This window comes from Pan troglodytes, chromosome 11, assembly GCF_028858775.2.
Source record: "Pan troglodytes isolate AG18354 chromosome 11, NHGRI_mPanTro3-v2.0_pri, whole genome shotgun sequence".
Taxonomy (NCBI): Eukaryota; Metazoa; Chordata; class Mammalia; order Primates; family Hominidae; genus Pan; species Pan troglodytes.
The window spans coordinates 96,799,789-96,867,322 of record NC_072409.2 but is presented as its reverse complement, the minus strand read 5'-3'; the positions used below and the strand labels follow the sequence as shown (position 1 = coordinate 96,867,322).

Genomic DNA, 67,534 nt, shown 5'->3' with positions numbered 1-67,534 from the left:
AAGTTTGGGAATCTCCGCCTAGATTTCAGAGGATATATGGAAATGCCTGGATGTCCAAGCAGAAGTTTGCTGCAGGGGTGGGACTCTCGTGGAGAACCTCTGCTAGGGCAATGTGGAAGGGAAATGTCCCTACTGGGGCACCACCTAGTGGAGCTGTGAGAAGAGGGCCAGCATCCTCCAGACCCCAAAATGGGAGATCCACCGACAAATTGCACTGTGTGCCTGGTAAAGCCACAGACACTCATTGCCAGCCCATGAAAACATCCAGAAGGGAGGCTGTACCCTGGAAAGCCACAGGGGAGGAGCTGTCCAAGACCATGGGAATTCACCTCTTGCTTCAGCGTGACCTGGATGTGAGACATGGAGTCAAAGGAGATCATTTTGGAGCTTTAAGATTTGACTACCCTGCTGGATTTCAGACTTGCATGGGGACTGTAACCCCTTTGTTTTGCCCAATTTCTCCCATTTGGAATGGCTGTATTTACCTAGTACCTATATCCGCATTTTATCTAGGAAGTAACTAGCTTGCTTTTGATTTTACAGGTTCATAGGTGGAAGGGACTTGCCTTGTCTCAGATGAAATTTTGGACTGTGGACTTTCGGGTTAATGCCGAAATGACTTAAGACTTTGGAGGGACTGTTGGGAAGGCATGTTTTTTGTGAAATGTGAGGACATGAGATTTGGAGGGACCAGGGGTGAAACTATATGGTTTGGCTCTGTGTCCCCACCCATATCTCATCTTGAATTGTACTCCCATAATTCCCACATGTTGTGGGAGGGACCCGGTGGGAGATAATTTGAATCATGACAGCAGATTACCCCATACTGTTCTCATGGTAGTGAGTAAGTCTCACAAGTTCTGATGGATTTATCAGGGGTTTCCGCTTTTGCATCCTCCTCATTTTTTTCTCTTGCTGCTGCCATGTAAGAAGTGCCTTTCACCTCCCGCCATGATTCTGAGGCCTCCCCAGCCATGTGGAACTGTAAGTCCAATTAAACCTCTTTTCCTTCCAAGTCTCAGGTATGCCTTTATCAGCAGTATGAAAATTGACTAATACACCATCTAAACCTCCCTAACCCTGGTATCAAAATTTCCTCCCCTAGGAACTGTTTACTGTAACTTGCTATCAAGTTACATCAAACCTTTCTGGGTACTTTTCTATAAGCTCTCTCATCTGTCTCTTACAACTGACATAAATCTATCATGCCCATATTACAAATCAGAACACTGAAGCCAGGAGGTAAACTCATTCAATGAGTACTAGATCTGGGATTCAGATTCAGATGGTCTCAAGCTTTTCCACCCAATGAAAGGACAAAGAATAAGAATAAATGGCTGTGTATCATGAAAAAATGCTCATCATCACTGGTCATCAGAGAAATGCAAATCAAAACCACAATGAGATATCATCTCACACCAGTTAGAATGGCAATCATTAAAAAGTCAGGAAACAACAGGTGCCGGAGAGGATGTGGAGAAATAGGAACACTTTTACACTGTTGGTGGGACTGTAAACTAGTTCAACCATTGTGGAAGGCAGTGTGGCGATTCCTCAGGGATCTAGAACTAGAAATACCATTTGACCCAGCCGTCCCATTACTGGGTATATACCCAAAGGACTATAAATCATGCTGCTATAAAGACACATGCACATGTATGTTTATTGCAGCACTATTCACAATACCAAAGACTTGGAACCAACCCAAATGTCCAACAATGATAGACTGGATTAAGAAAATGTGGCACATAGACACCATGGAATACTATGCAGCCATAAAAAATGATGAGCTCATGTCCTTTGTAGGGACATGGATGAAATTGGAAATCATCATTCTCAGTAAACTATTGCAAGGACAAAAAACCAAACACCGCATGTTCTCACTCATAGATGGGAAGTGAACAATGAGAACACATGGACACAGGAAGGGGAACATCACACTCTGGGGACTGTTGTGGGGTGGGGGGAGGGGAGAGGGATAGCATTAGGAGATATACCTAATGCTAAATGACGAGTTAATGGGTGCAGCACACCAGCATGGCACATGTATACATATGTAACTAACCTGCACATTGTGCACATGTACCCTAAAACTTAAAGTATAATAATAAAAAAAAAGAATAAATGGCTGTGTATGTGCAGCCAGCCCTTGTGAGGGAGCAGGGTGAGGCAAAGCCTTTAAAAAAATTAAAAAAAAATGGTAACTTGAATATCTTTGAGACCACTATAAACAGTATTTTATCTTAAAATTTTCATTTACTTCTTAATATGGACATCTTTGTTTAATATTTTCCCTAAAATTTTTTGTGAAATTAATACTCAGTGGTGCTGCACAATTTTTATTCTGTGGCCTTATAACTCACCCAACCCCAAACTTATTGCTGTATACCATCTGAAAAGCAACTCTTTACAGAACATTGTTTAAAGTGGTGAGATCACACCACTGCACTCCAGCCTGGGCAACAGAGCAAGACCCTGCCTCAAAAGAAAAAAAAAAAGCAAATATTAGCAAACTGAAACCAGCAACATATAAAAAGGATTAAACACCATGACCAAGAGGGGTTTATCCCAAGAATACAAGGTGGTTTTAATATTGAAAAACCAACTGTGGTTAAACGTTATCGCTGTTGCGCTGCTTTATTTAATGTGCTGTGGAACAAAATAACGGTATTGTTGGGATGTGATTATAACTCTAGGCTTTTAGCTCTCAAAGTTTGAGGTTAAAAAAATGGTAAAAGATGGGAGTTAAAGTTTATGTGTATGATGTGATTTAGCTATGCAGAAAATATTTAAGTTGGATATACCTGTTTTATGTACATCTACTGTACTTCGTCCCTCAAAGTTTAGTCCTTAATAGTTTCTCAGTGTTCAGGTTACCTTGAGAAAGGCCATGCTTAGAGAACTGATTTCTCATTTGAGAAATTTTAGTATGGTTTGAAGAAATCAAGTGATAAAGGAGTATGCTGAATATGCAATAATTTACTTCTACCAAGTGCTGCATTTTAAGAACCTAGATGAAACAAGTAGTCGGTTGGCTTCATTATGTTTTATGTCTTTGAAAGAGATGCAGGTCTTGGAATTTGCTTTTTTTTGAGATGAAGTCTCGTTCTTGTCCCCCAGGCTGGAGTGTGATGGGGCCATCTCAGCTCACTGCAACCTCTGCCTCCCAGGTTCAAGCGATTCTCCTGCCTCAGCCTCCCCAGTAGCTGGGATTACAGGCGCCTGCCACCACACCCAGCTAATTTTTGTATTTTTAGTAGAGACAGGGTTTCACCATGTTGGCCAGGCTGGTTCTGAACTCCTCACCTCAGGTGATCTGCCCGCCTCGGCCTCTCAAAGTGCTGGGATTACAGGTGTGAGCCACTGCACATGGCCTGGAATTCACTTTTTAAATGTTATGTTCCAACCTTATATGTTCCAAGGCGCGGTGCACTGTGAATCTTTTATTTAAAAAAAAAAACTGTAGGTGCTTTTATTTATAATTTGAATGATTTATAAGATGCTAAATGAATTGCTTTTGTACTTAACCATTGTAATTCAAAGGATAAGGGTAGAGTTTACATGCTTTTCAAAAATTTTTGTTAAGAAATAGCAAATGAATGGTTTAGGATTTCAAATACTGATACCCTCCTGACACATGAGCATTTGGGGAAGTCAAGCACCTAACACGACTCATTTAGCATGGGTGAAATTTGATTAAAGATGTTAGAAAATGTTTTTAAAAACAAAAAGGGCTGAGCACAGTGTCTCTGGGAGGCTGAGGCACATGGATCACTTGAGGCCAGGAGTTCGAGACCAGCCCGGCTGACATTACAAAACCCCGCCTCTACTAAAAATACAAAAAATTAGCCAAGCATAGTGGCACGCACCTGTAATCCTAGCTACTTGGGAGGCTGAGGCATGAGAATCACTTGAACCCAGGAAGCAGAGGTTGCAGTGAGCCAAGATGGCGCCACTGCATTCCAGCCTGGGCAACAGAGTGAGATTCTTTCTCCAAAAAAAGAAGAAAAAAAAAGAGAGAGAGAGAAAGAAAGAGGACATAAAACTATATATTATACAATTCCACTTATATGAAGTTTCTCAAGAAGGTAAACCTATACAGACAGAAAGCAGACCAGCAGTTGCCTGGGTCTCAGGGTAGAAGCAGAGATCAAATACAAACAGGGACAAGGGAACTTTTGGGGATGGTGGAAATACTCTAAAATTGAGTGGTGGTAACAGAACTATATACTTACGTACAATAAATGAATTTTATAGAATTAAAATTATACCTCAATAAAGCATTAAAAAAATCTTGCAAAAATTCCCTTTCAGAATAAAGGGCATCCAAATTGGAAAAAAAAAAAGCCAAATTATCGTTGTTTGCAGATGATATGTTCTTATATTTGGAAAAACCTAAAGGCTCCACCAAAAAACTATTAGAATTGATCAACAAATTCAGTAACATTGCAGGATACAAAACCCACATACGAAAATCAGGAGCACTTCTACCTGCCAACAGTGAACAATCTGAAAAAAAAAAAAAAGTAATCCCATTTACAATAGACACAAATAAAATTAAATACCTAAGAATTTAGTTAACCATGGAAGTGAAAGAGCTCTACAATGAAAACTATAAAACACTGATGAAAGAAACTGAAGAGGACACAAAAAAGTGGAAAAATATTCCATGTACATGGATTGGAAAAATCAATTTTGTTAAAATGTCCACGCTACCCAAAGCAATCTACAGATTTAATGAAATCCTTATGAAAGTACCAATAACATTCTGCACAGAAATAGAAAAAACAATCCTAAAATGTATATGGAACCACAAAAGATTGAGAATAGCCAAAGCTATCCTGAGCAAAAAGAACAAAATTGGAGGAATCACATTACCTGACCTCCAGTTATACTACAGAGTTATGGTAACCAAAACAGCATGGTACTAGCATAAAAACAGACACATAGACCAATAGAACAGAAAAGAAAAAGCAGAAACAAATCTATACATCTACAGTTAACTCATTTCAACACAGGTGCCAAGAACATGCATGGGGTAAAAACAGTCTCTTCAATAAATAGTGCTGGAAAAACTGAATATCCACATGCAGAAGAAGGAAACTAGACCCCTATCTCTTGCCATATACAAAAATAAAGTCAAAATGGATTGAAGACTTAAATCTAAGACCTCAAACCATGAAACTATTACAAGAAAACATTGGAAAACTCTCCAGAACATTGGTCTGGACAAAAACTTCTTGAGTTATACCCCACAAGCACAGGCAACCAAAGTAAAAATGGACACATGGGATCATATCAAGTTAAAAAGCTTCTACACAGCAATAGAAACAATCAACAAATCAAAGAGACAACCCACCGAATGGGAGATAATATTTGCAAACTACCCATCTGATAAAAAATTAATCAGAATATATAAGGAGCTCAAACAACTCTATGGGAAAAAAATCTAATAATCTAAATTTTTTAATGGGCAAAGATCTGAATAGACATTTCTCAAAAGACGACATACAAATGGCAAACAGGCATATAAAAAAGTGCTCAAAATCATGGATCATCAGAGAAATGCAAATCAAAATGACAATGAGATATCATGTCACCCCAGTTAAAATGGCTTTTATCCAAATGATGGGCAATAACAAATGCTGGCAAGGATGTGGGGAAAAGGGAACCGCTGTACACTGTTGGTGGAAATGTAAATTATTACAACCACTATGGGGAACAGTTTAGAAGTTCCTTAAAAAGCTAAAAATGGTACTATCATACGATTCAGCAATCCCACTGCTGGGTATATACCCAAAAGAAAGGGAATCAGTATATCAAAGAGATAGCTGCACTCCTATGTTTGTTGCAGCACTGTTCACAATAGCCAAGATTTGGAAGCAATCTAAGTGTCTATTAACAGATAAATAGATATAGAAAATGTGGGCCAGGTGCAGTGGCTCACACCTGTAATCCCAGCACTTTGGGAGGCCAAGGCAGGCGGATCACCAGAGGTTGGGAATTCAAAACCAGCCTGACCAACATGGAGAAACCCCGTCCCTACTAAGAATGCAAAATTAGCCAGGCATGGTGGTGCATGCCTGTAATCCCGGCTACTCGGGAGGCTGAGGCAGGAGAATCGCTTGAACCGGGGAGGCAGAGGTTGTGTTGAGCTGAGATTACGCCACTGTACTCCAGACTGGGCAACAAGAGCAAAACTCTGCCTCATAAAGAGAAAGAAAGAAAGAAAATGTGGCCAGGTGCAGTGGTTGATGCCTATAATACCCGCACTTTGTGAGGCCAAGGCGGGAGGATCACTTGAGCCCGGGAGTTTGAGACCAGGCTGGGAAATATAGCAAAACCCTGTCTCTACAAAAAATACAAAAATTAGTCAGGCATGGTGGTACACACCTGTAGTCCCAGCTACTCAGGAGGCTGAGGTGGGAGGATCACTTGAGCCTGAGAGGCAGAGGTTGCAGTGAACCAAGACTGCACCACTACACTCCAGCCTGAGCAACAGAGCAAAACCCTGTCCCCCCAAAAAAGAAAATGTGGTATATATACACTATTTAGCCACAAAAAAAAAGAATGAGATCCTGTCATTTGCAACAACATGGATGGAACTGGAGGTCATTATGTTAAGTGAAATAAGCCAGGCACAGAAAGACAAACTCTGCATGTTCTCACTTATTTGTGGGAGCTGAAAATTAAAACAATTGAACTCACAGACACAGAGAGCAGAAAAATGGTTACCAGAGGCTGGGAAGGATAACAGGGGGGTTAAGGGGGAGGTGGAGATGGTTAATGGGTACAAAAAGTAGTTAGAAAGAATGAGTAAGACCTAGTAGGGGCCAGGCATGCTGGCTCACACCTGTAATTGGAGCACTTTGGGAGGCCAAGGCAGGCAGATCACTTGAGCCCGGGAATTCAAGAGCAATCTGGGCAACATAGTGGGATCCTGTCTCTACAAAAAATACAAAAATTAGCCAGGCATGGTAGTGCGTAACTGTAGTCCCAGCTACTCGGGGGCACTGATGTGGGAGGATTGCTTGAGCCCAGGAGGTGGAAGCTGCGGTGAGCAGTGATCACAACACTGCACTCCAGCCTGGGAGTGCAGCCTGGGAGACAGAGTAAGACCCTGTCTCGAAAAAAAAAAAGACCTAGTATTTGATAGCACAACAGGATAATTATAGTCAATAATTTCATTGTACATTCAAAAATAACTAAAAGAGTATAATTGAGCCTGGCACAGTGACTCACGCCTATAATCCCAGCATTTTGGGAGGCTGAGGCAGGCGGATCACCTGAGATCGGGAGTTCGAGACCAGCCTGGCCAACATGGTGAAACCCTGTCTCTACTAAAAATACAAAAATTAGCCAGGTTTTGTGGCGGGTGCCTGTAATACCAGCTACTTGGGAGGCTGAGGCAGGAGAATCACTTGAACCCGGGAGGTAGAGGCTGCAGTGTGTCACGCCACTGCACTCCAGCCTGGGCAATGGAGTGAGACTCTGTCTTAAAAAAAAAAAACAACTGGATTGTTTGCAACACAAACGATAAATGCTTGAGGGGATGCATACCCCATTTACCATGATGTGATTATTATGCCTTGCATGCCTGTATCAAAGTATCTCATGTACCTCATAAATATATACACCTACTATGTACCCACAAAAATTAAAAACAAAAAAAACTTTTCAATTCCCTTTCGGTATTACTTACTATAAAATTATCATTATTCCATTGGAGCATTTTAGATTAAGATCTCTCCTATTTCCAAGAAAGCTGGCAGATTGAACACACGCATTTATCTTTCTCCAGAATCCCACAAACATGAGACAAATAGGATGAGATGGCAAGAACAAAAAATGGGGTAAGAGATCATAAAATCAAAATTTTTGGAAGCAGGAATGCACAAGCAAGAATGGTAAGTGACTTAGCTGACTCAAGAAAGCTGAATCCGGCGGGCGCGGTAGCTCACGCCTGTAATCCCAGCACTTTGGGAGGCTGAGGCGGCAGATCACAAGGTCAGAAGATCGAGACCATCCTGGCTAACACGGTGAAACCCCGTCTCTACTAAAAATACAAAAAAATTAGCTGGGCGTGGTGGCAGGCGCCTGTAGTCCCAGCTACTTGGAAGGCTGAGGCAGGAGAATGGCGTGAACCCGGGAGGCGGAGCTTGCAGTGAGCCGAGATGGCGCCACTGCACTCCAGCCCGGGTGGGAGTGTGAGACTCCGTTTCAAAAAAAAACGAAAGCTGAATCCTTAGCCAGTAGTAGGGAAAGCCAAGGAGCAACATTTTTACCACAGAACCTCCAAATGGTTCAAGAATCGGTAGCATCAGTGAGAGCAGAGACTGCACTAAAAAGGAGGGATTGTTTGAAGAGCTCTTTAAGATGCAATTAGACTTACAGATCCCCTCACAATTTCACATAGCTGGGCAATTGTCCGTCTCTCATCTAAGACTAGCAGTTTTTATTCCCTGCAAAGAGTAAAACAGGGGGTCTCTGGACTAGGGAAACACCAGAGACACTGAGGACTGGAGTACCATATTGTAAACAGGATTAAGCTGGCCTATAAACTGAATATTAGCAACCTAGCTTTCTTCTCCCACTTAGTAACCAGAATGCTATTAATCAGGCTTATACACACCCCATCCCAGTAGAAGAATCCTGGGAGAATCTAACCAGCCAAAGAGCACAGATCTAAATGTGGCAGGCGGCAAGACTTTCTTCAAAGAAATGGCCCAGTCATTTTAATGAACCTGATAGTCTTCAATGCTACCCACGGGTTTTTAAATAACTTTAAATAGGAGCAGACAACCAATGATCACTGAACAAATAAGGAAAGTTTCTAACATGAATATGCTCTATGATTTCCATAAACTACAGCAAAGGCCATTTTTGAACTTCTTTTACTGCCGGGCGCGGTGGCTCACCAACATGGAGAAACCCCGTATCTACTAAAAATACAAAAACAGCCGGGCCTGGGGGCGCATGCCTGTAATCCCAGCTACTGGAGAAGGCTGAGGCAGGAGAATCACTTGAACCTGGGAGGCGGAGGTTGCGGTGAGCAGAGATTGCGCCGTTGCGCCTGGGCAACAAGAATGAAACTCCGTCTCAAAAAAATAAAAAAAAAAAAAAAGGAGAACATACAAACAAAAGAAACTTGGAAGAAACCAAGACTAAACGGGATAAAAACTTTTTCTTAATGTTACTATTATCCTCAGAGAGATAAAAGAAGATATTTAATCCAAGAAAATAATTTTATGTTTTTAAAAAGAACAATTAGAACAGCCTGTGGAAATTAAAAATATGATATTAAAATTTAAAACTCCAAAGAGTTGGAAAATTAGGATGAGAAAAATCTCCTGGAAAGTAGAACAAAAAGACAGAAATAGAAAATAAGAAAGGGTTACCAAAAAAATATTTAAAAATTAGGCAGGCCAGGTGCGGTGGCTCACGCGTGTAATCCCAGCACTTTGGGAGGCCGAGGCGGGCAGATCACCTGAGGTCGGCAGTTCGAGACCAGCCTGACCAACATGGAGAAAGGAGAAACCCCATCTCTACTAAAAATACAAAATTAGCCAGACAAGGTGGCACATGCCTGCAATCCCAGCTACTTGGGAGGCTGATGCAGAAGGATCGCTTGAACCCGGCAGGCGGAGGTTGTGGTGAGCTGAGATCATGCCATTGCACTCCAGCCTGGGCAACAAGAGCAAAACTTCGTCTCAGAAAAAAAAAAAAAAAAAAAATTAAGCATAGTGGCACACACCTATAATCCTAGCTACTTGGGAGGCTGGCATGTGAGGATCCCTTGAGCCGAGGAGGTGGTGGCTGCAATGAGCTATGATCTCACCACTGCACTCCAGCCTGGTTGACAGAGAAAGATCCTGTCTCTAAAAATAAATTTAAAAAAATTTTTTAAAAGAAAAGAAGGCCAGGCGCAGTGGCGCATGCCTGTAACCCCAGCACTTTGGGAAGCTGAGGCGGGCAGATCACTTAAGACCAGCAGTTTGAGACCAGCCTGGCCAACATGGTGAAACCCCCTCTCTACTAAAAATACAAAAATTAGCCAGGCATGGTGGCAGGCATCTGTAATACCAGCTACTCGGGAGGCTGAGCCAGGAGAATGGCTTGAATCTGGGAGGCGGAGGTTGCAGTAAGCCGAGATAGTGCCACTGCACTCCGGCCTAGGCTACTGAGCAAGACTCCATCTCAAAACAAAAACAAAAACAAAAATAAAACTTAGCCAGGCATGGTGGTGGAGGCCTGTAGTCTCAGCTACTTGGAAGGCTGAGGCAGGAGAATCTCTTGAACCCGGGAGGTGGAGGTTGCAGTGAGCCAAGATCGTGCAACTACACTCTAGCATGGGCAACAGAGTGAGACCCTGTTTCCAAAAAAAAAAGAAAAAAAATACATTAGAGGAGACTCCATAAAATGTGATATCCAGACCTTAGGAGTATTCACATGACAGAATAGAGGAAATACATCATCAAACAATTCAAGAACATTGTTTAGAATTCAAGGGCATGGTTTCCAAATTAAAAGACACATTGGAGAGTCCAGTACAATGCAAATTTGGGCTCAACAATGCCAATTATCATTAAGTTTCAGAACACTAGAATAAGAAAATTTCGAATATGTTTTTAGAGAGGAAAGAATAGATCAAAACCAAGAAGCAGGCATCAGACTACTGGCTGCTAAAAGACGATGGAGCAACAGAGCAATGCCTCCAAGACTCTGAGGAAAAATTGTGTCCAACCAATCAAGTGTGAGGGTAAAAACAAAGAAATTTTCAGACATCCAATGTCTTGAAATTTTTACTCTCCTCATACTTTTTATCTGGAAACTATTGGAACATGTGTTCCACCAAATGAGCCAAAAATGAGAAGATGTGAAATCAGGAAAAAGAATACCCAACTCGAAAGAACGGGGAAGGGAAACCCCAGAATGGTGGTGAAAGGCGATCAGATAAGAAGGCTCCAGAAGAGGTATCACCAAGGAGATGAAATTGAATACATTGAGAGGAGATTTTCCACATACTATATTGCATTACGGAATTTCACTCTATGATTTCCATAAACTACAGCAAAGGCCATTTTTGAACTTCTTTTACTGCACACGTTAACAGTAGGAATTAAAATATTTTTTGAATAAATGAAAGAATGGAATACCTGAATTTGTACAGTACACTATACACTTTGATAAGGGCTTTAGGCCAGGCACGGTGGCTCACGCCTATAATCCCATACTTTGGGAGGCCGAGGCAGGTGGCTGGCTTGAGGTCAGGAGTTCCAGACCAGCCTGGCCAACATAGTGAAACCCCGTCTCCACTAAAAATACGAAAATTAGCCGGGCGTGGTGGCAGGTGCCCACAATCCCAGCTATTTGGGGGGCTGAGGCAGGAGAATCGCTTGAACTCAGGAGGCGTAGGTTGCAGTGAGCTGAGATCGCGCCACTGCACTCCAGCCTGGGTAACAGAGTGAGACTCCGTCTCAAAAGAAAAAAAAAGGACTTTAAGGTAGATACAGAGGCTTCAGTATCCTGATGACTCTCATTCATTCTGTATGAACGATACTGGCGACACTGATTCACTCAACTACTTGAAGACCAAGAGCAGAATTATATTATGCTTTGAGAGGGGCACAGGGTAGCCTATTGTTAGGCAAATAGACCGCAGCAAGACTGTCTAAAACCAAATTCCATTTCATCATTTAGTATCTGTGTAACTTGGTCAAGTGACTTAACCTCTCTAACCTTTGATTCCCTAACTTGAAAATAGGGTTATTAATTCACAGGGTTACTGTGAGGATGGAACTAATGCATGGGATTCCACATTATCATTTCCTCGAGCTTTGGAATTCTAATTATAAATTCTAAAGTCTGAGATTACGGAAAAGCAGATGTGAGAAAGAAATTAAAAGCACCCACTGGAAGCCAGGATGTCTCCTAGGAGGGACTTGCTATTACCTAGCTGCGCAGCAACGGGCAATCGCTTGTCTACAAGTCTCACTTTCCGCGCCTGCACAGTCTCCATCTGCCCTGCCCTTGTACTCACTGGGCCGGGCAAGCTGGGGAGGCCTAAGCGGACTGGGAAGTTAGGCTTTCCCTCCACTTCACCAGTCGGCTGCCCCTGCGGAAACCGGCCCGACACACCTCGCTCCTAAAGCCAGTTGCGGTGGCGGTGGTGGTTGGGGCTTTTTTTGGCCACGAGAGGGCAGCATTTCCCCCGGCCAACCACACACGTACCCCTAGCAACCGCAAACCCAGCTGCAACAGAACAAAAGACCGAAGTCCTCGAGCTTCCCTTCCATCTTAGGGCTCACGCCGCCCCGGTTAGGTTTCATTAGAGCAGCGGCTTTTCAAGGCTCGTCGGGCACGGAGGGCGGAGCGAGGGAGCTCTCGCGAGATCGCCGCCGGAAGTGGGTGGTGGCGGGGACGCAGCGGCTCCCTCTCCGGAAAGCGAGCGTAACTCCCGAGCCGTTGCCACTGACAGCCGCGGGCGCTCCCATCTGAGTAAGAGCCAGCCCGTCCGCGGCCTCTCCAGCCCCGGGTTCGCGCTCTCGACTCTCCTGCCTGCCCAGCTGCGCGGCGGAGCGGAGCGAGGCGCGGCCTGCGAGTCCCCGGCAGCCCCCGACCCCTCCCTCGGCGCTGCGTGTAGGCCGCGCCCTCAGGCCCAGTCCGCGGTGCCCCGGCGGGTGATGCCAAATACAGCCATGAAGAAAAAGGTGCTGCTGATGGGGAAGAGCGGGTCGGGGAAGACCAGCATGAGGTCGATAATCTTCGCCAATTACATTGCTCGCGACACCCGGCGCCTGGGGGCCACCATTGACGTGGAGCACTCCCACGTCCGATTCCTAGGGAACCTGGTGCTGAACCTGTGGGACTGTGGCGGTCAGGACACCTTCATGGAAAATTACTTCACCAGCCAGCGAGACAATATCTTCCGTAACGTGGAAGTTTTGATTTACGTGTTTGACGTGGAGAGCCGCGAACTGGAAAAGGACATGCATTATTACCAGTCGTGTCTGGAGGCCATCCTCCAGAACTCTCCTGACGCCAAAATCTTCTGCCTGGTGCACAAAATGGATCTGGTTCAGGAGGATCAGCGTGACCTGATTTTTAAAGAGCGAGAGGAAGACCTGAGGCGTCTGTCTCGCCCGCTGGAGTGTGCTTGTTTTCGAACGTCCATCTGGGATGAGACGCTCTACAAAGCCTGGTCCAGCATCGTCTACCAGCTGATTCCCAACGTTCAGCAGCTGGAGATGAACCTCAGGAATTTTGCCCAAATCATTGAGGCCGATGAAGTTCTGCTGTTCGAAAGAGCTACATTCTTGGTTATTTCCCACTACCAGTGCAAAGAGCAGCGCGACGTCCACCGGTTTGAGAAGATCAGCAACATCATCAAACAGTTCAAGCTGAGCTGCAGTAAATTGGCCGCTTCCTTCCAGAGCATGGAAGTTAGGAATTCCAACTTCGCTGCTTTCATCGACATCTTCACCTCAAATACGTACGTGATGGTGGTCATGTCAGATCCGTCGATCCCTTCTGCGGCCACTCTGATCAACATTCGCAATGCCCGGAAACACTTTGAGAAGCTGGAGAGAGTGGATGGCCCCAAGCACAGTCTCCTTATGCGTTGAATATTGCCAAATGCTCTTTCGGAAAATGCTGAATTGCCTTTTTTGTTTGCATCCTTTATTTTTAATATTCATAATGTCGTGTGCTTAAAAGTGGGCTTTGAAGTGTGTGCTGCTTACTTCTTTCATCTTTCTCCCCGCTTCCCCAGTCTTTAAACATTGGACGCTATTTACTCAGCTACCCAGTAGAGCTTGAAGCTGGCCTTTCTGAGAAGTTGGTATGGTGTAACACTAAAGTAGGTGGTTCGTGTGTGTTCTCATTACCTGGTTATGATAGATATGCACATCAAAGCCTTTACCAGTATCTTCCTGTATTCCGTATCAGATTGCAAAGACGGAATGTTACTATTTTATCAGCAAGGTATTAAAATGCATTTATAAATTCTTCTTGGCTTCATTCATGAATAAACGTGTTAGCAATTTAAAACATGGCCTTATTTGAAATAACTTGAAAGTGCTTACTATGTAAATCTAAAAATTCTGACTGCCCACAAGTATTGCTTGACTGGCAAATTTGATTCTGTGAATTTAGCCCCCAGCACTTTAGTGACGTTTGGTAACAGCTGTAGAAGCGCTTATGCTATGGACTGAAGCTAGACCACCTGAGTTAGTATTCTGGTCCCTTCACTTACTAGCTCTGTGAACATGGGCAAATACTTAATTTCATTACACTTGTTTCCTCATTGGTAAAATGTGGGTCAGAATACTACTTTATAGCCAGGCGTGGTGGCTCACACCTGTAATTCCAGCACTTTGGAAGGCTGAAGTGGGAGGATCACCTGAGATCAGGAGTTCGAGACCAGCCTGGGCAATATAGAGACCCTCTCTCTACAAAAAAAAAATTTTTTTTCATTAGCTAGGCATAGTGGTGCGTGCCTACAGTCCTAGCTACTTGGGAGGCTGAGGAGAGAGGATTGCTTGAGTCCAGGAGGTAGAGGCTGCAGTGAGGCATAATTGTGTCACTGCCCTCCAGTTTGGGTGACAAAGCAAGACCCTATCTCAAAAACAACAATAAAAAACCACTTGATAGGATGTTTAAAAGGATTAAATTCAACATGGTAAGTATTTAGGAATGGTGCCTAGCGCATAGCATACTCTGTTAACTACCATTACTACCTACTGAGCCATTCTTCCCCAAATTACTGGATATGAAACCTATTTGAATATTTGATCCCTTACTAAATGTCAGGTGTTCTTAAGCACTTGTGCATTTATCTTACTGAATCCTCACAACCTATGTGGTAGGTTACTTTGATCGCTATTTTAGCAGATGAGCAAACTATGATCTTATTAAGGTCATACAGCTAAACCCAGGCAATCTGACTACTGACTCTCCTAATCATTACACCCCATTACTTCCATTGAAAAGTTAACCATAAGAGTCATAGCTTTTTATTTATTTTTGGTTTGTTTGTTTGAGACGGAGTCTGCTCTGTTGCCCAGGCTTGAGTGCAATTGCGCTATCTCACTGCAACCTCCGCCTCCCAGGTTCAAGCCATTCTCCTGCCTCAGCCTCCCAAGTAGCTGGGACTACAGGCATGTGCCACCACGCCCAGCTCATTTTTGGTATTTTTTAGTAGAGACGGGGTTTCACCACTTTGGCCAGGCTGGTCTGGAACTCCCGACCTCAAGTGATCCGCCCATCTCAGCCTCCCACAGTGCCGGATTACAGCCATAAGCCACTGCACCCGGCAATTTTTTTTGTTCTTATAACTTGCACAGATCAGCACTGATGGGTCCTAGCTTTTTAAATGTAGATTATTCCTTCATATAATTCCAAATTTACATAGTGGGTAAGCTGAAGCCCAGGAAGCTAAGTGACCTCCTTCAAGGAATAGGGTTTCACTCATTTTGGGCAAGATCACTTTCCCATTTGTATTTCTCTAGAAATTGGATAATACTGAAACAGATTCTTAGATCACCTACTTTTAAGGAAGGATTCTGAGGTTCCTAATTTGGATTGGCAATGTGGTGTAGTAAAATGGACAAACAGATCTAAAATGTCCCATTCCACTTCCAGCAATAGCTGCCTTAAGGATTGTTTGAAAAGAAATCTAAGTATTTTAGAGCAAAGAGACCTGTGATGAACTCTAAGCCTTTCATTTTACACCCGAGGTGCTATCTTTGTATGGACAGTAAACCTAAGTGATAGGGCTTTAGAATTTCTAAGGCTTTATAAAATTATTTAATGTTTATTAAACCCTTTCTAGCAGCAGATGTGGATGACGCTACTCATGAAGAGTAAGAAGCTATTCAGGTGTAATTTATAAAAATTACCTAATTAGGGCCATTGGCAATACATTAGTATAAAGACTCCAGATGTGAAAACTGACAGTATATATATAACCTTAAAAATTCATTTTAAAATACTATATACTGTAAATCTAGTAATTAAAATGGAAGTAACAAAATATGTTGACCTGAATCACTGAACCTCTCAAATTTGTTGATCAGGTTATTAATATAACTTTACATGTGATCATCTTATGATTTGCAGGGGCATAGTTCTTTTTGATATTACATAGGAAATTCCAGAGCCAGATAGTATAAAATATTTATTGAAAACAACAGTATTTAAAACATTTACAGAGAGTCCCATAGAGGATTCTCAAATATTTTAAACTTAGGATGCAGACTGCTATTCACAATGCATAAAGAAAAAGGTGATCTCTAGGGCAACTATGTATCTGCAACATAAAAGAAACATTTACTTCAATGCTTTTACATTGAGGAAAACATCATTAAACGTATTTTAATTTTAGTACTCTCACAGTAGGAAGATAATAGTCTGCTTTTACACAGGTCTCCAGAATTCCTGTTTTTCCTTTAGATAAATTTGACTTCATAGTCAAGAGTCTCATGGTAAAGAAAAGGTATCAAAATACTCGTATTTTTGTTTTCAGTTCAATTTCCCCCAAATGTTAACTTCAGCTATTCTTTATTCCACTTGATGACATTTTTCATGTTTAGCAACATTACATGGTTGTCCTCTTTAAACATTTAAAATAATTAGAACATTTTAGCATTATCTCAGGTTTCAAGCTGATGTATGTCAGTTTATATCCCTTTGTATCTTACAAATAGTGAGTAAAACAAAGTACATTCTATATGTCTGATATTAATGTAATAAGAAATACACTTAGAGTAATAAATTAGCCCTCTTTACCATTTATTCCATGATATAGGAGGCAAACAAAACAATTCCAAAACTTAAATATTGATAAAGATGACACATGGCCTTGGGGTATATGTATGTGTATGAATACATACTCCCAACACACATTTACATAGGTGTATATGTATTTATGCATGTAGGTGTATATTGCTATAACTAGAAAGACCACATGCAACCATAAAAAATATATAATAAAATCAATTCATGGGATATTAAATGAATAAAAAGATATACCATAGGAGATTTCAGAGAAGGAGCAGGCACATGGATATAAAAAGCGTGGATTAAGACTTCAAGACGGAAGTGAGATTTTTTTCTGAGGCTTAAAAGAGAGCTGTAATTGTGGTAAACTAGTAGAGGAAAGCAAGGTATTCCTGCTTCAGGAAAATTGTATATCAAGACCTCTAAAGACCCATGCTCACTGAAGCATTTCAGTAAAAAAATGGGAGATTACAGCGGAAGGGGGAGTAGAGGAAATCCGTTACAGGGGAACTTACATGCCTTTAAATTTGAACTCTATTTTAGAATTAACAATGAACAATCAATGGAATTTTAGGCAAGGAAGTGACCCAATCAAAACAGTTCCTTAAGATCAAAAGGTAACTATGTAGGAGATATTGGATAGGGAAAAGGCTGAAGGCAAAAAGCTGCAATCACATTGGTTTAGGAGAAGAAAGAGACAGATCTGAGATACTTTTTGTTTATGGTACTGGCATATGAAGAACAGGAAAGAATGCCAAAAACTTTCAGCCCATCACACGTATAACTCAACAATGTGATTTTTACAAATCCAAAATGTCTACAGACATTCTGCTCTTTTGATTCTCAGTAATTAAGGGTTTCTCAGACTTGGGTGGCCAACTTCAGCTTCCCTATCAGATAGTTACCAATCTCTACCCAAGTATATATGCAACAACGTACCTGCTTCTTAAAAGTACCACAGGGTTAAATGTGAATCTCTATTTCCTAGCAGCAGTTCTCAAACTCTTTCTCGAGCTTAAGAATTACCAAGGAAGCACATTTAAAATATAATTAAATGAAATAATACACATTAAGTGTCTAGCAGTGGCTTTGGCACTTCTGCAGATGCTGATAAGACAGCATCACATGCTAAGTTAAGATTTTCAGATACTGAGTTTTCTTAAAGCAGACTAAAGGTTTCCCCATAGACCTGCATAGTCCCTGATTTGTTTTATTAACTAATAAAAGAAAACAGCAACTTAGGAGAAGATTTTTTCTTTCTCCTTTTCCATTGCAAAGAAGAACATGTGCTTTCTTTTGTCTTTTCTCACAAAAAGATGGGTCTTCACACTGGGACAGGACAACCAACTTAGAGAAAGGCAGCCCAAGATAAATGAAAAGAAATAACTATTAAGCCATCTACTTCCATAAATTTCCCCTCCACCTTCTTTCCTTGCCAGTTTTTTGGGGGCTAGTGGACAAGATTTTGATGGTAGTGAGATGGGGTCTACAAAGGGTATTGTAGGTACTATCACCCTTCCATTGCCTGTTCCATTCCTCCTGGTTCACAGAGGGCAATAGTATGTGTTCACTTGGATGCTAGACACAAGTCTTTTTCCAGGCAGGGCACCTGAAGGAGTGAGGCAGGAGACTGCAAGTGTGACAAGTTATTTAACCCCAAGTTCAGTTTTCTCAAGTTACTGTGAGGCTATTCTGTAGGGACTGGGGGATTTTGATGGTTGTTCCTTGTTCCTTTCCCCCAACAGGGAGTACCTCACAAAAAAACCCAACAACAAAACAGACTAATGAAAATTTTAATTTATATTTTTGTTAAAATATAAAAGTAGCATTAAATTATCAAAGTCTAAATTAGACTAAATATAAATGTTATACAACCCACTGAATGGATTTATAGTTTGACAGTGTTCCTTGCAAGTGTCTACTCATCTTCCATCTTTTTCCTTTTTTTAAATCATTCTGCCCCAGTCTTCACTTAATCATCACATGCACTTTATTCCATCAAACATCACTTCTCAGGATCATTCTACTTGAAGAGTCATTAAGCCTGTTTAGAGCTTTTCCAGTCTTAAAATTTGTCATCTTGACTACACATCCCAAGGTACTACTTTTCTCACTTTTTCTGGTTAGCCAGAATGTTCCATTAAGAAACAATAAAAGTTGTATAGTTCTCTAAGATGAAAGATTAGTATATTCAATGGCTATTATATTAACCACTTAGTGAACATACAACAAAAACTATTTATCCTTATATTAATTGACTGAAGTTATAACATAAGAAATAAGTTACACTACTACTTTGTCATTCACTTAATGCTTACAAGATTACTCAAGAAATCAAAATGGCTTCCCATTGCTTGACGTTTGTTTTCCAAATACTTCACATTTCAATCTCATATACCTACAAAGAGAAAAAATCCAAACATACTTTCCTTACCTAAAAATATTAAAGAAGGCTAAAAGGCATTAGGAATTTTTTTAAACCTTGAAAAACAGTGTTACACTTCCAACATGTATTTAAGTTGTAATTCAGTTTCTATCCTGTGGCATAGCTTCAATTTAAGTGCATCATAGTTATATTAAATGGGTACGTCTTCATCTTGTCAAGTCAGACGGTGGTTCTTTTGCATCGAGGCTCTTATTCAAAATGTCTTCTGCAAATTGATTTAAAAAAAGTATAAGCAAACATTACAAAGAAAAATAAACAGAATAGATTCCAAGCAATAGCAAATTTTAGTCAATACAAAAAAGGTTCATAGCTTTGCAAATACTTGATTATGATAAAATTATTATTATTCTCAACAAAGTACCCTCTTTCTCCAGAGATCAATACATTCCTCCCAGAGTACTTTTTTTTTTTTCTTTTTTCTGCGACAGGGTCTTGCTCTGTCACCCAGGCTGGAGTGCAGTGGCACGATCGCAGCTCACTTCAGCCTCAAACTCCCAGGCCCAAGCAATCCTCCCACCTCAGCCTCCTGTGTACCTGGGATCACAGGCATGCGCCAACATGCCCAGCTAATTGTTTAATTTTTTGTAGAGACATAGTCTCCCTGTGTTGCTGAGGCTAGTCTCGAACTCCTGGGTTCAAGTGATCCTCCCATCTTGGACTCCCAAAGTGCTGGGATTGCAGGTGTGAGCCACTGTGCCCAGCCAAATACTTTTCAATATGGCAGTGTATAACTATTATAGGCAAATCAGAGTATGTAATGAATCTGTATCACCAGATCCTTATCTCTCTTAATGAGCTACAAGAGCAATTTTTTTAACCTTTTATGAGGAAAACATTCAAACATACAAAAGTGAAGAGAACTGTGATTAACTCAATATATCCATCACCTAGCTTCAATAATTATTAATACTAACTGTTATGAACTGAATACCCCCAAAAACATATGTTGAAGTTCTAACCCCAGTACCTCAGAATGTGACCTTATTTGGAAATATGGTCATTACAGATATAATTAGCTAAGTAAGATGAGGTCATATTGGAGTAGGGTGACCCATTAATTAGCTAATATGACTGTGTCCTTATAAGACAATACACACACAAGGGAAGAATACCATGTGACAATGGAGGCAAAGATTAGAATTACACTGCCACAAGCCAAGGAATGCCTGGTGCTACCAGAGGCTAGAAGAGGCAAAGAAGGATCCTCTTCTAGTGGCTTCAGAGGGAACATGGCCCTGTCAACACCTTGATTTTGGACATCTAGCCTCTAGAACTTACTGTCTCCAGAGACAATAAATTTCTGCTGTTCTAAGCCACCCACTTGATGGTGCTTTGTTATGGCAGCCCTAGGAAACTAATACACTGACCTGGCTTCTTTTATTTCTACACCCCACCCCCAGATATTACACCATTATAGTGATGATATTTAAAATTGGGTTTCTCAAGTGTTTAAAAACCACCTTCCACTGGGCAAGATTTTGATGACATTTACTTTTCAGTCATTTGTATTATAAAACCTGTAAGCTTCAGACTGGGGGGGCTTTTTTTTCCCACCCCTGTCTCAAATCAATTGTAACTATATATACATAAACAGAGATTCTGAAAGGACCTTTCCAGTGAGGGATCATTCCCCTCATCCTAAATGAAGGAAGAGGGAGCACATTAACAATAAAGGTCATGCAGCATTCTTTGTGTACTGGTTTTATCAAAAGTTGAGAGAAAACTTCAACAGGTGAATATGCATAGGTCTATTTAAACCTTACCCTTTAAATTAGGTAGTTCTCCAAGACTACATGCTACTGTGGTTCTCAATCTTTGTTCCACTGGAGAAAACTTAATTAGTGGTGAAAGAGACCGTTTTCTTTCACCGATGGACATGCGTAAAGATGGCTTTATATGCTCAGTATGCAAATCACGGGTGTCCAAAAAGTTAAGCGTATCATCTGTTTGTACATTTTGGGGAGTAGGGCTCAATTCTGGTTTGTGTCTTTCGGGTGTTTGGGAATTCGAGAGGTAAGATTCTTCCCTTTTCTTGGAAAGAGATTTCTTCAGAGCCTCGTATCTACTGCGAAGAGCCTGTAAATTAAAGTCTGATTCTGGAGTAGTCTGTCTCCCTCCCACAACATCTTCTAGAAGAGTGCCACCATGCATAGGACTATTTGGCTCCAGTTTAAAATTGGCCTCTGAACTACTGGAACTATTAAAACTTAGGTGACCAACTTCTTCCGGAAGAGTTTCGTGTAATATGCCAAAATCATTATCTTTAAAACTCTTAGAACTAATTCCACTTGATATCTGAAAAGAATTCCACAACATAGTTTTATTTGTGGAAGGTTTGTTACAAGAAACTTCTAAGTGGTCCAATATTTTCATAAACTCCTCTTCACTGCCACCCATCGCATCTATCCTATTGCCGACAGCAGGGGAGAATGTCTCCATTCGACTAGTTTCTGAAAGCTTGGTGAAGGCTAAACATTCCAAATCTTGCGTGCAAATTACTTTCTTATTTAAGAAATCTGACTGATTTTGTGTTGGTGGTTCATCTATGTGACTGGTGAGCACATGTTTCTGAGGCACACACTTGCAATCTGAAATAACTTTCTCTTCAGTCGAATGAGACTGGCCAAAATCTGATACAGTGGTTTCTAAGAGAAAATCAGCCATGCTAAATTCTCTTTGATTGTGCAACACAGGTAATGATTCTGGCAATACTTCTCTATGTTCAGCATCCATTTGAATTGGTTCTTTAGTTCTGTTTTCTTCCATTTCAATAGCTTTTCTCCATGAGCTCCTAATTTCAGTTACTAATTAAAGGGGAGAAAAACACAGTTTACTAACATTCCCAAACATAGAGCATGCAATGAATCATTTTATTTCTAACACTGAAGATAAAGCTCCTGACTCAGTACGTGTTCCATAAATGTACTGGTTGGATGATAAGCCTCCACAATATAATAAATCCCAACATCGAAGAACCCCATCTCCAACTGCTCGCACAAATAAACACATAAAAAGACAGCTGTTCCTGAAATATGCATCCAATTTTACACAGCACATATGAATTACATGTATTAAAAAGACCTTTTCTTGTCCATCTAAGCCACAGTTTGGCAAACATTTTCTATAAGGGCCAGATAGCAATATTTTAGGCTTTGCAGGCCATCCATTCTGTCAACTACTTAACTCTGCCATGATAGCATGAAAGTAGCCATAAACAATGTCAACAAATGAATATGCTTAAGTTCAATACAATTTTATATACAAAAACACACAAGGTGGGGCCAAATTTGGTTCATAGGCTATAGTTTGCTGAGCTAGGCTGTGGCTCAGTTCAAACTGAATTAAATCAGCAGCAAAACAGAAATTATTTAATTACTCAACCAAGATGATGTGCCTACCTAAGGACACCAATATCAGAACTTTGCCTACACAAACTACAGGTTATAGGAAAAAAGGTATTGGGCAGTTTGACTCATTTGGGAGGGGTAAAGACCTCCGCACACATGGTTTATGGCTGATGCTTCTGGTTGATGACTGGCAGAACATAGCCTATGTACTCTATAAATATGTAGATCACAGGTCAGACCAGGAGGCAAGAGATTTTTTTTTTTTTAATGCTCAAATAAGATCTTTCTAGATAAAAGCAAAGTATAACAACAAAGACAAAATTGTACATTATCAAAATTTTATATCTCTGTATATTGAGTACACTGAAGGCACAAAATACTGCTAAAAGACTGTTATGTGAGAATGCCCACACTTAGTACGTCGATTACAACAGCATAAATAAACAGCCTTTGGCAACTAAGCTAAAAAGATCTGTCAGGCCATGGTTCTAACAGTGGTTATGTCGATGAAAGAAAAAAGTAACAGAAAGCATTATTAACTTACTCAAGTTTTCTGGAGTACGGGGAATCTGATTCCTTGTTAAGAAGGGGTTAGAACCCAGAGAGTCAATTAGTTCCTCTAATTTTATTTCTTTTCCTTCAGAGAGCTGTGGTGAATCAGATAAAACTGCTCTGGCAACCTAAAACAGAAAAGAAAAAGTAAAGCAAAGATTACCAAGCCCATTGGTAGAATGCAACAAAACCCCTGATAAGGATAATAAGCACTTCACAGTCAGCAGCCCCTCCCATTGCAGACAACACAAAAATAAGCAACAAAGAAGTTCCCAAACAACTCTGTATAGACCATCCAGGTACAATCCTGTAAAGTGAAATGAAACACTAAAGTATTTCCTCATCTTAAATGGATAGCCCATTATAAAGGAGAGAATAGATAAGAATCTTTATGCTGGGAAGATTTAGAGGCAGTTCCGGTTGTGCAGTGACCTAAGCTGCTGTCTGCCACAACTGTGAGCTTGACAGCTCTGTATTCACTAAAATGACTAGTTTTAAAGGAAGCAGACTCTTCTCAATTATAATCAATTTGGACAGTGACATCTCTATTAAGAAACAGAATCATTCTGACAACATACCTCTTCACCAGAAACCTATTATCAGATCTTCATTACTGAAAAAAGCATACGTACATTCTAAAACTAAAAAAGTATCCAATATCAAAATAGTGCTATTAAATATCAATAAAACCGAAAAAGAAAAAACATGCAAATTAAAAACTCTGCCCCCAACATCACTAAAAAATAAACTTCTTGAAGCCATAATTAAATTGACCCAAGAGGCCGGGCATGGTGGCTCACGCCTGTAATCCCAGCACTTTGGGAGGCCGAGACGGGCGGATCACTTCAGGTCAGGAGTTCAAGACCAGCCTGACCAACAACATGGAGAAACCCCATCTCTACTAAAAATACAAAATTAGCTGGGCATGGTGGCGCATGCCTCTAATTCCAGCTACTCGGTAGGCTGCAGCAGGAGAATCGCTTGAACCCGGGAGGCGGAGGCTGCGGTGAGCCAAGATCGTGCCATTGCACCCCAGCCTGGGCAACAAGTGCAAAACTCCGTCTCAAAAAAATAACATAAATAAAATTTAAAAATACAAATAAAATTGGCCCATGGAAAAAAAGGGCTTCTCCCTCAAGAAAACAGAGTGCTTCTGGGAATTAAAACACTAAATATCCCCTATCATAAACACTCTAAAGAAAATTAATTTTACTTTCAGAGCTTCATGAAATTTTAAGACTTTCCTCTTCCATCTGATCCCATTGCTAATATAAATTCTTTTAATCAGAAAATGTGTTTTTCCTTTCAAAATTAGGAAAGTAAAAAATACTAACCATCTTTACTTTAGTGTAGAGTCAACGAAGAGAAACAATAGAACTTTAGAGATTTAAAAGTACTTAGGGACCATGAAACTAGACCTCATGTTACAAACAAGAAAAATAACTGACATCCAGTCAGGCATGGTGGCTCATGCCTGTAATCCCAGCACTTTGGGAGGCCAAAGCTAGAAGATCACTTCAGGCTACGGGTTCGAGACCAGCCTGGGCAAAAGAGTGAGTCCCCAACTCTACAAAAAATAAAAAACTTAGCCAGGCAAAGTGGTGCACGCCTATAGTCGTAGCTGTTTGGAAGGCTGAGGTGGAAGGATCCCTTGAGCTCAGAAGTTCGAAGTTACAGTGAGCTATAATTACACAACTGCACTCCAGCTTGGGTGACAGAACAAGACCCTGTCTTAAAAGAAAAAAGAAAAGTGTCTGACATCCAGTTCTCTTATTTGGACAATGCTCATTTAGTTTGATCAGGAATGCAATAAAGGAGGGAACTCTAATACCTGAATTAATATCTGCTAAACCAAATTTTTCTTTCAGTGTCTCAGGAATAAAAAGTAACACTGATTTTCTGGCTGCTTAACCAAATTCAAGCAATGCTAAAGCATGTTGTGGAAAACATGTATTAAAAATAACATTAGCAAATAACTTCAGAATTTAACTTGAGTGAAATGAGTTCTGTAATGCTGAGCAATGGTAGTATTGTGTGGTCACTTACCAGTGAAAAGCAGAATAGTGTTAAGGGAGGGGGCTGCTTAGGAAAATCAAGTTCATGAACAACAATGCATCTAATCACTTCTGAAATATTTTAGACAGCAAAAAGAACAAAACCTACGCTCAGTGATAGTGATATGATATTGCAGTGTGTTCTAATATTCAAAAAAAAGAGGAAACTCAGCTAAGCAACAAACAACACTGACAAAGTATTTTAATATAGTATAAACACTGGGTACATTTATCTAACCATGTAATGGTTAATCTCCAAAATTTCTCAAATGTATCATTTGTATACTTTCAGGTAATGTTTAAAGAATAGGAAGTGGGTTCTAAACCACAGATGTAATATTAGCTAAATAAGTTTATATTAAATCTATTCTCACTTTTGAGGAAGACCAATTTTGCTTTAACCATAATTTTTATTATCTGTAGCCTTCTTTATCCCATATTACTCGAGGTAATCAATAATTAACAGTATTTCGCTTAGGATCCCAACACCATTGAGAAAATATTTGTTTTTGATTTTGTTTTTTGAAACAGGGTCTCAGTCTGTCACTCAGGCTGGAGTGCAGTGATGCAAACACAGCTCACTGCAGCCTCAGTCTCCTGGGCTTTAAGTGATCCTCCACCTCAGCCTCACCAGTAAGTAGCTGGGACTTCAGAGACATGCCCCCATGCTCAACTGTTTTTTTAATTTTTTTGTAGAGATGGGTTTCGCCATGTTGCCCATGCCGGTCTCGAATTTCTGGGCTCAAGTGTTCCTCTTGCCGAAACCTCCCCAAGTGCTGGGATTACAGGCATGGGCCACTGTGCCCATCCAATAACTGATATTTAAGTATACTCATTACAGTCTTTTCTCACCTCTTCTACCAGATGATCTTGCTCTTTTTGAAATGGATCACTTTTTTTAGCTGGCAAAGACCTTCCAAATGCACTACTCTCTGTATTCTTTGCAACATCTGATAATGGAGAATCTTCCACTTCAAATTCTGGTATTTTCTTAGAAATTGCTTCGTTTTTTTCTTTGGGAGTTCCCATCTTTGTGTCCTGAAGAAGACAGATATGTAATGTTAAACCCTTAATAATCATGGCTGATCCTGAAGCTGTCTTCATTAGCAGTTCACTGGTTATCATGAACCTATAAAAGGTTGTTAATACTATTGTGAAATTGTATGTCACTGGCAGAATTAACTAATTCCAATATTCCCACTTAGCAATAAGGAATATATAAGTAGATATGGTACAAAATATACAAATAGTAGAAAATGTGAAATTAGAAATTAAATTTAACTGTGGTATCAACAAAAATAAATAATATTTTATAATTTAGTATGGTCCAGAATTAATTGAGACTTATTTTAAAATATACCTTTTCAAGTAGTGTAACACTGTTTCTATCTGATGATGAAACTGACTGCGACAAGAAAGAGGCAGGGCTAAAAGGAAAAAAGACAACAAATCCAAGTTATAAGGAGAAAAGAATTCCATTCCCTTTACGAGTCTATTCTAAAATCTGTCTGCCCCGTATCTGTCCGTTACGATTTCACTCAATTCGTCCCGGTCATCAAAAGGCAGTTTATTCTAGGGAGGCATGGTGACAAGTAGAGCAGTAATTCAGCCCAATTTGTGTATCAGCCTCCCAATTATGAAGACTTTACTTACCACATACTGAGTCAACAATATTTTGATTTGAAAGAGTTAAGTGACTTAATGAATACTCCACAACTTGAACACAGGTTAAAAACAGATTCAATTAACTAGAACTGCATTATTACAATGTCACAGGGTCCAAATCACAGTTTCTTTGTAGCAGATCCTTTATTTTATTTATTTATTTATTTATTTTTGAGACGGAGTTTCGCTCTTGTTGCCCAGGCTGGAGTGCAATGGCGCGATCTTGGCTCACCACGACCTCCGCCTCCCAGGTTCAAGCGATTCTCCTGCCTCAGCCTCCTGAGTAGCTGGAATTACAGGCATGCGCCACAACACCTGACTTTTTAGTAGAGATGGGCTTTCTCCATGTGAGTCAGGCTGGTCTCAAACTCCCGACCTCAGGTGATCCGCCCACCTTGGCCTCCCAAAATCCTAGGATTACAGGTGTGAGCCACCACACCTGGCCCAGCAGACTTATTTTTAAGATTCTCTTGATACTTCATATCCAAAATCAATTTCTCATATGCTAAATTTTACTCTATAGCAAACATGTTACAGTTTCACAGTAATGTCATAAGGTCAGAGTTTTAGTTTGCCACATTCTGTTGTATTTGTTAATCTTTTGTATTCCCTTGCCCTTTTGGATAAATATTAAAATTTATGCAGCTTTTCATGCTAATTATAAAATGTTATTAAATTCTAAAATCTTCAAAGAAATGGTAACTTTTTTACTTTGGTCTTAAAAACCTTTAAAAGTTAAAAGCCTAAAGCTTTTCTACTCTAGTTACTATAAGACAGGATTATCAAGACCACTTTCAACAGCATGCATGTTGGTACTTTCCTTTCTTCTTATAACTAGAAGTACAAAATTAATAGCACTGCAAATATTTTATATCATAGTAAATGTAATTTTCAAACTTTTTCAAATATGCACTCTTATAGTCTTTGCCTATGTTCCAAACATAATTCAAAATCACTGCAATCACTCAAGCTTCAACGTAGCATTGACAAAATATAATCCAGATATCAAAGGCAAAGGATTGATCATCTACTAGATTTTGAGGGAAACTTAACATTAAAATTATCAAAAAGCCCCCTGAAACAGAGCCAGCAATCTATGGACCAATGCCACTAAGGTGCCACCACCACAAGAAGGTAAGGACAAAGGCTATGTCTTTCCCTAAGGCTATTCCCAGAGGCTAACACAGTGGTTGGTAGTGCAATACATACATGTTAACTATTTGATGGATTGATGGAATCGATGAGTAAATGCCACTTGAGAATGGGGTTCTATAGGTGACAAGTGTTTCCATTTGAATGATTCTTGTGGAACCTTATAGCAGAGAACAATGGAAACATTCTGTACCCTCCCCTCTCTCATTTCTGAACTGGCAACATGCTATTAAACCTGCTAACATCATAATCTAAGACAAGTTTAAAGCAACCCTGGCTCAGTCTTTATACTTCGTCCATTTGCCATGCCAAGATTGAGGCCCATGAAATCCTAGCACTGTAACAAAACAGAAGAAAGGATGGTGATCCCCTTGTGGAAATTTATCCTAAGGGAAGAACAGAGAGAAAAAAGAGGAACACACTTTTTATAGTAGTAAAAAATAAAATTGAGAGAAAATTCAAGTCTAAAAATAAATGCAGTGTTACAAAGCTATTATCAATGAAAATTGGTTAATATGTTATTTAAACACACAGACAGCCAAAAAAAATCACAACCGTTTATACTATGTTAATGTTTTAAAATTTTGGGCTGGGCACGGTGGCTCACGCCTGTAATCCCACCACTTTGGGAGGCTGAGGCAAGCGGATCACCTGAGGTCAGGAGTTGAAGACCAGCCTCGCCAACATGGTGAAACCCCATATCTACTAAAAATACAAAAATTAGCCAGGTGTGGTCATGGGCGCCTGTAATCCCAGCTACTCGGCAGGCTGAAGCAAGAGAATCGCTTGAACCCAGGAGGCGGCAGTTGCAGTGAGCCGAGATCGTGCCATTGCACTCCAGCCTGGGCAACAGGAGCGAAACTCCGCCTCAAAAATAAATTAATGAATAAAATTTTGTACTTTAGAATTCTGCATTTTAAAATTTGTATTTAGATTGTATCCATCCTTTGATCACAGCCAAAAATTTTTTTTTTTTTTTTTTTTGAGACAGACTCTCACTCTGTTGCCCACACTGGAGTGCAGTGGCGGGATCCTGGCTCACTGCAACCTCCGCCTCCTGGGTTCAAGCACTTCTCCTGCCCCAGCCTCCTGAGGAGCTGGAATTACAGGTGCCGACCACCACACCTGGCTAATTTTTGTAGTTTTAGTAGGGACAGGGTTTCACCATGTTGGCCAGGCTGTTCTCAAACTCCTGACCTCAGATGATCTGTCTGCCTCAGCATCCCAAAGTGCTGGGATTACAGGCATGAGCCACCATGCCCAGCTAGAGCTAAATTTATATATCGTGGTATACAAAGCCTAGATAAGAACTTGGCGGGGGGGGGGGGGGGGAGTTACAAGTGATTCCTTAAAAACTTTAACCAATTATTTCTCATTTTTATTTGTTGCTGTTGTCATACCAGTAATTAGGAGAAAAATAAAAATAGAAACTATAAAAAGAGAAAGATATGAGACTAGAATTCAATTTCTAACACAAATGACATTTAGCTGGCACGTATGCAAGATCATACTGCCCTCCTTATCTTTGAAATGTGGTATAGGAGAAAACATAGAAGTTAGATGTCTAGAACAACAGCATCATTACCGTTAGAAATATCATGGAACTCCCCCCCCACACACACAAACACAAAAAGCCATTGCAAAGAATGCTAATGCTCACAGTGTACAGCAAAGGCATCACCAATTGCTGAATTCTGGTTTTAAGTATAATGCAGCCTCTCGCTCTGATCAGAACCAGAAATGGAAGCCAGGCAAGGTGGCTCACGTCTGAAACCCTAGCATTTTGGGAGGTCGGGGTGGGAGGATCACCTGAGCTCAGAAGTTTGAGACCAGCCTGGGCAACATAGTGAGACCTCATCTCTACAAAAAAAAATTTAATTAGCTGGGTGTGGAGGTGCATGCCTGCACTCCTAGCTACTTGGGTAGCTGAGATGGGAGGATCACTTGAGCCCAGGAGATCAAGGCTGCAGTGAGCTATGATTGCACCACTGCACTCCTGCCTGGGTAGCAGAGCAAGTCCCTTCTCAAAAAAAAAAAAAAGCCAGCAATGAGATTTATGGAAAAGACTACATATCTTTTGGTATCCATGAATGACAACTGCATGTGATAGGGCTGATAACACTCTCTAAAAACTACATTCTTTCCATGCTTTTTTAGTTGAATAGTTATATTGATCATATCCACATATGAATTTCCCAGTTAACTACATTATTACTGATAAAAGATGATGTATTGCAGATAAAATAGTGTAATTGCTGAACTACATGCAAAAAAGGTATTATTTTCTTTCATTAAGTACAGTCCACCTATGTTACATATTACTGATGGAACATGTAACTACATATACCTTTAACAGTGAAGAATTCTGAGCAGACTACTTCCACGTCCCAGAAACTTAGCTTTTCACAGGCCTTCTGTTTTATTCCGATATCTAGCAATGATAATCTTTCATATCCCATTAACCATTTATCCCTCACCACCAGGCCTTCCCCTACCTCCCTTCAGTATTTCAAATCTATAATTAAAATAATCAGAATATAACTAAAAGATTCAGGAGCTTAGAAGAAGACTGATGTGGAAATCAAAGTATATCTAATAGACCTTCTTTTTCCTACATTAAGAGTTTCCATTTGAACTAAATTCTTAGGGGTTGAGTTTCTGGCTCTTATAAAATTCTGATAGTATCTTGGTACAAAATTCTTCAAAAAGAATTTTGTTTTTCTTTTTCAGATAGAGTTTCACTCTTGTTGTCCAGGCTGGAGTGCAATGGTGCAACCTCGGCTCACCGCAACCTCCGCCACCTGGGTTCAAGCAATTCTCCTGTCTCAGCCTCCCAAGTAAGTAGTTGGGATTATAGGCATGCGCCACCACACCCGGCTAATTTTTTGTATTTTAAGTAGAGACGGGGTTTCACCATGTTGGTCAGGCTAGTCTCGAACTCCTGACCTCAGGTGAGCCACCCACCTCAGCCTCCTAAAGTGCTGGGATTACAGGCATGAGCCACCGCACCTGGCCCCCCCAAAAAAAGTTATCTTGAGGTTTAATGGGGTTCATGAATAAAATCTGCTATATGTATTAATCTAGTATCCCTATCAATCTTTAGTCCAGCAAAACACCTTAATCAAAATATTTAGTTTGCTCTCTCAAGGGAAGACAAATCGAAAACATAACTGAGTTTGGGAAGCACCAACCATACCCTCCCCTAGCCTGCCATAAAAAGAATTGTGATATGAGTGTAAAATGGGTAGGCCAGTAACTTTACTATCTCTTAACACCAGGTCCTCAGAGAAGATTTCATTATTTTTCTTTAGGCACTCAAAAAATTAACATCAAATCCAGATAGACTAAAATATGGTTCTTCCACAACTAGTCCTGACTGCCTGTGAACTAGATTACTGCAGAACCAATTACCAATAACTCAATTTTACAAAAAAAGTTTTAACTCTGGTTAGTGTTACAGCTTATTAACTTACTAAGATGGTATAGAATGATGAGTGCTTCATTTAAAATTTAGGATTTTCTTTTATAATTTTCCTAAGTATTTTATTTTCATCTGTCCCTCATCTACTTGGGGAAGTTGTAATGAAAGACACCTATTTAGGTTAAAAAACAATTAAAAGAAAAAAAACTAATAAAGGAAAGTTTCGTGTTTGATTGCTACTTAATAATGTTTAATTTCAATGAAGAACTAATATGTTCCCCAATCGGATTACAAACATTTAGTTCACAGATTTTTTGCTCATATAATCTGTAATTAGTCCAAAATGGGATAATAGAGAAAAAAAAAGGCAATAAAGAAAATAGGAATATTACTGGAGGAAGTTAGAACAAAATCCAGTTTTTTCATATGTTAAATCTGGTGGTTATAGTAAATCAGAAGTTGTCCAATTTTTTTTTAAGCATGGAACTCTTCTTATCGAATAGTTTGTACCAAACACCACAATATATAACATATATAAAAGAGCAAGTTGCCCAAGGCTAAAGTGGGAAAAGGCTGGACCAGCCACGGGTTATGTTAGATTCATCCACAGCACCAAATGGCACTATAGGATGTAGTCTGAAAACTATCTGGACAAGATGATCTCAAAGGCCCCCAAACACTTGAACTTAGTTTCAAAAAAGTTCACATACATAAAAAGGCAAAAACTCTCAAATTTGCATTAGATAATTTCCAAATAATCCCCATGAAACTCAATATTTAGATAAAGAATAGAAGAGGAAAAAATGCCCATGTATCATAAATGTTGGATCTTTTCTGAAAATGTGGGTCTATGGTAGAAAAATATTGTCCAGTTAAAAGGGCAAAATTGGCTGGGCACGGTGGCTCACATCTGTAATCACAGCACTTTGGGAGGCCAAGGCGGGTAGATCACCTGAGATCAGGAGTTCGAGACCAGCCTGGCCAACATGGTGAAACCTCATCTCTACTAAAAATACAAAAATTACCCAAGTGTGGTGGCAGGCGCCTGTAATGCCAGCTACTTAGGAGGTAGCCTGAACCCAGGAGGGGAACTATTTGAACCCAGGAGGCGGGGATGTTGCAGTGAGCCAAAATCGCGCCATTGCACTCCAGCCTAGGAAACAAGAGCAAGACTCCATTTCAAAAAAAAAAAAAAAGGCAAAATTATGCACTATCCCAGAGTAAATAAGATTGGAAACTGGTTTAAGATGGGAATAAAATTAATATAGAAAAAAATCAATATAAAAATCAAATTTGGGTCAGGCACAGGGGGTTATGACCATAATCCCAGCACTTTGGGAGGCCCAGGCAGGAGGATCACTTGAGGCCAAGAGTTAAAGACTAGCCTCTGCAACCTAGAAAGACCACACCTTTTGTTTTTCCTTTCAGTACAGACAGGGTCTTGCTATGCCTGGACTGGTCTAGAACTCCTGGGCTCAAGCGATCTTCCCACCTCAGCCTCCCAAAGTGCTAGGATTACAGGAGTGAGCCACTACATCCAGTGATTGGTGCGTTTTTACAATCCTCTTGTAATACAGAAAAGTTCTCCAACTCCCCAACAGACCCAGAAGTCCAGTTGGCTTCACCTCTCAGTTCCATCTCTATTTTTTATAAAATAAGAGTTTTTTAATGTTTAACAAAAGAAAATCAAATTTGTTTTACCTGTTGGCTAGATCATGTAGCGCTCCCAAGGTATCACTGTCTCCTCTGCAACCATTTTCTTGGTTATGTTGCTTATGTGCATCTAAAGAAATTTAAAAATTGGTTACTCTTTAATTATGTTTGTACATTCTAACATTCAAGGATTCCTTGAAATTCGAGAACAACTTGTAAACAGAAGAAAACAGAAAAACCAAAATATGAACACTAATAGGAAAACATAATTATTCAATTGATAAGTATAAAGTGATGAGCAGAAAAGTAATAGAGAATATCTAGCTTTTATAAAAGAAATGATGGCTAATACTAAAACAAGTTACTCAAAGACTAAGAATCCATAATTCCCCAGTGTTATATGCTTCATGTTTACATACACAGATCATGAGATTATCACAAAAGCCAGCAAGGCCAAAAAGTTACAGTCTTAGCATATTTCAGTGCACATTTATGGTATCAGTCAACCTATATATTTATTCTTCAACCTATGACTGAATAACTACATGCTACTACCATACCAACAATGGAAGAAAGAAATGAAAGATGGAAATGTTGCCTCCGAAGAGTCAGTCTAGGAAAGGATAGTGATGAGTCAAGTGTTATGTTATACTTCTAAAGTATTATGACAGAAGTATATACAGAATTTAAGGAGGCAGAGGACAGACATCCAGCCCAGACTGCAGAGTGGGAAGAAGGCATGAAGGTACTGAGAGAACGAGGTACAAGCTGCTATGATGGAGCACAGGGTACATCCAGTGGAAGCATGGTGGGAAATAAGATTGGTAGAGAAAGCCATGACTGGATTACAGAAGATCTGATATTCCAAGGGCTCGACCTCTTTCATCATGTTACCTTCTGAAAGGCTTTCCCCATTTGTACATGTCCAAAGTGGAACAGAAGCCATAATGAAAGATGACACCATGAAAAACAGGCAGTTACAGAAAAGAAGTAAGGATTACAGAGGTAAAAAGTATATACCTATGACTACTAAATACTAGACAGACAGGTCAAAAAGCAGATTAAACATAACTAAAAGATAATCAGTGAGTTATAGGAGGTATCTAAAGAAAATACCTACAATGAAGCCATGAGATACAAAAAAGTCGTAAATATGAATGAGAAGTTAAAAGATATGAAAGACAGAATTAGAAGTCCCAACAATAGGAGTTTCAGAAGGAAAGGATCAAAAGAATAAGAGATAAAGTAATATTTTAAGAGGTATTGGTGAATAAGTTTCTAAACTGAAGATATGAGCTTTCAGAATAAATAAGCACACACAAATCCCAAATAGGCTAAATAAAACAAAACTACATTTAGATATATCCCAGTAAACCTGCATAATACAAAAGAAAAATATTTTCTTTTTTTTTTTTTTTTTTTGAGACAGGGTCTTGCTTTGTCACCCAGGCTGACTGCAGTACCACAATCATGGCTCGCTACAGCCTCGACTTCCTGGGCTCAAGCGATCCTCCCACCTCAGCCTCCCAAGTAACTGGGGCCACAGGTGCATGACACCATGCCCAGCTAATTTTTTGTGTTTTTTTATAGAGACAGGGTTTCACTTTATTGCCCAGGTTGGTCTCCTAGGCTCAAGCAATCCTCCTGCCTCAGGCTCCCAAAGTGCTGGGATTACAGGCGTGAGCCACCACGCCCAGCCAAAGAAAAACCTTAAAAGCAACCAGAAATCAAAAATTAACTAACTATAAATGGGCCGAGCCCAGTGGCTCATGCCTGTAATCCCAACACTTTGGGAGGCCAAGGTGGGCAGATCACCTAAGGTCAGGAGTTTGAGACCAGCCTGGCTAACATGATGAAACCCCGTCTCTACTAGAAATACAAAAATCAGCTGGGCATGGTGGCACATGCCTGTAATCCCAGCTACTTGGAAGCTTGAACTAGGGGAAGCGCTTGAACCCAAGAGGCAGAGGTTGCAGTGAGTGGAAATCATGCCATTGCACTCCAGCCTGGGCAACAACAGTGAAACTCCCTCTCAAAAAAAAAAAAAGAAAAGAAAAATTAACTAACTACAAATGGGCCAGGTACGATGACTCACACCTGTAATCTCAGCACTTTGGGAGGCCAAGGCGGGCAGATCACTTGAGGTCAGTAGTTCAAGACCAACCTGTTCAACATGGTGAAACCCCGTCTCTACTAAAAATACAAAAATTAGCCAGGTGTGATGGCACACGCCAGGAATCCCAGCTACATGGGAAGCTTAGGCAGAAGAATTGCTTGAACCCGGGAGGCAGAGGTTGCAGTGAGCTGAGATTGCGCCACTACACTCAAGCCTGGGTAATAAAGACTCTGTCTCAAAACAAAAAAAAAATTAACTACAAATGAATGACAAGTAGACCAAGAGCAAACAGCCTCAAAAACAACAGAAAACAATGAGATTATATCATCGAAGTCTGAAAGACAAATAAATGTCAATCTAGAATTCTATATCCAACTAAACTATCATTCAAAAATGAGTGCAAATGAAGACATTTTCAAAGAAAGAACGAGAATTTTACTATTCAGAGTCCAAGAACTAAGCATATACTTTGAGATACACTTCTCAAAAGGAGAAGAACAAAAGAATAGACCAAAAAAGTCATTAATCGTGTTGCTCAATTTAAACATAGTAATTGTTAAAAACAATTTCTATCAATGTCATTAAAAAAAGACAGGCATTATTCTAGAATAAAAGTTACTAAGAAAATAAAACAATCACTTGTAATGAACTAACCCTCCCTGGATCCTTGTTTGAAAAATACAAACATTAACAAAGAACCTTTTGGAAGATAATAAAAAATTTTCATTTATAAACTTTAAAAAAGAGGAAGAACAATATTACATATTGTTTATAGGTCTATACATATGTAATAAATTTATTTTATAAACATACATCAGAATAAAGATTAGATTCAGAATAGTGATTACCTCTGTGAAATCAGTAAGGAAGGTGAAGAAAGGTGGATATCCAAGGATTAACTACATATGTACATTTTAAAAAACCTAAAGTGAATATTGCAAACCTTTGCCAAAAAAAGGTGTTTAATAAACAAGTATTTATAATATTATTCTCTGTACTTTTGAATATGCTGAAATATAATTCTAAAAAACATTTTTAAAGTAAATTAAGTAAGATGCAATATGTAAGGTATAGGAAGGCGGAAAAGGTTGTTTTACCACAAAAAATATAATGTTGAAGTAGCCCAGCTCAGATCAAGGTTCTATACTAGGAAAAAAAAAAAGGACTCCCAAGAGTACAACTTCCAACTGGACTTCCTAAACAGACACATTTTCCCTCAGTATAAAGGCAAGTAGAGAAACCTCCAAATGGACATGAGAATTTCATAGATTCGAAGGGGTAAACTAATCCTGACAAGAGTGCAAAAGCCCTTTCCCAACTGAAATGAAAACACAACACAACCCTAAGAGCTCTGTTGACTAGCGGATCTCAAAAAAAAAAAAAAGAGAGAGAAATAAGTCAAAAATAAAAAATAAAAATAAAAGAGATAAAAACAAAGCCAAGAGCTATCAAAAGAATTCTACCATAATTAAGGACTGTCCAAAGCCACCATGGAACCAGGATGCTCTATCTGAAGCTCCCCCTCATTTATCAAACCATGCAGCCTTTTATTTTTTTTAAGAGACAGGGTCTCATGCTCACTTCAGCTGCACATATATTAAAATTGGAACAATACAGAGATTAACATGGCCCCTGAGCATGCATAACACTAATTTTTAATTTAAAATAAATTTTTAAGTTAAAATTTAAGAAAAAGGGCCGGGTACGGTGGCTCACACCTGTAATCCCAGCACTTTGGGAGGCTAGGCAGGCGGATTGGCTGAGCTCAGGAGTTTGAGACCAGCCTGGGCAACACGGTGGAACCCTGTCTCTACTAAAATATAAAAAATTAGCCAGGCGTGGCAGCGTGTGCCTATAATCCCAGCTACCGGGGAGGCTGAGGCAGGAGAATTGCTTGAACCCGGGAGGCGAAGGTTGCAATGAGCCGAGATCACACCACTGCACTCCAACCTGGATGACAGTGAGATTCTGTCTCAAAAAAAAATCAAAAAAATTTAAGAAAAAGAGAAAGAAGAGAGACAGGGTCTTACTCTGTTGTCCAGGCTAGAGCACTGTGCAGTGGAGCAGTAAAAGATCATTGCAGCCTTGAACTCCCGGGGTCAAATGATTCTCCTGCCTCAGCCTCCTGAATAGCTAGGACTACAGACACACACCACCATGCCTGGCTAATTTTTCATTTTTTGTAGAGAATGGGTCTCACTATGTTGTGAAGGCTGGTCTCGAACTCCTGGGCTTAAGCAATCTTCCACCCTAGGCTTCCCAAAGTGCCGGGATTATAGGTGTGAGCTGCTATGCCCAGCCCTATGCAGACTTTTCTATGTCTTCTCTTCTGGTTGCACCTAAACTGAGCCTTGCTCTCTGGTCTATAATCTTTCCCAACCAGTGTCCTCCCCAAATACACCTGACTCTCAAACCAATTACCTATCCCAGTGATTAAGTCCTGCGCTAACTGCTGCCATGACCTTTCACCTGACTAAACTACAGCCTACAACTATTACCTGCTCCAGTTTAGCTATATAATTTGTTTTTTATTCATTCATTCCTTATCTATCCTCTATTTACAGAACCTAATTGTCTTGTACACATGTGCTAATTAACACAGGTTAATTATTGTACTATTCTTTCATGTTAAAAAAAATTGTGAGCTTCCACAAAAAACCTGTACAGAATGTTTATAGAAGCATTACTCATAATAGTCAAAAGGTGAAAACAACCCAAATGTCCATCAACAAATGAATGGATAAACAAAATGTGGTAGAGGATACAATGGCATGTATTCGTAAAAAAGGAATGTAATACTGACTGATACATGCCACAACTTAGATGAACTATGAAAACGCTATGCTAAATGAAAGAAGCCAGTCACAAAAGTCTATATATGATATGATTCCATCCATATGAAAATCCAGAACAGGGAAATCTGGAGTCAGAAAATATCTTCATAATTGCTTTGAACTGGAGAAGTGAAGGGGGATTGGGGGGTGATAGCTAAAGGGTATGAGGTTTCTTTTTCAAGTGATGAAAATGTTTACAATTGTGATGATGGTTGCACATATTTGTGAATTTAGCAAAAAGCAAGAAATTGTACATTTTCAATGGGTGAATTGTATATGTGAATTATATCTCAACAAATCTGATTTTTAAAAATTGAACGCTGATACATGCTACAAGATGTAAAAAACTTGAAAATACTGTACATGTGGTGCCTCACACCTATAATCCCAGCACTTTGGGAGGCCAAGGAAGGAGAATTGCTTGGAATCAGTTTGAGAAAACATTGTGCAAAGTTAAAAACAGTGCAAATGAAAGAAGCCAGAAACAACAGGACTCATATTATATTATTTCATTTATATGAAATATCCAGAACAGGCAAATACATAGAGATAAGAAGTACATTAATGGGCCAGGCACAGTGGCTCACACCTATAATCCCAGCACTTTGGGAGGCCAAGGCGGGCGGATCATTCGAGGTCAGGAGCTCAAGACCAGCCTGGCCAACATGGTGAAACTCCGTCTCTACTAAAAATACAAAAAAAATTAGCCAGGTGTGGTGGCGCATACCTGTGATCCCAGCTCCTCAGGAGGCTGAGGCAAGATGGTTAATTGCTTGAACCCAAGGTAGAGGTTGCAGTGAGCTGAGATTGCGCCACTGCACTCCAGCCTGGGCAACAGAGCAAGACTCCATCTCGGAAAAAAAAACAAAACAAAACACAAGTACATTACTGGCTGCCAGGGACTAGCGGGGAAAATGGAAGTGACTGATTAGTGGGTTAGAGGGTTTTTTTGAGATGATGAAAATATTCTGGGGGCTGGGCTCAGTGGCTCATGCCTGTAATCCCAGCACTTTGGGAGGCTGAGACGGGTCAATCATTTGAGCCCAGGAGTTCAAGACCAGCCCGGGCAACATGGTGAAATCCCATTTCTACAAAAAAAAAAGTATAAAAATTAGACGGGTGTGGTGTCCCAGCTACATGAGAGGCTGAGGTGGGAGGATCACTTGAGCCTGGGGTGGTCAAGGCTACAGTGAGCTGAGATTGTTCGACTGCACTCCAGCTTGGGCAACAAAGTGAGACCCTGTCTCAAAAAAAAATAAAAGAAAAAGTTCAAGAACTAGATAGTGATGATGACTGCACAACATTGTAAATGTACTAAATGCCACTGAGTTATATACTTTGCAATAACTGAAATTGTGAATTTTATGTTACATGCATTTCACCACAATAAAAAAAAATGGAGGAAAAAGATAAGGAATTTAAAGAACTATTATTATAATGAAAAAGAATGACAGGAAGGAGGTTTCAAAGAGAAAAAAATTAATAAATAACCAACCTGGAAGTGAAGCAGGATACTGACAAAGAATACTCTTTGCATATACTTCTTCTGAGGCAGGATCAAACGAAAGGGGAGACATTGGTGGTAAAAGATCTACAGACTTAAAACAGAAAATTCACAATTTTGAAGTAAACATATTTGCTAACTACCACAATAACAATGCTGAGTTAATCTATGAATAGATTATCTTCTCAATAAGAAAGTCAGAATTACCAAGCATGTATCAGATAACTATTTTTATTTATTTATTTTTCTTAAAGACAGGGTCTCAGTCCCTCGCCTAGGCTAAAGAGCAGTGACACTATCATAGCTCACTGCAGCCTCAAACTCCTGGACTTAAGCAGTCCTCCCACTTCAGCCTCTCGAGTAGCTAGGCCTACAGAGACACACCACAACACCCAGTTTTGGGGGTTGTTTTTGGTAGAGATGAGGTCTCACCATGTTGTCCAGGCTGGTCTCCAATTCCTGGCCTCAAATGATCCTCCTGCCTCTATCTCCCAAAACAGTGGGATGACATGTGTGAGCCACCACGCCCAGCCCTATAACAATTTTTAAAGCAGAGTACAACATTAGGAGCAAGGGGGATTACTTAGTCCTTGAATTTCTCAAACATCATAGTACCTCACATCAAGAGGAGTCTTGTTTTCTGGCTGGGCACAGTGGCTCACGCCCATAATCCCAGCACTTTGGGAGGCAGAGGCAGGTGGATCACCTGAAGTCAGGTATTCGAGACCAGCCTGGCCAACGTGGTAAAACCCCATCTCTACTGAAAATAGAAAAATTAGCCGAGCGTGGTGGCGGGCAACTTTAGTCCCGGCTACTTGGGAGGCCGAGGCAGTAGAACCACTTGAACCTCGAAGGCAGAGGCTGCAGTGAGCTGAGATCGTGCCACTGCACTCCAGCCTGGGCAATAGAGCGAGACTCTGTCTCAAAAAATAATAATAATAATTGTTTTCTTTTTCATACAATCCTTCGAATCTAAAAATATTAACTGTAAATAACAGCAACTTATGGATATTATATTATATATATATTTAGAAAAATTACAGAAACCATAACATAGAAACTTTAGACTCAAATGAAAGATGACATACATACAACATTTCTAGGTCATTTGTAACACAATAAATTCACAAATTGCCATATATGAAACTATTCTCCAAAAGGCAAATTGGCTGAGTGTAGTGGCTCATGCCTGTAATCCCAGTACTTTGGGGAGGCCGAGGCAGGAAGATCACTTGAGCCCAGGAGTTTGAGACCAGCCTTGGCAATATAGGGAGACCCTATCTATAAAATTAAAGAAAAAATTAGCCAGGCTTGGTGGTGCAAACCTATAGTCCCAGCTACTCAGAAGGCTGAGGTGGGAGGATTGCTTGAGCCCGGAAGTTCAAGGTTACAACAAGCTATGATCATGCCACCGTACTCCAGCCAGCTATGATCGTGCCACTGTACTCCAGCCAGCTATGATCGTGCCACTCTACTCCAGCCTGGGCAACAGAGCAAGACACTGTCTCAAAAAAAAAAAAAAAAGGTGGGTGGCGGGGAGGGCAGGGGCAAGTCAACATTACTTACTGGAGTCCAACCTTTAATTAAACTGAAAGGAGACAAACCAAGAAATTCTTTCCACTTTTTATGCCATTCTCCTTGCTTTTCAACAACAGAATGTCTTATAGTTGTGAGATCATCTTTTATTCTATACCTATAATAGCATAAAAAAACTTTATTCAAAAGATGATACAAAAAAAGCACTGAGTAAAATTTAAGAAAATAACAATAGTTGTAGAGAAGTGGAAGGAAATAGAAGTGAAAGTTCAATCAATATACCACATATAAATTAAATAAACTCTCACAGGTGAATATTCAGAACCTAAAATACCTTTCTCTTTTTATGACCATAAAGAAGGCCGGGAGCAGTGTCTCATGCCTGTAATCCCGGCAGTTTGGGAGGCCAAGGCAGGCGGATCACCTGAGGTCAGGAGTTCAAGACCAGCCTGGCCAATGTGGTGAAACCTCATCTCTATGAAAAATACAAAAATTAGCCGGGCGTAGGGGTGGGTGCCTGTAATTTCAGCTACTAAGGAGGCTGAGGCAGGAGAATCGCTTGAACCCAGGAGGCAGAGGTTGCAGTGAGCCGAGATCGTGCCATTGCACTCCATGCACTCCAGCCTGGGAGACAAGAGTACAACTCCGTCTCAAAAATAAAAAATAAATAAATAAATAAATAATTTTTAAAAATTAGTTTAAAAAAAAAAAAAAAAAGACCAGAAAGAGGCCGGGTACGGTGGCTCACACCTATAATCCCAGAACTTTGGGAGGCCGAGGCAGGTGGATCACGTGAGGTCAGGAGTTCAAGACCAGCCTGACCAAAATGGTGAAACCCTATCTCTACTGAAAAATAATAATAATACAAAATTGGCTGGACATGGTGGCGCGCACCTGTAATCCCAGCTACTCAACAAGCTGAGGCAGGAGAATCACTTGAAATCAGGAGGCAGAGGTTGCACAAAGCCGAGATTGCGCTATTGTGCTCCAGCCTAGGCAAAAAGAGGGAAATGCCATCTCAAAAAAAAAAAAAAATACACGAAACAATAATACATCTATTACTCCATTTTATTATTTTTTTTTCTTTTTTTTTTTTTTTTTTTTATTGAGATGGAGTCTCACTCTGTCACCCAGGCTGGAGGAGTGCAATGGTGCAATCTCAGCTCACTGCAACCTCTGCCTCCCAGGTTCGAGTGATTCTCCTGCCTCAGCCTACTAAGTAGCTGGGATTACAGGCGCACGCCACCACGCCTGGCTAACTTTGTCTTTTTGGTAGGGACGCAGTTTCCCCATATTGGCCAGAATGGTCTTGAACTTCTGACCTGAGGTGATCCACCTGCCTCAGCCTCCCAAAGTGCTGGGATTACAAGTGTGAGCCACCATGCCCAGCTACTCCATTTATTTTTAAGATAGAATTTTTTCCTTGCTCTAAACTTGAGTAGAATTTTCACTCCCACTCTCTGTCCATTCCTATAAGCAGCCCATACTTTCTATTCTTTCTGGTTAATTAAAAAACTGTTCGAAAGGCTGAGGCAGGCGGATCACCTGAGGTCAGGAGTTCAAGACCAGCCTGGCCAACATGGTGAAACCCCATCCCTACTAAAAATACAAAAATTAGCCAGGCGTGATGGCGCGTGCCTGTAATCTCAGCTACTCGGAGTCTGAGGCAGGAGAATCGCATGAACCCGGGAGATCACACCATTGCACTCTAGCCTGGGCAACAGAGCAAGACTCTGTCTCAAAAAAAAAAGGGGCCTGGCTTGGTGGCTCACGCCTGTAATCCCAGCACTTTGGGAGGTCGAGGCAGGTGGATCATCTGAGGTCGGGAGTTCGAGACCAGCCTGACCAACATGGAGAAAACCCATCTCTACTAAAAATACAAAATTAGCCAGGCGTGGTGGCACATGCCTGTAATCGCAGCTACTCAAGAGGCTGAGGCAGGAGAATCACTTGAACTCAGGAGGCAGGGGTTGTGGTGAGCCAAGATCGCGCCATTGCACTCTAGCCTGGGCAACGAGAGCGAAACTCCGTCTCAAAAAAAAAAAAAAAAAAAAAAAAAAAAACTTTTATAAGGTTTTATGATTAGACCCAACAAAAGAAAACTACAGAAAAGCTAAAATTATTTCACAAAAAAATTATTCAGGGCAAATCATTTATTCCATTAATTTTCCTTTTCCTTTCTGCTTCATGTATATCTCCAAGAGTTGATTATGTAAGGTTTTTGAGTATTAGAATTCTCATACTTGTTTGCCAAAGCTGAAGAGCTATTAAAGTTATACAAGTTTTGTTGAGAAAACCACCCTACTCCTCCCACAGTAAAATAACAGATCTTTTTAGTGTACCTCATATGTTTCAGATCTGATAATCTTTCCTTCTGAAATTTGGTCTCTTTTTCAAGGTAGTGAAGGTCTACCGTCAATCTTGCTTGATCAGCCTGACAACGTTCATATTTCATCACCTTCAAGACTTCATTTAATAACTGAATAACTGTTAAGAGGTTCAGTTTTCCAGCCTCATAAACATTTCCTATGTGCAACTAAGGAATCAGGAGGAGAAAAAATTAGTGAACTACAGGTTGTTACAACAAACTGTTACATAAAAATTTTTATGTTTTTTACTATTGAAGTTTACCTTAAAGAAGAGGGAAAGGCCAGACGCAACGGCTCACACCTGTAATCCCAGCACTTTGGGAGCTGGGGGTGGTGGGGGCAGATCACCTGAGGTCGGGAGTTCGAGACCAGCCTGACCAACATGGAGAAACCCTGTCTCTACTAAAAATACAAAATTAGCTGGGCGTGGTGGCACATGCCTGTAATCACAGCTACTCCAGAGGCTGAGGCAGGAGAATCGCTTGAACCCAAGAGGCAGAGGTTGCAGTGAGCCGAGATTGTGCCATTGTACTCCAGCCTGGGCAATAAGAGTGAAACTCCATCTCAAACAAACAAACAAAAAAAAAAGCGGGGGGAAAAAATCAAATACCCCCAAACATAAAATGACGTAAATAATTTTGGCCCAGTGAAAACTACTAGGAAAGAGTAACATGCCTTGCTACATTTTTTGCTACATTTTTATATTACACAAAAGGTTGAAAACTAGAATAAAAGAAATGTTAATAGATGGAAAGAAAAATAAAGATTGAGCAGAAGCAGCAGGTTTAGTGAAAAGACCATAAATTCATTTTTTAACAGAAGTTACAAATCAATGACCCCTAAAGGCTGTATCTGTACTTAAATGTTTCTTTGGCTTGCACAGTTCTATGTCTTAAAATCATTTGAATTAGTTGCCAATTTTTTAATTTTAATTTTTTTTTTTGAGGCAGAGTCCCACTCTGTCTCCCAGGCTGGGTGCAGTGGCTCAATCTTGGCTCATTGCAGCCTCCGACCCAAGCGTTCAAGCGATCCTCCCACCTCAGCCTCCCAAGTAGCTGGGACTACAGATGTGCACCACCATGCCCAGCTAATTTTTGTATTTTTAGTAGAGACGGGGTTTCATCATGTTGGCCAGGCTGGTCTCAATACCTGACCTCAAGTGATCTACCCTCCTCAGCTTCCCAAAGTGTTGGGATTATAAGTGTGAGCCACCATACCCAGACAGTTTCCAATACTTTTTAAATCATAGATTTCACACAAAAATTATGGGCCAGGCACACTGGCTCACGCCTGTAATCCCAGCACTTTGGGGGCCGAGGCAAGAGGATCATTTGAGGTCAGGAGCTCTAAGCCGGCCTGGCCAACATGGTGAAACCCCGTCTCTACTAAAGAAGTGTCTCTCTTCAGAGAGTCACAACAATATTTTATCTTTGTATCTCTCCAGCATATAGTAGATGCTTGATGAATTGTGTTTTCTAAGAAAACAAAAAAGTAAGCTATCCAGATAATGTCCCATAAGCAAGTGGAAATAACTGGATGGAGTTTGGGTTGATGAGGAGAGACTGCTGAAGTCATGAAATTGGTAAGAAAATACAAATACATTTATAATGAGGGAAAGAAAAAGAGGGCACTAAAAGAACCATGGAGAACATTATTTAAAAATCAGATAGAAAGGCCGGGCATGGTGGCTCATGCCTGTAATCCCAGCACTTTGGGAGGCCGAGGCAGGCGAATCACGAGGTCAGGAGTTCGAGACCAGCCTGGCCAATACGGTGAAACCCCATATCTACTAAAAATATAAAAATTTAGCTGGGCATGGTGGCGGGAGCCTGTAATCCCAGCTACTCGGGAGGCCGAGGCAGGAGAATCACTTGAACCCAGGAGGCGGAGGTTGCAGTGAGCTGAGATCGCGCCACTGCACTTCAGCCCAGGTAAGAGTAAGACCTAAAAAAAAAAAAGTTAGATAGAAAAAAAGAAATCAGGCCGGGCACGGTGGCTTACGCCTGTAATCCCAGCACTTTGGGAGGCCGAGGCAGGTGGATCACTTGAGGTCAGGAGTTCAAAACCCGCCTGGCCAACATAGTGAAACCCCGTCTCTATTAAAAATACAAAAATTACCCAGGCATGGTGGCATACGCCTGTAATCCCAGCTACTTGGAAGGCTGAGGCAGGAGAATGACTTGAACCAAGGACGGGAGGTTGCAGTGAGCTGAGATCATGCCACTATACTCTAGCCTGGGCGACAGCGTGACTCTGTCTCAAAAAAAAAGAAAAAAGAAACCAGTGTGAAAAACAGAGCAGCAGTATGAAAGACCACAGAAAAGCAGAGACACTGAGGTTATAAAGCTAAAGGAAGAAGACTTTACAAGCAACACTTAACAGCATCAAGATAAAACACAAACCAGGGGATGGAGACTTTTTAAAAGGACATTTGGCAATTAGGAGATCACTGTTGTTGCCTTTGAGAATTTATAATGAACTAGTACAGTATCATCTTCCTACTAAGAAACTTCATACTGTCTATACTATATGATGTAGTACTGTACAGGTAAAGGGCAATTAATAAAAGTGAATATAAATATACACACCTTTAACAGTATCACTCCTTATGAAAGTTTTACTAAACACACTCATAGAAATAAATTCTGGCCAGGTGCGGTGGCTCACGCCTGTAATCCCAGCACTTTGGGAGGCCAAGGTGGGTGGATCACCTGAGGTCAGGAGTTCGAGACCAGCCTGACCAACATGGAGAAACCCCGTCTACTAAAAATACAAAATTAGCTGGGTGTGGTGGCACATGCCTGTAATTCCCAGCTACTCGGGAGGCTGAGGCAGGAGAATCGCTTGAACCTGGGAGGTGGAGGTTGCAGTGAGCTGAAACCACGCCACGCCATTGCACTCCAGCCTGGGCAATAAGAGCAAAATTCTGTCTCAAAAAAAAAACAAAAAACAAAAAACAAATTCTGAAAGCAGAAGAACATTGCAAGAAAATATACAATTACATGATAGGAGTTTTCTCAAAAGCTTCCTTAATATCAAATGCTTACCTGAAACATTTGTTTCTCAATTTTGTCAAGTAAGAGCCTTGGAATATTAATAGCAACATTAGTTCCATCTAAAGCATATTGGTTAACAAGACTAAGGACTGAACTAACAACTTCTCTCTCTTTTTCCAAAAACATGAGCGTTTCATTCACTGAAGCCCACAAAGACCGAACCTTTGGAAACAGAAACAAAATATTAAAGTCCACACATAATCTGTACATATATTTTAAAAATGTAAATGTATGTTCACTCTTAGTAACAAATTTCCTAGAATGATTTCTAGTAAGAAAATTAAATAATTATACTTTAATAGTTTAAAAGTCCCTTTGGATATTATTTCCAAAGGGAATTTTTTAAAAAATGTATCGGGAGAATCTAGCTCACTATAATTTTCAAACAAATCTAAGAATTTTTTTGTTTTCAGAGATGGGGTCTTACTATGTTGCCCAGGCCAGACTCAAACTCCTGGGCTCAAGCAATCTTCCCACATCAGCCTCCCAAGTAGCTGGGACTACAGGCACGCACCACTGCACCCAGCTCCAAATCTAAGAAATCTTATACAAGATACAATTAGCATTTTCTATATGCTGACATGTAATCAATCGAATGAAGACCATTCAGGGAGAAATAATTTTAAAAATTTTTCAAGAGAAGCCGGGCGCAGTGGCTCACGTCTGTAATCCCAGCCCTTTGGGAGGCCGAGGCAAGCAGATCACGAGGTCAGGAGATAGAGACCATCCTGGCTAACACGGTGAAACCCCGTCTCTAATAAGAATACAAAAAATTAGCCAGGCGTGGTGGCAGGCGCCTGTAATCCCAGCTACTCGGGAGGCTGAGGCAGAAGAATGGTGTGAACCCGGCAGGCGGAGCTTGCAGTGAGCCAAGATCGCGCCACTGCACTCCAGCCTAGGGGACAGAGCAAGACTCCATCTCAAAAAAAAAAAAAAATTTTTTTTCAAGAGAAAAAAACTACTACATCTCAATTTTAAGTCATTCAGTTTGAGGAAGTGTAAAAAATTATGCTTCATTAAAAGCAAAAAATCTTAGGCATCTACTAATCTATATTCATTAAAATTGATATACAAGAATATTTAGGCATGCACAGTGGCGCATACCTGTAATCCCAGCTACTCAGAAGGCTGAGGTAAAAGGATCCCTTAAGCCCAAGATCCTTGCAAAGAAAAAAAAAAAGAATACTCATAGAATGTCTATTTGTAACAATCAAAAAGTAGAATCAATCCAAAGGTCCATCCAGAGTAAAAAGGGTACATTGGTGCTATATTCATAAAATAGAACACTAAGCAGCAATGAGAATAAACATACTACAATTACACACAACAGCATGGATAAATATCATAAACAATGTTGAGCCAAAGTCAGACACAAAAGAATATATTCTATATACTGGCATTTATATGAAGTTCAAAAACAGGCAAAACTAATCTTTAGTGTAACATGTGAGGGCAGTGTTTCCCCGTGGGGGCAAACAGTGTAAACTAAACAGGTTCAAGGAGGATTCTAGGGTGCTGGTAACATCCTATTCCTTAAATGATGATGGTTACATGGACGTGTTCACTTTGTGAAAATTTGTCAAGCTATATACTTATGAGTTACACATTTCTTGTATATATGTTATGCATTAACAGAATTTACAAAAGAGGGAGGGAGGTGGAGAAATATAATTATACACGTTCTTCCTGCACGATAAAAATACAATATTAAATATCTCTAATTAGTTCACTTTTTTTCTTTTTTCTTTTTTTTTTTTTTGAAACAAGGTCTCACTCTGTCACCCAGGCTGGAGTGCAGTGGCACAATCTTGGCTCACTGCAACCTCTGCCTCCCAGGTTCAAGTGATTCTTGTGCCTCAGTCACCCAAATAGCTGGGACTACAGGTGAGTACCACCACACCAGACTACTTTTTTATTTTTGGTAGAGACAGGGTTTCACCATGTTGGCCAGGCTGGCCTCAAACTCCTGGCCTCATGTGATCCAACCATCTCGGCCTCCCAAAGTGCTCACAGGCGTGAGCCACTGTACCCCCGCCTTTTTTTTTTTTTTTTTTTTTAAGACAGGTCTCGCTCTGTAGCCCAGGCTACAGTCCACTGGCACAACCAGAACACACTGCAGCCTTGAGCTCCTGGGCTCAAACAATCCTCCTGCCTCAGCCTCCTGAGTAGGTGAAACTATAGGTGTGTGCCACCCTAAATATCTCTGACATGTTGTATGGCAAGGTAAAGTTGTTCCCAAAGGAAGACTCATTGGCTAGCAGTCTAGAGGTCTCACAGAATGGCATTTCCTTGATGAATCTGTAATTATCCAGGATCTGGTTCTCATATTTTCCAAGTCTAGATTTTTATCTTGACAATGGCTCAAAGTTGACTGTACTCAGGGAAAACAAATATGAACCAAACTCAGAAGAGACTGATGTGAAAACTTTAATAGGTTCTGCAAATTATTTTAATTATATAATTTGCAATCAGAGATTCATTAAATGGAAAATTCCATGAAGGAAGTGACTTTGCCTTGCCTGTTCTCCTCATTGTTGTAGCCCTAATGTCTACGAGATACCTAGCACATATCAGATGATCAATACATTCACTGAATAAAAATATTGCCTGAAGAGGGCGCTAACCTTTACAGGTGACAATGTGCCTTGGAAGCCAAATTTATACCCACAGCAGCTTGGCATGGCAATCACAGAATCACAACAAAGAGCTTGAGAGAGATTTTATCCAAAAAAAAAAAAAAAAGAAAACCTAAGAAAATACTTAACTCACATCAAAGCCAAACTCTGGAGGCCTCAGATCATTTTCATTTGTCAGAATCCTCCCTCCTGCCAAACCAGCCTCATTTTGATTCCTCATTTTCCTTTCATATTTAACATCTCCCTTCAGTTAATCCATTTTATTTAGATAAATTAATACCACTGACTAGGTTATACTACAATCAAGCAGAGCTTTTTGTACCGGGGTGGAGAATTTCAAATTAATCATGTCTAAAAACCCTTTTGAATATAATTAAGCTTATGAACTATAAGTTCATTTTTCCATTATATTCAAGTGTTTTAGAGGCACTCTATCAATATCTTTATATATACAACCTATGAGTTTAAAAAAAAAAAAAGTAATAGTACTATAAAAAGAAAGGGGACCGGGCGCAGTGGCTCATGCCTGTAATCCCAGCACTTTGGGAGACTGAGGCAGGCAGATCACCTGAGGTCAGGAGTTCAAGACCACCTTGGCCAACATGGTGAAACCCTATCTCTACAAAAATACAAAAATCAGCTGCACATATTGGCACACACCTGTAATCCCACCTACTAGGGAGGCTGAGGCAGGAGAATCGCTTGAACCCAGGAGGCGGAGGTTGCAGTGAGCTGAGACCACGCCACTGCACTCCAGCCTGGGAGAGTGAGACTCCATCTCAAAAGGGGGAGGGGAAGGGGAAGGGAGGCTGGGCGCGGTGGCTCATGCCTGTAATCCCAGCACTTTGGGAGGCCAAGGCATGCAGATCATCTGAGCTCAGGAGTTCAAGACCAGCCTGGCCAACATGGTGAAACTCTATCTCTACTAAAAACACAAAATTAGCCAGGCGTGGTGGCGCATGCTTGTAATCCCAGCTACTTAGGAGGCTGAGGCAAGAGAATCACTTGAACTCAGGAGGCAGAGGGTGTAGTGAGCCAAAATCATGCCACTGCACTCCAGCCTGGGCAACAGAGCAAGACTCCAACTCCAAAAAAAAAAAAAAAAGTGGTAAATAGACTATAAGAGTCCCACTAATTAAGCAAACACTGCATATCACAGAATTTTAAAAGATTAAATTTCTCCTTTTATAAGTTGTCTCACCTTTTGAATTTTTTCTTCCATATTACTGTGGTCATCATAGGGTTCCATTCTAATAAAAATTAAATAATCTAATTAGTCATATTAAAAATCACATGGTAATTTAATATCCAAAGAGCTAATTAGTCTGCAAATCAACCCACCAACAACCACCCCAACAAAAAATAAAACTTAATCTGAAAGCGATAATAATTTATTAGGAAAACTGGATTAGCAGTCATAACTATGCTCTAATCCTATCATCATCTGGCTATTGATATATTATTTTAATTAATGTTTGTGGGAGTCTGTTTCCTAGCCTGTAAAATGCAAGAGCTAAACTAGTATCTAAGGCAACTTCTAGCTCTAAAAGTCACTTACTTCTTTATTTGGTTTTCCAATCCTATACATTCAGATCTCAAGTTTCGTACCTGCTTAACTGATAATCTGCAAGAAAACATACAAAATGACAACTATAATACCATTACGATTAATTAGTATAGCCCACTTCTCTATTTTCCCTTTGCATATCCTTGTTTAAGGCCTCTGGGTACAGCCACCAGCAAGCTAAAGGACTCTAGACTCTCTTTATCACACAAGTGATTCAACATACAGGCTCCCATTGAGATGGACCTAGGACTCGTAGGTTAGTATATCCTCTCCGATCAAAATGATGCAGGTTAGTAAGACGACTCTGCTCTTATCCTCATCTCACATACCCGGGAATAAATTTAAATGTTATCTAATACAGTCAGGCAACATTTCAGTTAATTTCAAAGGATTCTATAGCTTCAGTAATATATAACAAAGCATTCTACAAAGTTATCCTACTGTAATTGTTTACAACTGCAAAAAAGAAATTAGGCCAGGTGCAATGGCTCACACCTGTAATGCCTGTATTTTGGGAGGCTGAGGCAGGAATGTGGCTTCAGGCCAGGAGTTTGAGACCAGCCTGGCTACAAAGCAAGACCCTGTCTCTACAAAAAAATTTAAAAATTAGCTGGGTGTGGTAGAACACGCCTGTACTCCCAGCTACAGTGGGAAGATCACTTGAGCCCAGGAGGTCAAGGCTGCCGTGAGTCATAATCATGCCACTGCACTCTAGTCTAGCTAAGCAACAGAGCAAGACCTTGTCTCAAAAAAAAAAAACAAAAACAAAAAACCACATGCACACACAATTATATACAACCTATTCTTTGAGAGTAACAGCCTTGTCTGTCCTGTTTAATTCTGTAATATCAATGCCTAAACAGTATCTGACACATAGAAGAAACTCCAAGAAAAAAAGATATGCTGCAGAGATGAACCTAAACATAAAATAGCATTAAGTGGTTTAAAAAAATGATGGACTACCTACCTGAAAGAATATCTGCTTAATGAAATATCCACTAACAAGACTAATGGACATTAAAAGTAATACACTGGTAGGGTACAGTGGCTCACGCCTATAATCCCAGCACTTTGGGAGGCTGAGGCGTGTGGACCACCTGAGGTCAGGAGTTCGAGACCAGCCTGGCCAACATGGCGAAACCCCTTCTCTACTAAAAAATACAAAAATTAGCTAGGCATGGTAGCATGCACCTGTAATCCCAATTACTCGGGAGGCTGAGGCAGGAGAATTGCTTGAACCTGGGAGGTGGAGGTTGCAGTGAGCCGAGATTGTGACACTGCGCTCTAGCCGGGGCAACAGAGTGAGACTCCGTCTCAAAAAAAAAAAAAAAAAAATAGTAATACACTATGGCAATATGCAAAAATTTACAGAATGAAATATCAAGACAAAAAAGGATACGAAATAAAATAAACATTACAATTACAACTTTAAAACATACTTCCATATTTTACAAAGCACATAAGAAAACTGAACTTTTTAAACTAAAGTGGGCCGGGCACAGTGGCTCATGCCTGCAATCCCAGCACTTTGGGAGGCCAAGGCAGGCGGATCACTTGAGGTCAGGAGTTCGAGACCAGCATGGTCAACATGGCAAAACCCGGTCGCTACTATAAATACAAAAAAAAAAATGAGCCAGGCGTGGTGGCAGGCGCCTGTAATCTCAGCTACTCAGGAGCCTGAGGCAGGAGAATCATTTGAACCCAGAAGGTGGAGGTTGCAGTGAGCCAAGATTGCACTACTGCACTCAAGCCTGGGCAACACAGCGAGACTCCATCCCAAAATAAATAAATAAATAAGTAAAGTGATCTTTTATTTTTCCCTAAACTTACATCTATAGTATGCCTAAAGTTTTAAAATATTTTAGGCAGAAGTTATCTGACTATAGCCAGCCACAGTGGCTCATGTCTGTAATCTCAGCACTTTGGGAGGCTGAGATGGGCAGAATACGTGAGCTCAGAAGTTTGAGATCAGTCTAGGCAACATGGTGAAACCCCGTCTCTATTGAAAATACAAAAATTAGCTGGGCATGGTGGCCTGCGCCAATAATCCCAGGTACTCTGGAGGCTGAGGTGGAAGGATGACTTAAGCCTAGGAAGCAGAGGCTGCAGTGAGCCGACATCGCACCACCGCATTCCAGCCTAGGAGCCTGGGTGACAGAACCACACCCTGTCTCAGATAGGAAAAAAAAAAAGAAGAAGTTACCCGACTTTAAAATAGAAAGATAACCGCCAAGGTTTTCAGGTAGGCATGGATTATTTCTCCTGACATTATATTGGTGACATCTGTTCAAAAGAAAGAAATTATTTTCTAACTATCAAGGTACTACTTACTGTGCATTTTCCTGATATTTTTGGGTAACACAATCTTGTCTTTGCAAAATTTGTAAAAATCTGCTACGTGCGAAATGGCATCTGGCAATGCATTTGTGCAAGTCCTGTGGTTTTATGTTAAATGTCTCTACAAAATGATGAGAAGAATCTACACAGAACACAAATAAGATTATAGAAAACAGGCTGGTCTGATAGTAGTGGGTTATCAGAAATAAACATTAGTGTCACTAACGTTGGTGGTATACAATCTCCCACTGCTAAATCTGATTGACTTTTAAAAAAAGGAAAACAGACTTACAAGCTAATAAATACCAAAAATGTTGAATTTCAATATTAAGAAATTAACATCATGTAACTAACAACTCCCCAAAAGCTAGTATACCACAAACATATAACAACTAATGTTTTGTTTTGGTATTTTGGGTTGTTTTTTTGAGACAGGGTCTCACTCTATTGCCCAGGCTGGAGTGCAGTGGCACAAGCATAGGTCACTGCAGCCTCAACCTTCCGGGTTCAAGCAATCCTCTCACCTCAGCCTCCAGAGTAGCTGAGACTACAAGCACGCACCACCATGCCCAGCTAGTTTTTTTTTTATTATTTTTTGTAGAGACTGGGTCTGAAGGTGTTGCCCAGGCTAGTCTTGAACTCCAGGACTCAAGGGATCCTCCTGTCTCAGTCTCCCAGAGTGCTGGGATTACAGGCCACCACATTCAGCCTGACACAACTAATGTTAATGAAAGTAAGATGACCTTTTTTTAAGGCAGGCAACTAAAAAAGATTTCTAAAGGCGAGTTATTTTACACAATTAAAAATTCTCAGAGTGTATCCACCTAAAAAAATTCTTATTATAATTTGATATATCTAGAAATACATTTATATCCGTAATAGTGTATTTATTTATAGATACCTCAAATTATAATAAGAGCTACTTTGCTTCCAAACAGAATCTTTTCTTTTTCTTTTTTTGAGACGGAGTCTCCCTCAGTCACCCAGGCTGAAGTGCAGTGGCGTGATCTCAGCTCACTGCAACCTCCGCCTCCAGGGTTCACGCCATTCTCCTGCCTCAGCCTCCCAAGTAGCCGGGACTACAGGTGCCCGCCACCACGCCCAGCTAATTTTTTGTAATTTTAGTAGAGACGGGGGTTCACCCTGTTAGCCAGGATGATCTTGATCTCCTGGCCTCATGATCCGCCCGCCCTGACCTCCCAAAGTGCTAGGATTATAGGCGTGAGCCACCTCGCCCAGCCATAGAATCTTTTAACAAAGGAAGAAAGTCAATATAAAAAGATAAGAGGAGATCACATCATCTCCATTGCTGCCATCAGTTTACTTTTCCTCCTAGTAAGACCAATAGGACAGGATAACCAAATAAAACCACTGTTCATTTCTCAAACAATTCGTCACTGTGTTACTAAAAACCAGAGTAGACCTGAGAATAACTCATGTAAATATTTCAGAGTTCAGGTTTTTACCTGTAATAAATCCTACTTTAACATGGTTCAATACAACAAAAACATGAATATTCTGAAAATCAGGGACTTCCACAATGTATTAACATTGCTTATCCAGGTTCTAGCATTGCCTCAGAGAAACCACCAGAATTGGCCGGGCGCAGTGGCTCAGGCCTGTAATCCCAGCACTTTGGGAGGCCGAGGCGGGTGGATCACAAGGTCAGGAGTTCGAGACCAGCCTGGCCAACATAATGATACCCCATCTGTACTAAAAATACAAAAAAATTAGCAGGCATGGTGGCGCATGCCTGTAGTCCCAGCTACTCGGAAGGCTGAAGCAGTAGAATCGCTTGAACCCGGGAAGTGGATGTTGCAGTAAGCCGAGATCGCGCCACTGCACTCCAGCTTGGGCAACAGAGTGAGACATCGTCTGCGAAAAAAAAAAAAAAGAAACCACCAAAATTTCTAAATATTTAACAGGAAATGAGTGTACTGAATTTAGAAGTTATCTAGACTCTGAACATGTTGACTGGAATTGGTTTAAATCCAGAAATAGAACAATCCATGCTTAGAAGTCTTATGCCTTATAAAATCCAAACACATATATTTTATATAAAATAGTTTGTATTACATGTAATTGGGGCAGATCACCCAGTAGCAGAAAAACTGGAAACATTCTTATATTACATTTGTAATCCTAGCAGTTTGGGAGGCCAAGGTGGCAGGATTACTTGAGACCAGGAGTTCGAATCAAAACCAGCCTGGGCAACATAGGGAGACCCACCCCATCTCTTAAAAAAAAATAAAACTTTTTTGAGACTGAGTCTGCTCTATCACCCAGGCTGGAATGCAGTGGTGCAATCTTGGCTCACTGCACACTCTGCCTCCCAGGTTCAAGCGATTCTCGTGCCTCAGCCTCCCAAGTAGCTGGGATTACAGGTGCCCACCACCATGCCAGGCTAATTTTTGTATTTTCAGTAATGACAGGGTTTCACCATGTTGGCCAGGCTGGTATCGAACTCCTGACCTCAGGTGATCTGCCTACCTCAGCCTCCCAAAGTCCTGGGATTACAGGCATGAGCCACCACACTCAGCCAAAAAATAAACATTTTTTTTAAGTACAAATTGCTCTTAAACATGAAACAATTTTCAACCTCACTAATAAGAGAAATACAAATTAAAACTATACTGAGATTCCACTGTAACCTATCAGACTGAAAAGATTAAAATGTCTGGTCACATACGATGCTAATAAGCCTTTAGGAAAACAGACATTATCCATACAATAGTGATAAAAGTATCAGTTGTCGCCGGGCACGGTGGCTCATGCATGTAATCCCAGCACTTTAGGAGGCCAAGGCAGGAAGACTGCCTGAGCACAGGGGTTCAAGACCAGCCTGGGAAATATGGTGTAACCCTGGTATTAAAAAAAACAACAACAACAAAAGGCCTGGTGTGGTGTCTCACGCCTGTAATCCTAACACTTCGGTGTAATCCTAACACTTTGGGAGGCCGAGGCAGGCGGATCACCTGAGGTCGGGAGTTTGAGACCAGCCTGACCAACAGGGAGAAACCCCATCTCTACTAAAAATACAAAATTAGCCGGGTGTAGAAGTGCATGCCTGTAATCCCAGCTACTCAGGGGGCTGAGGCAGGAGAATCACTTGAACCCAGGAGGCAGAGGTTGCGGTGAGCCAAGATCGCGCCATTGCACTCCAGCCTGGGCAACAAGAAAAAAAACTCCGTCTCAAAAAAAAAAACAAAAAAAAAAAGCCAGGCGCATTGGCTCATACCTGTAATCCCAACACTTTGGGAGGCCCAGGTGAGCAGATCATCTGAGGTCAGGAGTTCAAGACCAGCCTGGCTAACATGGTAAAACCCCATTTCTAATAAAAATACAAAAAATTAGCCAGTCATGGTGGCACACACCTGTAATCCCAGCTACTCAGGAGGCTGAGGCAGGAAAATTGCTTGAACCTGGGAGGCAGAAGTTGGAGTGAGCCAAGATCACAGCATCGCACTCCAGCTTGAGCGAAACTGTGTCTCAAAAAAAAAAAAAAAAAAAAAAGTTTCCCAACCCTTGTATTAGAACATAATAAAATAATATAAATAGTTAACTGTGTTTATTATGAGAAGATTTTAAAGTACAGTTCCAGTAGAATATTAACCATTTCCTTTTTGGGGTACATTAATGTTTTAACTTACCTTGATCTTACTAAGATCTCTTCATGATTTAAAAATTGTAAAGAACAATAAAAATTTAAGAATCAAAACAAAAAATCTTTTATAAGTTGAACTTACTTTTAGAATTGGATTTAATATATTTCATTGCAACAAATCTTGCAAAATGATACATCAGATGAATAAACTTAGGACCACCAGGAGAAAGAAATAGTGAACCAACAACTTGAGGAAAGCTACTTCCACATTCACCCTATGAAGAAAAGAAATAAGATGATTTGAAGACCTTGTTAACAATAACTCTTACATTTACATCACACTATTTTTGTTAAAGGGTGTGACAGTCTTGCAATAGAAGTCCCACATTTTCATAAGCACTATGCTATAGGTTGGCGTGGGGTTCCCTAGGACCTCTTCATAGCACAGTGGCTTGGACACATCCAACTTTGCAGCAGAGTGCAAAGCAGTCCAAGTGGGTAAGGCCCCCAGGCCACTGTCTCCTCATCACACTATTTTTGAAACATAAAAGAATTTGATCAGGGCTGGGTGTGGTGGCTCATACCTGTAAACCCAGCATTTTGGGAGGCCGAGGCAGACGGATCACTGGAGGTCAGGAGTTCAAGACCAGCCTGGCCAACATGGTGAAACCCCGTCTCTACTAAAAATACAAAAGTTATCTGGGCATGGTAGTACATGGCTGTAATCCCAGCTACTCAGGAGGCTGAGATGGGAGAATCGTTCGAACCTGGGAGACAAAGGTTGCAGTGAGCCAAGACTGCGCCATTGCACTCCAGCCTGGGTGACGGAAGAAGACTCTGTCTCAAAAAAAAGTAATAATAAAATAAAATAAAGAATTTGATCAGAATTAATCCTTTTAAACCACAAGTTACCTGTTTTGGTTTTTCTAAACTCTACGTGGACCTGGTCAGAAAAAAACAATTATAATGATACAGACACAATCATTGATACTATCTGGGGAAACAAACTAAAATAATATACGGTTGGAAAAGTTTTCTTTAAACAAAAACTGTGCTATAAACTCTCAGGAACTCTAAAACCTATTTTCAGTACACCTAGCCAGCAAAGCTGGTTTCTTCTAAATATATAGAATCCCAACCAAAAACCATCAAAGAAGAGTATTTTAACTAATATTTCCTTGCTTATACTGATAGCATTAAAGCATTAAAAGGATTTCACCTCTAAAAAGTTAAAGAGTTAAAGTAGTTTTTAACTTCTTAAAGTCTGTATCTTCTAACAAAAAGAATACTTACAGAAATCCTTTTTATCCATTCACAGCAATGTTTTCGGAATTCAGTATCACTTTTTTGGTCAAATGGGGGCCAACAAAATCTGGAAAACAAAAATAAAAGCTTAAGGACTATGCACAACAATAGCCAAAAAAAAAAGCCTCAGCAAATTTTTTAAAAATCAAACTTATTTCTAATAACAGAAATACTAATGCATGGCCAAGCGCGGTGGCTCACACTTTTAATCCCAGCACTTTGGTAAGCCAATGCAGACAGATCACTTGAGGCCAGGAGTTTGAGACCAGCCTGGCCAACATGGAGAAATCCCATCTCTACTAAAAATATAAAATTAACTAGGCATAGTGGTGTGCGCCTATAGCCCCAGCTACTCGGGAGCTGAGGCACGAGTATTGCTTGAACCCAGGAGATGGAGTCTGCAGTGAGCCAAGATGGCACCACTGCACTGCAGCCTGGGTGACCCTGTCTCAAAAGAAAAAAAAACCATTAAAGTGAAATGAATTAAAGCTAAACTTCTTAGATAACAGCTAGAGAGACACCAACCTGTGAGAAATTTAATTTTTTTATTTATAAACATCTATAGGGTTGAGTTCTGTGTCATACAAATAACTAAAATGTATTAAATGAGGGAATGAACAGCTATAAAAATTGCTGAAAATCAGCTAAAGGCAACAATCTCAATGGATCCACTGGACTAGTGCATAAAGACAATATAAATAAATTAGTAAATTAAGCCTGAAAAGAAATAGTAATCTTGCCAGAGAGAAACATAAACAGATATATATGAAGAAGAGAAAAAATGGCATACAAGATTATGACTCCTAGAGATAATCCTTATCATAACTGTGGGTGCTATTGTTTTGTGGCTAAACAAGACAGAAAAACATTAAAAAGAGAAGTTTTGCTTCAACTTTGGTCAAAAATATTAGGGTTTAAAATTTACCTACTGATTTCCTTTCACAGTCAGGCTTTTCCAAATTTTTATTCTGAGGCATAATTATTTAAGGCCTCATACCTTTTCTATAACTACATTCAGTATTCACAGAAAAAACTGAGCATGCATAGGAAACAAAAAGACTAAAAGGCTAGAATGTCAACAGTGATACTCCATGGTTGACGGGTTTCAAAACAATTTTTACATTTTCCTATATTTTCTGAATTACTTAAAATGAGCCATAACGTTGATAATCAGCAAAAAAAAAAAAAAAAATTAAAATCTGTTTTTATTTGGACAGAAGAAACCCTATACCTTAATAATAGGGAATTCCAAAAAATCACCCAAACATACCTATTATCCTGCATACTCAGAACTTTAAATAAAAGCAAAATATTCAAAATAGATTATCAAAAATGAAAATAATGCCCTAAGCGATAGATCTACTTGTTGCTTTTCTATATAAAAGATTGATGGTACAATATAAATACCAAAATAAATTTGAACACTTTTTTAGATAGCAGAAACACAAATCACATGCAAAATAACTTAGGACTGAGACTTGTGGGTGCTTACATTTTTATCTCCTTCTTAAATTAATATTCAACAGCATATAACAGTAGAGTAAATGTAATAGGAATGATTTTTGCCTAAAGCAATTGATGCTTTAATATATCAATGAAAAAAATAAGGATTTACAGATAGCCGTGTAGACAAAGCAACACTGCCTATAGGAAAAGTAGTAAGGCATAGAGTACCGAGCAAAAAAAATTGGGCAAAATCAAGTTCATACGGATTGATATCATTTAATTGTTTTGCTAACAATAATTTGCTTAATTATTAAGACCGTAAATAAAATGTTAAGAAATCTATAAAAACTATATTACTTATAAAATACACAATGATTTTAAGATATGTACCAAAGAAAAAAATCACCCAGATTTATAAAGATTAAGTATTAAATGTATAAGACTCAAACCTGAATTTTGTAATATTCATTCAAAACAACAGTCAAAGGCCAAGTTGAAATTCTGGCTTATGCCAGGCGCGGTGGCTCACGCCTGTAATCACAGCACTTTGGGAGGCCGAGGCAGGTGGATCACCTGAGGTCAGGAGTTTGAGACCAGCCTGACCAACAAGGTGAAACCCCAGCTCCAATAAAAATGCAAAACTTAGCTAGGCGTCGTGGCAGTCGCCTGTAATCCCAGCTACTCAGGATGCTGAGACAGAATTTCTTGAACCCAGGAGGCAGAGGTTGCAGTGAGCCTAGATCACGCCACTGAACTCCAGCCTCGGTGACGGAGTGAGACTCCGTCTCAAAAAAAAAAAAAAAAAAAAAGGAGAGAATTCTGGCTTGTATCAAAACGCTGTCCATTTTCAAATTTGGAAAGAAATTTAAGAAAATGAAATTATTTTTCCTTACTTGAAAACTTCTTTGGTGAGAGACTGGTCCAGAACTTGAAACAAAAAATAAGAAATTATATGAAAGGCATCACGGTTCAGCTTGTCAAACATGTTCCTAGTGGTTAAAAATGAAATAGAAATAGAAAAAGAAAAAGGTTAATAAGCTAAACATCATCAAAAGCTGAGTAAGACTTTGACACAAATTAATGTTTTCATTCTCTTCAGGAAGTCAAGGCAAATTAATTTTTCTCATCCATGTGTATTTTATAACCAGTAAGAAAAACATACAAGCTTTCATTTTCTAATTCTGAAAACACAGATTCAATATAAGACTGGCAGAACTGGCTTTAATGAAAACACTCCACAGAAAAGGAAGGAAAACCTATTTCAAGAGAAACATGCCTTATAATGGTAACAACCTACATTTACTGAATAACAATAAATAGCTAATATTTATTAAGAGTACATGTTAGACCTAAAACCATCAAAACCCTAGAAGAAAACCTAGGCAATACCATTCAGGACATAGGCATGGGCAAGGACTTCATGTCTAAAACACCAAAAGCAATGGCAACAAAAGCCAAAATTGACAAATGGGATCTAATTAAACTAAACAGCTTCTGCACAGCAAAAGAAACTGCCATCAGAGTGAACAGGCAACCTACAGAAAGGGAGAAAATTTTGCAACCTACTCATCTGACAAAGGGCTAATATCCAGAATCTACAATGAACTCAAACAAATTTACAAGAAAAAAACAAACAACCCCATCAAAAAGTGGGTGAAGGATATGAACAGACACTTCTCAAAAGAAGACATTTATGCAGCCAAAAAACACAGGAAAAAATGCTCATCATCACTGGCCATCAGAGAAATGCAAATCAAAACCACAATGAGATACCATCTCACACCAGTTAGAATGGCGATCATTAAAAAGTCAGGAAACAACAGGTGCTGGAAAGGATGTGGAGAAAGCACTGATTTGAAATATGTCACCTCACCCTAGAGTCCAGGGTCTTCACTACTAGATTTTTATTCCCAGAACCATCTTTATAACATAATGCTGGCAATAGTTTTTATTGTTCCAATTACCCTAATTAATCAAAACAAAGCCTAAAAAAAAAAAAATGTGAAAACAAAAATGAAAGAACACTAAACCCTTTAAGAAAATGTCACACAACTATAAGGAATCAAGAGTTAACTTAAACGGCAAAGCATGAAATTTCCTTCCAAAAAATCAAATCAAGTGAATTTCTGACTTAGGATTACTATTCTCTTGTGTAAGTTCCTATGCCTATCCATTTGTCAAACAACACTCTTGTCCTTAGGACGTCTCTACTCTTCAAGTAACACAAATGAAGTTCCATCTATCCTACTTCCTTACCATCTCTCAAACCTGTTGTTTTTTCACAAAGTACCTTGTTCTCTTCTCTTTGACACTTATTGTAATTTGTAATAAGATATTTGTTAAAGATTTGTTCCATCACTAGACTAAAATTCTGTAAGGGGTCGGGTGCAGCGGCTCACACCTGTAATCCCAGCATTTTGGGAGGCCAAGGCAGGCAGATCATGAGTCAAGAAATTGAGACCATCCTGGCCAACATGGTGAATCGCCGTCTCCACTAAAAATACAAACATTAGCTCGGCGTGGTGGCGTGCACCTGTAATCCCAGCTACTCAGGAGGCTGAGGCAGGAGAATCGCTTCAACCCAGGAGGCAGAGGTTGCAGTGAGCCAAGATCGCGCCACCGCACTCCAGCCTGGCAACAGAGCAAGACTTCGTTTCAAAAAAAAAAAAAAAAATTATATAAGGGAAAATTTATATCTATTCTCTTCACCACTGTATAGCCAGGTCTAATACAGTGGTCAATAAATATTTGTTGAATGAACAAATAAACGAATCACCTCTTTTTATTCCTACTGCCACTTTAGTTCAGGCCTAAATAATTAACTGCAAAGCGCTTCTTCCCCTTCTATCTATTCTCTGTAATGCAACCATATGATTTTTCCAAACTGCAAACCTTTTGGGCAAACACCTTGGAATGGATTGTTGAGTCATACGTTATGTTTAACATTTAAAAAAAAGTGGAGCCGGCCCGGTGGCTCACGCCTGTAATCCCAGCACTCTGGGAGGCCGAGGCGGGTGGATCACCTGAGGTCGGGAGTTCGAGACCAGCCTGACCAACATGGAGAAACCCCGTCTCTACTAAAAATACAAAATTAGCAGGGCATGGTGGCGCATGCCTAAAATCCCAGCTACTCCAGAGGCTGAGGCAGGAGAATCGCTTGAACCTGGGAGGCGGAGGTTGCGGTGAGATCATGCCATTGCACCCCAGCCTGGGCAACAAGAGCAAAACTCCATCTCAAAAAAAAAAAAAAAAGAAAAAAAGAAAAGTGGTCATACCACTACAGGGTCATAGAAACAAAAAAATCATAAACTGCAAACCAAAGAGAACGTATACGTATAAAATGTAAGTGAATAAAAAATAATGGGGTTTTTTTTGTTTGTTTTTTTGTGTTTTTTTTTTGAGACGGAGTCTCGCTCTGTCCCCCAGGCTGGAGTGCAGCGGCGCGATCTCAGCTCATTGCAAGCTCTGCCTCCTGGGTTCACGCCATTCTCCTGCCTCAGCCTCCCGAATAGCTGCGACTACAGGCACCCGCCAACACGCCCGGCTAATTTTTTGTATTTTTAGTAGAGATGGGGTTTCACCGTGTTAGCCAGGATGGTCTCAATTTCCTGACCTCGTGATCCGCCCATCTCGGCCTCCCAAAGTGCTGGAATTACAGGCGTGAGCCACCGCACCCGGCCTCTTTTTTGTTTTTAAGAGACAGGGTCTCACTCTTGTTACCCAGGCTGGAGTGCAGTGCTACCATCACAGCTCACTGTAGCCTCGAACTCCTGGGCTCAAGCAATACTCCCACCTTGCCCTCCCATAGCACAGGGATTAACAGGTGTGAACCACCATGCCTAGCCTAATTGCATTTTTAAGAGACAGGGTCTGGCTATGTTGCCCAGGCTGGTCTCAAATTTCTGACCTCAAGCAATCTCCCACCTCAGCCTTCTGAGTAGCTGGATTTACAAATGCATCGAGCAATTTTAAAAGTAAATTTGGCAGGGTGCAGTGGCTCATGTCTGTAATCCCAGCACTTTGGGAGGCTGACGCGGGAGGATCACTTAAGCCCAGAAGGTCAAGACCAGCCTATGCAACACAGTGAGAACCCATCTCTACAAAAAGAATAGAATTAAACTTAGCTGGCCAGGTGTGGTGGCTCACGCCTATAATCCCAGCACTTTGGGAGGCCAGGTGGATCACAAGGTCAGGGATTTAAGATTCGGCCTGGCCAAGATGGAGAAACCCCGTCTCTACTAAAAATACAAAAAAATTAGCCAGGCGTGGTGGCAGGCGCCTGTATTCCCAGCTACTCGGGAGGCTGAGGCAAAGAATTGCTTGAACCAGGGAGGCAGGGGTTGCAGTGAGTCCAGATCGCACCACTGCACTCCCGCCTGGGCGACAGAGCAAGACTCCATCTCAAAAAAAAAAAAAAAAAAGAATTAAAACTAGCCAGGCGTGGCAGCAGGCACCTGTAATTCCAGCTATTCGGGAGGCTGAAGTGGAAGGAAGGATGGCTTGAGCCCAGGAGATGGAGGCTGCAGTGAGCCACATTCAGGCCACTGCACTCCAGCCTGACAGACAGAGCCAGACTATCTCAAAAAATAAAAACAAAAAAGTAAATTTAATGCCACATCCATGTTGAAAGCATTTAAAGTGGACATGTGTTACAAGATGGTGGATCCTGCAGAGAAAAGGGAATGCTTGTACTTTGTTGGTGGAATGTAAAGTAGTACAGCCATTATGGGAAACCATAGGCTCCTTAAAAAACTAAAAATAGAAGTACCATATGATCCAGCAATCCCACTGCTGGGTATATATCCAAAAGGAAGGAGATCAGTATATGAAAGAGGCATCTGCACTCCCATGTTTAGTGACACATTATTCACAATAGTCGAGATACAGAATCAACCTAAGTTGAATGGATAAAGAAAACAGATGAATGGATAAAGAAATTGTGGTATATATACACAATGGAATATTATTCAGCCACACAAAAAGAAGAAAATCCTGTCATCTGCAGCAACATGGATGGGACCGGAGGTCATTATCTTAAGTAAAATAAACCAGGCACGGAAAGACAAATATCACATGTTCTCACATGTGAAAGCAAAAAAAGCGGACCTCATGGAGGTAGGGAGTAGAATGGTGGTTAACACAGTCTAGGAAAGGAAAAGGGAGAGAAGGAGGGAGGAAGAGAAGTTGATTAACGGGTACAAATATACAGTTAGATAGAAGGAATAAGTTCTAGTGTTCAATAGTACATAAGTGAAACTATAGTTAAAAATAATTTATTGTATATTTTAAAATAGCTAGAAAAGAACTGAAATGTTTCCAACACAAAGGAAAGATAAATGTTTGACATGATGGCTATCCCATTTATCCTGATCTGATCCTTATACATTGTTTAAGTGTATCAAAATATCAAAATTTTATATCCCCAAAATATGTACAACTATGAACATAAATAAAACAGGCCAGGCTCGGTGGCTCACATCTGTAATCCCAGCACTTGGAGTGGCCAAGGCGGGGGGATTGCTGGAGGCCAGGAGCTCAAGACCAGCCTGGGCAACATGCCGACCCTAGGCATGGTGCCACGCACCTGTAGTCCCAGCTACTCAGGAGGGTGAAGTGGGAGGATCGCCTGAGCCCAGGAGTTAGAGGCTGCAGTGAGCTGTGATCGCACAACTGCACTCCAGACTGGGCGACACAGTGGGAGACCCTGTCTCAAAACAAAAAACAATGGCTCATATCTATAATTCCAGCACTTTGGAAGACCGAAGCAGGAGGATTGCTTGAGCCCAGGAATTTTGAGACCAGCCTGGGCAACATGGTTAGCTACTATCTCTAAAATAAAAATACTTTAAAAAAATAGAGGCCGGGCACGGTGGCTCACGCCTGTAATCCCAGCACTTTGGGAGGCCGAGGCAGGTGGATCATGAGCTCAGGAGATCGAGACCATCCTGGCCAACATGGTGAAACCCCGTCTCTACTAAAGATACAAAAATTAGCTGGGCGTGGTGGCAAGTGCCTGTAATCCCAGCTACTCGGGAGGCTGAGGCAGGAGAATCGCTTGAACCAGGGAGTTGGAGGTTGCAGTGAGCCGAGATCGTGCCACTGCACTCCAGCCTGGCAACAGAGCGAGACTCCATATGAAAGAAAAGAATTCCTCTTGGCCTACAGTGGGAATGATTAAATAGAGATACTGGCTAAAGTTGATAAAACAGAAGTGGAAAAAGTAGGGAAGGGGCTTTTACTTTCCATACTTTTCTTAAAAGGGTATTTGTTTTTAATACCCTTCTCCGTTGTTTTATGCTAACTCCAACATGCCTTACTAATTAAAAAATTAAAAATTATAAAATTAAACAACCACCTTCAAAGGCTCCCTTGAGTCCAAAAGGTGTTTTGTACATATGGTTCCCATGCTCTTCCACTACCACCCGCCATCCCTCCCACTACTTCACAAACCACCCCTCCACCACATAGGCAGAGTTAAGCTGCTCCTCCAGTTTTGCACTCTCCCCATCTGCAGACTTTTGCACTCCCCTACAGAGCGCTTCCGGCACTCTTGCATTATTTACTGTCTGTCTCTGCCCCTAGGCTGGCAGCAACTGGGAGTAGGAACTTTGGAGCCAATGCCTGGCACAGAGTAACTGCTCAACCAATTCTGATTAATCAACCTCCGGGGTGTACAAAAGGGCGAGTCCCCCGGCGTCCCCCGGTTCAGGCTCCCCCGCCCCGCCGGCCCCGGCCTCCTTACACTCCGAGGTGCGTGTGCGACACGATCTTTCCGCAGGCAATGGTTGCCGGGCCTGGCTCGAAGCCGAGCGCCTGCAGATACATCCAGAGATGCTCCTTCTCGAAAGCGGTGACCGAGGCCGAGCTCATCCTCGCGGTAGGCACGGCGGCTGCAAAGAAAGAAAGAGCAAGCCCAGGGGACTCGGAGGGCCCTCAAGATCCCTCCCTACGGTCAGCCTGAGGTCGCGGTGGTCCTTCCATTGCCAACGCCTGCTCCTTTCACGCCCAGAGCCATTTCGCCTCAAAGGGCCTTACAACCTCCGGGAAACTGAGTTTCTAACGGTATAGTGCGGCCACCACTGCCTAAGCGAAGCCACCACAAACCGAGACTCCCGCCCTTAACGAAGAGCAGTGTGCGCCGGCGCCGCCAGGCGTCCGAGGGAGGAGGGACTTCCGGCAAAGACTATATCTCCCGCCATGCAATGCGTCCTTCTCTCCTCCCTTCCGGCCATGCCCAGCCAAGAAACTACAAGACCCACGGGGCATTGCGCGGCCAGCGACTTGCTCTGCGCTTGCTTAACCGCTGTCGTGCCCAGATCCTCGGGCCTTTGGGTTTCTGATTCTTGGTTAGTGGGGTCCATTTGCTTGTGTATCCTAGTTGTTACGTCACAAAAAAGCCATAAATGGAGCACTATGCCTCGGTGTAGAGATAAAGCATTGGTTCCATCCTCCGCTATGCTCACTGTGACTCTAATCAAGCCACGTAATCTCTGAGCCTCATTTCTGTCGTTAGCGAAATCTATGTCCTCAAATGCTGGATGTTCCTTTTCCTGCTTTAAATGAAATCTGGCTCTATACTCCCCCTGCAGTCCTTTTTTTTTTTTTTTTTTTTTTTTTGAGACGGGGTTTCGCTCTTGTTGCTCAAGTTGGGGTGCAGTGACGCGATTTCGGCTCACTGCAACCTCCGCCTCCCGGGTTCAAGCGATTCTCCTGCCTCAGCCTCCCGAGTAGCTGGGATTAGCAGGTGTCCGCCACCACGCCCGGCTAATTTTTTTGTATTTTTAATGGAGACGGGGTTTCGCCATTTTGGCTGGCTGGTCTCGAACTCCTGACCTCAGGTTATCTGCCGGTCTTGGCCTCCCAAAGTGCTGGGATTACAGGCGTGAGCCACTGCGCCTGGCCGCCTGCAGTCCTCTTATTTTTTTTTTTTTTTTTTTTTTTTTTTTTTTTTTTTTTGAGACGGAGTCTAGCTCTGTCGCCCAGGCTGGAGTGCAGTGGCGCAATCTCGGCTCACTGCAAGCTCCGCCTCCCAGGTTCGCGCCATTCTCCTGCCTCAGCCTCCCGAGTAGCTGGGACTACAGGCTCCCACCACCACGCCGGGCTAATTTTTTGTATTTTTAGTAGAGACGGGGTTTCACCGTGTTAGCCAGGATGG

The 67,534-nt window shown here is 40.8% G+C and overlaps 2 protein-coding genes, 1 non-coding gene and 1 pseudogene across 5 annotated transcripts; 2 read left to right on the top strand and 2 right to left on the bottom strand.

The window, feature by feature from the left end:
• Positions 1 to 11,873: 11,873 nt before the first annotated feature.
• On the top strand, positions 11,874 to 14,007 carry RRAGA (Ras related GTP binding A). The gene has a single exon (XM_528488.8). The coding sequence runs from the start codon at positions 12,684 to 12,686 to the stop codon at positions 13,623 to 13,625; it is 942 nt and encodes a 313-aa protein (XP_528488.3). The 5' UTR covers positions 11,874 to 12,683; the 3' UTR covers positions 13,626 to 14,007.
• Positions 14,008 to 18,555: 4,548 nt separating this feature from the next.
• HAUS6 (HAUS augmin like complex subunit 6) lies at positions 18,556 to 66,746 on the bottom strand. Of its 3 annotated transcripts, XM_063788709.1 has the most exons (18): positions 66,122 to 66,717; positions 64,148 to 64,273; positions 60,273 to 60,368; positions 57,922 to 58,000; positions 56,771 to 56,903; positions 53,019 to 53,166; positions 50,679 to 50,744; positions 50,322 to 50,370; positions 46,476 to 46,646; positions 43,402 to 43,595; positions 41,090 to 41,216; positions 39,515 to 39,617; positions 33,118 to 33,199; positions 26,539 to 26,605; positions 26,031 to 26,216; positions 23,117 to 23,252; positions 20,989 to 22,029; positions 18,556 to 19,430 (listed from the first exon to the last, which is right to left on the bottom strand). In XM_063788709.1, exons 3-18 carry the CDS (start codon positions 60,362 to 60,364, stop codon positions 19,372 to 19,374), a joined length of 2,733 nt encoding a protein of 910 aa, XP_063644779.1. In that variant the 5' UTR covers positions 60,365 to 60,368; positions 64,148 to 64,273; positions 66,122 to 66,717; the 3' UTR covers positions 18,556 to 19,371. The 3 variants fall into 3 exon arrangements, with proteins under 3 accessions (XP_063644779.1, XP_009454640.1, XP_054514715.1); XM_009456365.4 differs by lacking the exon at positions 64,148 to 64,273 and having other exon boundaries at positions 66,122 to 66,746; XM_054658740.2 differs by lacking the exons at positions 64,148 to 64,273; positions 66,122 to 66,717 and adding an exon at positions 61,781 to 62,010.
• On the bottom strand, positions 26,681 to 26,811 carry LOC112204467 (small Cajal body-specific RNA 8). Its single transcript, XR_002938112.1, has one exon. It is a non-coding gene; the product is annotated as a small Cajal body-specific RNA 8 (non-coding RNA).
• Positions 36,761 to 36,860, top strand: LOC112204441 (U6 spliceosomal RNA; annotated as a pseudogene).
• Positions 66,747 to 67,534: the final 788 nt, after the last annotated feature.

Bases quoted from the DNA above. Each gene is read 5' to 3' on its own strand.
- RRAGA (XM_528488.8), top strand. From the start codon at position 12,684: ATGCCAAATACAGCCATGAAGAAAAAGGTGCTGCTGATGGGGAAGAGC.
- HAUS6 (XM_009456365.4), bottom strand. From the start codon at position 66,249: ATGAGCTCGGCCTCGGTCACCGCTTTCGAGAAGGAGCATCTCTGGATG. The intron at 46,647-50,321 runs GTGAGACAACTT...CTGTTTCCAAAG, and splicing joins TGGAAGAAAAAATTCAAAAG to GTTCGGTCTTTGTGGGCTTC. The intron at 26,606-33,117 runs GTAAAACAAATT...TTTTCCTTTTAG, and splicing joins CTACATGATCTAGCCAACAG to CCCTGCCTCTTTCTTGTCGC.